At 49.6% G+C, this 71,008-nt stretch overlaps 1 protein-coding gene and 1 long non-coding RNA gene across 4 annotated transcripts; one reads left to right on the top strand and one right to left on the bottom strand.

Moving 5' to 3' along the window:
• Window positions 1–4,272: 4,272 nt before the first annotated feature.
• Window positions 4,273–28,872, top strand: SPARC (secreted protein acidic and cysteine rich). 2 transcript variants are annotated; one of them, XM_034778789.1, is made up of 10 exons: window positions 4,273–4,430; window positions 17,632–17,701; window positions 20,210–20,260; window positions 21,028–21,112; window positions 21,246–21,367; window positions 21,658–21,778; window positions 24,805–24,938; window positions 25,352–25,500; window positions 26,583–26,731; window positions 28,091–28,872. In XM_034778789.1, exons 2-10 carry the CDS (start codon window positions 17,645–17,647, stop codon window positions 28,117–28,119), a joined length of 897 nt encoding a protein of 298 aa, XP_034634680.1. In that variant the 5' UTR covers window positions 4,273–4,430; window positions 17,632–17,644; the 3' UTR covers window positions 28,120–28,872. The 2 variants fall into 2 exon arrangements, with proteins under 2 accessions (XP_034634680.1, XP_034634681.1); XM_034778790.1 differs by having other exon boundaries at window positions 20,213–20,260.
• On the bottom strand, window positions 28,178–33,743 carry LOC117881477. 2 transcript variants are annotated; one of them, XR_004646812.1, is made up of 3 exons: window positions 33,318–33,741; window positions 31,401–32,388; window positions 28,178–29,962 (listed from the first exon to the last, which is right to left on the bottom strand). It is a non-coding gene; the product is annotated as an uncharacterized LOC117881477 (long non-coding RNA). The 2 variants fall into 2 exon arrangements; XR_004646811.1 differs by having other exon boundaries at window positions 28,178–32,388; window positions 33,318–33,743.
• Between the last annotated feature and the right edge of the window lie 37,265 nt (window positions 33,744–71,008).

Here is a 71,008-nt window from a genome sequence, read left to right on the forward strand (position 1 = left end):
ACGTTGTCAGAACGAAGAGAGGGGTGGTTCCTTTCCTTCTTTTCTTTGGTAAATTTTTTTCCAGATGTTTTTTATCTTCACAGGACAAGTATGAACAGCTGCATGATTTCAACGCCGGGCTCATTGAGAGGCATGACCAATCCACCGCAGAGAAGATTCAACTCTGCAGGGACAAAGATAATGAAGTGCAGGCTCAGAAAAAAATGTCTTCTAGTGCCAGCATGAAATCTCCTCGTGGTATCTCACTCCCAGCTCCCCTTGCGAGTTGTCCACGTTAACGGCTGAGGCAAAAGACATTCAACACTCTGGAGGGTGGATGGCCATGCTAGGCTGGCCCTCCTGGATCGTAGTAAATATCTGGACAATCCCCTCCTCACAAACCTTAAAATGGTGGTCTGGTTTGCCCTGCCAGCGGCGCTGGCTGATGCTAACATCTTCATGTCAGCACAAAGGGCCAGATTTTCAAAGGTACGTAGATGTCTAAAGATGCAGAGAGGTGCCTAGTAGGGGTTTCAATGGGAATTAGACACCTTGGAGCTTTGAAAATTCCACTAAGCCCTTCTCTGCATCTTTAGGCACCTAAATACCTTTCAAAATCTGGCCCTACACTCCTAATATCCACCTCTTCAAGGGGAGCCCCTAGATGAGTCTCATCCCCCTCTGATTGTCCCATTGTTTCAAATGAAGTCCTCTGGGGCCAGGGATCCCATCCTCAGTGATGGGTTCCAATATTAAACCTTCCGCCACACTGGAGTTCTCACCTTTCTGATCACAGTTCTTGCCTTTCTGATTCTAAGATGTTATTGAAGCTTTGTTTTGACACCATTCCCCGCCCTCCCCCGGCACGGTTAATGCTTATTCACCCGTCTGCGCCTTTCATTTGTTGCGAAGTGCTGCGAGAAAGGATGTCTGAACCAGGCTAATGAAAGATCACAGAATCATGGGCACCATAGATAGAAAAGAACTACTAGAGTCCATGGAGTCACGGTGTCCATTCCATCCAAGTGTGGTCTACAGTCCCCTATTAGATACTAAATTGATACTACGATTGACCAGGAAGATACATACCATTGTATTGTATTGTCCAAATCAGGTTTCTGGTATCCATTGTCTATTTTAAGCATCTTAGTACCCATTGACCTGATGGGCTACCGCTACAAAGTCCAACCCTAGCCACCAGAGCGGATGATATGAGCCAAATTGATTCTCAAAGATTCCTTGAAGAGTAATTGTTTCTTTCTCTGGCTGTGTGTGTTATCCATAAACGAGGGAGAGTCATTCAGAGTCACGGTACGGAGACTTGGTGTTACAAACATATAGAGCTTCACATTCCAGTTGGTATTATTGAGGGGTGTTAAATGAGCTGTACTATGTTGAAATGGGGTTCACTTGCTGCTGTGGCACTCCCAAAGAAATGTCCTCGTGGCTGGGTATCAGCTCTCATCAGTCTAGCACCCCCTTCTGTTGCTTGCTTGCCCTGCAGTCAGGGCCGGCTCTAGGTTTTTTGCCGCCCCAAGCTCCGAGAGCACAACTGCCCAAGCAAAAAAAATTAAAAAATAGCCAGAATGCCACCCCTAGAATTGTGCCGTCCCAAGCACGTGCTTGCTTTGCTGCTGCCTAGAACCTGTCCTGCCTGCAGCCCCTCTCATCTCCAGGCCTCGGGGTGCTCTCGCTTCATGACCCAGCCCTCCCACCAGGTCACTACAGAGTTTTCCCCTTTTGGGGCACTGACATCTCGCTGGTCCATCTGTCCAGTTGCTGCTTTCACCAATCCTGTGCCACTTCCCCAATGGCTGGTAGCGGAACCCGGGCCCACTTGCTACTCTGGGTTCCAGCCTGGGGACCCTATAATCATCAGCCAAGGCCTACACAGCCTCAACCCTCACTGCAGCTTCCCTGGGCTTCTTCCTACTCTGCCTTCCACAGGCTTTCTTCCCCACAGCTCCTCTGGATAAACCCTTCCTGCAGGGCTAGGATCCCAGGGCTTTTGTTCCTTCTGGATTTCCTCCTACCAACCTCTCTGTGCCCAGACAGTGACTGCAGCCTCTGTCCCGGCAGCATCTTTCTGCTGCAGACTTCCTCACATCATAATCCCTTCCCAGCTTCTCTCCCAGCTGGGTTTCATCAGCCATTAATATTTATAAATCCCCGGGCCTCCAGTCAGGTGCAACCTGACTGGAGGTTAATTGGCCCCTTCTGAGCCCCAGGGCTCGTGTAGAGTAAACACACCATCACAGAGGACACACCATCACAGGGAATGGATCTCTGTTCTGTTCATTCCCTCTGGGGCACCTGGCATTGGCCACTGTCAGAAAACAGGATACTGGGCTAGATGGACCTTTGGTCTGACCCAGTATGGCCATTCTTATGTTCTTAGGTACATATGTCCAGCCTGGACTTCTGGTCTAAAGCTCTCTGGAAGGCCTTTATAAGGTTGTAGTACTGTTAGGGACCAGTCCAATGCCACTCAGCTCAATTACCCTAACATCAATGCAGACGGTGCCCCTTGACCCTCACCTTCTCCCTCTGATGTGACATAGCTGGTCAATAAGGCTGTGTTGTCCTGGGCTGCCATAAGCAAGGCTAAATCAACGCATGGGGAAAGAGGAGTTGAACGAAGGAGTCTGTCCACACTAAGGAAAGTGCCAGCGGTCTGACATTGGGAGGGAGAAGCCCCTCTTTATACTGGACATGAAGGAACCTCCTTTTGTCAGTTTACCCTTGCTTGTGAGTTACTGCTGGTGCTGAGTTATAATCTGAAGGGTCAAAATATGGAATGGAGCCTGGAGATGCCATAACGTTTAACTGTCTGGTAATTTACAGGATACAAACCTGTGTGGTTTGTCCAGTAAACATGGGCTCAGCTGATCCAATGGGAGGTGTCCAAAGAAGATGTAGATGAAGTCAACATTGACGTATTAGGGGCTGCGGTTCCATATTAAGTATTTATCTAGTGATACAAAGTATATGAGATGTCCAGGGATTACCCTGCAGGAGCTCTGGGATTAAAGGTATCACTCCTCCTTCCCCCCATAGACCCTCGGTAGTAACGACAACAGCAGAGTTAATAAGAACGGCCATACTGTGTCAGACCAATGGTCCACCGAGCCCAGTGCCCGGTCTCCCAACAGTGGCCGGTGCCAGATGCTTCAGGCAGAGTGAACAGAATGGGGCAATTATCAAGAGATCCATCCCCTGTTGTCCAGTCCCAGCTTCTAGTAGTCAGAGATTTAGGGACACCCACAACCTGGGGCTGCATCCCTGAGCATCCTGGCTAATAGCCATTGATGGACCGATCCTCCATGAACTTATCTCATTCTTTTTTTAAACCAGTTATACTTTTGGCCTTTGCAACATCCCCAGGCAACAAGTTCCACGGGTTCGCTGAGTTGTGTGAAGTAGTACTTCCTTATGTTTGTTTTAAACCTGCTGCCTGTTCATTTCATTGGGTGACCCCTGGTTCTTGTGTTATGTGAAGGAGTAAATAACACTCCCTTGTTCACTTTCACCACACCAGTCATTTATAGACGTCTATCATATCCCCTCTTAGTTGCCTCTTTTCCAAGCTGAACAGTCCCAGTATAGAAGCTATTCCATCTCCCTAATTGTTTTTGTTGTCCTTCTCTGTACTTTTCCCAATTCTAATATATCATTTTTGAGATGGGGTGACCAGAACTGCACGCAGCATTCAAGGTGTGGGCATACCATGGATTTATATAGTGGCATTATGATATTCTCTTATTATCTATCCCTTTCCTAGTGGTTCCTAACATTGTTCGCTTTTCTGACTACCACTGCAAGTTGAGCAGATGTTTTCAGAGAACTAGCCACAAGAACAGACAACATCGTCTAAGCACTCAGAAAGCCTTATGTTCTATCCCGTTCGGTATCCCAAAGGATGGACTAAGCCATCAAACTGCTCCAAACTGGAATGCTTTTACTAACAGTATTTAATATGTGTATGGCGGCAGAACATAGGCCCTGCAAGGGGCATAAAGGTCCCATTGTCCTGTGCACTACACAAACGTAGGCATAGACACAGTACCTGCCCCAGAGAACTGTCAAACTCATTGCAACACTGCAGGTGATCGCTCAGCTGAAAATGGGGCAATGGGCATCCCTGGGAATCCTCAAACAGCCCCATTTTCCTCTGATTGCTCTGGTCTTATCGTTTGAATGTAGGCTGTGGACTCAGAATCCATTTTGGGAGGAAGCAGGGGAGAGGGGGAGTTAGGACAGCCCACCCGAGAGAAAGGGAAGCGGAGCAAGAGACAGAATTGGAAAACATAGAGGAGGAGGAGGAGGGAGGGAGACAGAAACCCTGCCCAGTGCACTGAACGGTTTCCTCTTGCCTGGTTCTAAAACGTTCAGATTCCTTCAGACCTTCAGAGAGCCTGAAGTTTTCTCATCTCTGCTGCCCTGTCTGCGAGGTATGGCACAAACCCTTCTCCCTGTCCCTTCTCTATTTCAATTATTTCTCATCACTTCGTTATTGCTAATCTGGCCAATTCCTGCAAAGCGTCTAATACAGGAATCTGAACTGTTCGCTGTACAGAAAGTTATGCCCATTATTCCTAGATAGAGGGGGCATGCTTGGTTCTGTTGATAAACCAATGCTCTATCTATCTATCTATCTATCTATCCCCAGACACCCCCTCTATCTATCTATCCCCAGACACCCCCTCTATCTATCTATCCCCAGAAACCTCCTCTATCTATCCCGACACCCCCTCTATCTATCTATCTAAAACTCACTGAATTCTTTCTCCTCCAGAGCTGAAAACCTTATTACCTTTCAGTTGCAGATGAACAGTGTTAACTATTATGTGATCAGAAATATTGTATATGAGTTTGCAGTCTTTTCTGAGCTGGTTCAGTTTATCCTTGTTCCTTTCTTTTGTTTTCCAGTTGCTATAAATAGATAGCTGTTTATTTATTTGTTTAGAGAGAGGTGAAGTACCAGCTTGCAGGCATGTCACATTTACTGCACTGAGAATCAGATTTAGTTATAAATCAGCGCCGATTAATTAAGTCCTGGGGCGGCATACTGTCATTTGATACCTTGGTGTCCCATGCTTTTGGAAAAACAAAGTTTTGCAGATTTTGTTCTCCTGAACTCTTTTTACCACATTCACTTCTTTTTTCTTTTTCCTTTCTTTTCTTTTTCCTTCAAAGAAAGGTATTCTATTCATTCTTTTTCTTCCAAGCAGCTTTTGAAATTATGTCAGGTTCTTCTTATCCCTCTAATTGTTTTGTTTAATTCTAGCTAAATTGTAAAGAACAGGGATCGCAGGAGAGAAAACAGAATTTTGGGTTGTTGTTGTTTTTTTAAAAAAGCCCAGTTGAGAGCCATTAAAAATAAGGATCAGACACTCCCGTTATTTATGTTTGTCCAAAAGAACAAACCCCTTGTTTCCTTTAAAGGCAGCAGCTGCCTTAGCAGTCCAACCGCCTCCCTCACAACCCAGAAGAAAAACTTTGTTTCAGAAGCATGGACACATTATTACCGCAAAGAAAAGAAAATTCAGCTGGATGGTGACTAAATTCCCATTCAGACTGAAGGGCAGGGTCTTCCAGTGAATCTGAATTTGAGTACTTTGTCTTTATTATCAAGTTAAAACACCCTGAAAAAACATAACAAACCTAAAGGAACAGACTGGAAACTGCAACAGATTGTTCTCCTGGAAGGGTGGAAGAGACGGGGGGAGAAAAAGCTTTAAATGGAAGTAAATGGCTGCAGTGTTCTGTGAAACAGTTAAAACAAAGCATTGTCTGCCACATAGGCAGAGGCAGGAGATGGGGGGCTGGGAGGAGGAAGGAGGGAAAGAGGAGGACCAACTTTTCAAACTTTTTTGCAAGCCCCACCTCCTGCAGAACCTCTCCTCTGACATGACTCACCCCCACTGGAATGCTGGCTCCCATGGAAACCCTTGCAGGGTCCTCTGCTGGAGCCAGGATGTAGAGCCTTTACAGCTGAGACAAGCTGCTGAAGGCAGGGAGGCGATGTTCAGCGGGACCTTGGGGGAATGTTCTTCTGAGCCTTTGCCACCTGTCTAGAAGTCGGGTGACCAGAATCGGAACGGTCCCGATTTTTGGGTCTTTTTCTTATATAGGCTCCTATTACCACCCACCCCCTGTCCCGGTTTTTCACATTTGCTGTCTGGTCACCCTATCGAGAAGCGGCAAAGTCCAAGGGTGTCTCTGGGCAGCAGTCAAAAGGCCATCTCTTCATCTCTCTCCTTCCTCCTTTCTAGTCTTCTCCTGCAAGCGTGCGTAAGCTGGTTCATTCTAACGCCTAAGGAGGCAACAGGGCCTGGGTATATTTGGAATAGGCACTGAAATATCCTTATTCTGAAGTGAATGACACCGCCACCCTAGTAATGCTGCATTTGGTCTGAATGAGGACAGGAGTCTGGCCCAAGCGACTGAGAGTATTTTCTGCCTCACTGGGGGACTGTGTAGAGGGCAGTAATTCACTGGGAAGGATTCAACTTTACTTTGTTTCCTTATACCGGGTAGCTTAGTCCAAGAAATGGATCAGAAAATAGATAGAGCCCAAATTCTGCCCCCTTCCTCATGCTGGGTGGTGCCCTGCTCCACAGGGAGTCCTGCTGAAATGAACAGTGGAGTAAAGTGCTGCTTATGGTGAGTAGGGGGTGGAGGAACCCAGCCCATAGAAATGTGTTAGCGCTAAATATTTACTCTCTTCTCCCTTTGAAGTCGGCCCCGCCTCTCCCAAGCTAAACCCATCCATCTAGCCCTAGAAGTGTCAGAGCTTGATAGACAGATCGCACCTACCTCCTGAAGCAACCGAGTCAGAGAGGTTGCTCACAGAGGACTCGATCCTGCATAATGTTGTGAGCCTCCTGAGAGCACTCTACAGTCCAACTGCCAAGGTCCATGGAAAGTCCTTTCTGACCCAGGCTGCTTTCAAACCCTGTCTTCAATCGCGTTCCAAGAAAAATTAACAAGTCACTGTTACGTGTGACAGCGACACAATTGGTTCAATTACCAGAGCCATGGCTAAACTGAGTGGCTACTAATTCCACCTAGGCCTGGTCTACACCGTTTTGGGATCAATTTAACTATTCCCACAAGGGGGTGCGATTTTCTACCAAACTAGTTAAATCAGCACAACCTCTAGTGTGGACAAAGTTACATCAGGATAAAGGTGCTTATACTGTTCCACCCTATTCTTGTAAGGAATGAGGAATAAGCTATGCCTTTTTAAGCACCATTATCCCAGTATTCCTGCATCCACACTTGAGGGTTTGTACCGCTTTAACTATTCTGGTATCCCTATAGCAGAACAATTTTTTGTTTATGGACAAGCCATTCCTCAGCCTTAATCTAAGGATGTAGCTGCTGCCTTTCCCCTGGCTCTAATAGTAACGCAGGGGTGGGTGTGCTGGTAAGTTGAAGCAAGTTTCTGCCGGTGTTGGGAACCATCCAGGCTTCCATCCAACCCCAATTTCCTGCTTCTTCTCTCTTGAGATTTGGTGCTGAGTGCTGACAGTCCCGCGTGGAACAGCTGGGCTAGCTGGCGTAGGTGGCATGGGATCTGAACAGGGACCTGACCAAAACTACTGTCAAACCCGAGACAGTCTAAACTTGGTTTTATCCCAGAACCGATTTGTTAAATCAAATTGAAAAGAGCCTTGTTTGCATGGCTCGGGCGCTGCTTCCACGGTGGGTTCACAGTGCTCCCATTATGTTTATGTAATGGTTGTTTTCCTCCTGTATCTTGATGTGCTTGGTATATGGCTGTACTTCGATATACTGGCCTTTTTTCACTGGTATCTTCATCCCCTTTTATTTGCTCCGAGGAGCTGCAATTTATTATAGACACTGCAGAGCCTTTGATCACTAACAAATACTAATGCAATATTAGTAACACACAATCAATGAGATCATGCACCTTTCATATGCTGACCCTAAAGAGCTTGAGAAAGGGAGGTGAGTATTATTATCACCATTTTACAGAGGGGAAACTGAGGCAGAGAGCAGTTAACATGTGATTTTGCCCAAAGTCACAAAGCTAATCTGGCGCAGAGTCAGAAAGGAAACCCATATCACCTGACTAACCTAGCCTTATCTAACCACTAGACCACACTCTCTCCTCTCAGCCACATCACCAGTATATGCTATAATAGCATTAGGTTCTGCCTAGACTCCTTAAGGACATCACTAGCAGAGAATGGAGATACATATCTTTACATTCATCTGGTTCGTAGCTGTTTCAGCAGATGGAATTGAACTGCAGTTACTTCTAAAACGTATTGATCCTGCAGTTTGCAAAAAATGGTACCATCAAACCATACATTAACCAACAACGTCTCTAGTCCCTAGCAGCTTCATCTGAGCTGTGAGATCACCTGGGATCGTGAGCTATCAGATGGAGACTGCTGCCCAGAGATGGCAATGCTGTTCTTGTAACCCCAGCCTGCACTCAGACTCTTCTATGTTATGGGAGTGGGGGGGCAGGGTGCCCCACATCTTGATGATTAGATTCAAAAGGAAAAGCAGCAAAGGATCGTTTTAGACTTTCTAAAAAAACCCAAAATACTTTGTCAAGGAACTCGGCCAGATGATCATTTCCAGGCTCACCAAATGCCAGCTCCAGCTACCATTGAGCTCCAGGCAAAACTCCCAGGGACTGTAAATGGGGCAGGAGCTGGCACTGAGAGATTTTATTCAAAGCACTAAACTGGTGCATCACATAGAGGAACTGATTCAGGCTGGAGGAGGGTTGGGATTTTCTGTCCTGTCTGCATATCTTGAACTGGACTCCAGGGGGAGTCCTCTCATAGGCTGAGCAGCACCGTTCTCCTCCCCGCACCCAGAACTAAACGTGGCATCCTATGGGACTTACGTAACCTTGGCCTAGGGCGTCTGCCACATGGACTACGTCATAGCTTCCAAATGGCTCCCCTCTGGAAAAGCTGTCCAGCTGTCCCGCCCCCAGATGTTCCTTCTCGTCCTCCAGGGGAACATCCAGAAAGAGGAGAGGCAGAGGGGGGCAAGAGATACTTGGGTTCTGTCTCCTGAGAGTCACTTGCTTCTGAAGAGAACTCAGTGCAAAATTAGTTTGTCCGAAAACAATAAAACAACATGAAATAAATGCAGTGTAGAATCTACCCCGTATTTCAGGATGTAATGTGGCGGGGCGGGGGGGAGCTTTTGGATTATTTTAAAATCAACAAACCAAAGAAACTAAAACATAACGTAGAATTAAAAAACGGAGCAGCTTCAAAGCAGTAAAGGAGTTGCCGTTTTCAGCCTAATTTGAAGTGATATGTGGATTTATTTTTGTTCCTGACCATGAGACTCTGCCCTTCCATCACCAAACCTCTTTTGCTGGCCCAGTGCCTACAGAGGTCCGAGGCCTCCAGTTTGAGGGTTTGTTAGACAGAACAGATGATAAAGAGCACGGCAACTTCTCTGCTAGCATCTGTTATGAGCTAACAAAAACACACCAGCAAGGTAGAGGCCAGCCTCCGAAGAGTTGCCTCATCTGGTTGTGAATGCTGTGACCTCACACCAAGACAAAGTTGCCTTAGTGGAAGCCTTGTCCATCTAAACTCTTGTGCTCTTCCAAGTTTATCTGCAGTAGGCGTATATTTCAAACAGTGGTGAAAGGTGATTGGTTCAGGAGGGAGCTAAGCTAATGATGATCGTATCTTTACATGGTGACTGCTATCCAAATGGATATTCTCAAAGGGCTTAAGTGGGACCCAGGTGTTGTCTAGGCCTTGTGTTAGAGAGGGGTAAATTTGACCCAAAGTGCTTTATACGTTTAACAACCTGATTTTATGCACTGGTATCTATTGGAATCACATTGCCAACCAGCAAAGTGCAGCCACCTCAGGAGCGAAACGTGGCAGCTGTGATTCAGGTTAGGAAAGGTGAGGACACAGGCTCATGGCTAGTCCTGATGAGTTATGTTAGGGGTTTGGTTGAGCGGATACAGAGCTGTCAGCATTGCCTGAGTTTAGCAGAGCAAGTCCTGATGCCCTTATGTTCCTAAAGTAACATCCCCAGGGAGGAATATAGGAGTGTCTTTTTAGATGAACAAGTGGGATCTATGCCTGGTTCCACATTAGTGTAAGGTGTCCAAGCTCATACTCAGGGTTTAACAGTGATGATATTTCACTAGCAAAATCCTGGTTTATGCACAACTCTTGCTGGTAAAATAAAACCCTCATAATAATAATAAAAAAAAAAGATCCGGTATCAATGGCACAAGTGTATTATCCTTTATATTATGATAACTGAGATCAAGGACCCCATTTTACTAGGCATTGTGCAGACACAGAATATAAACAGTCTGCCCCACAGAAGGTAGGGTGGGAGAGGAAATTGAGGCACAGAGTGGTGAAGTGACTTGCCCAAGGTCACAAGGTAGGGCAGTGTCAGGGCTAGGAATAGCAGGCAGGTCTCTTGGGTCCCAGTCCAGTATCGTAGCCCCTAGACCACACTGCCTTTCTGTAAATAAAGAAAGGGAAGTATCTGGAATGTGCAGCCCCCTGGGCCAGGACTGTGGCAGATGGATGGCAAAATTCAAGCATGTAGGAGAATAAAGTCTAGGGAGCAGTGGCAGCAACAAAGAGGGGTGGTGAGGGTCAGGAGAACGGCAGGATCTGCTAGAGATGCGGATGAGGGGAAGTGCTAGTCCTGGGGAGGCCAAATGGGTCCAGCTGAGCAGAGAAAGAATGAAATCAGGCCAAGGGGGGAGACAATACAGGGCTGCCACAAGATTATAATGCAGAGCAGCTAGATATTGTAGAAATAGCCACTTGAGAAAGGCAGACAGGCAAACGACAGACATTTCTGATCCCCAACACAAAGGCAGCAGTAAATTCGTGGACAAATTGAAAGACAATGGGACAGATTCTGCCCCTTCCCTGGTTCCCCCAAACCTTTCTTCCACCTTGTGGAGTACAGGGGATTTGAACTGCAGGGGAGTTCCCCCCAGCACAGGGGCAGCATACGGCCAACAGAGGTGGCCCTGCTGTGCAGCTCCCATAGGGGCATGGTGGGGCATGGCCAGGGATGAGAGGAAGTGTGTCATGGAAAGTGGGAGCATGTCCAGAGCTTGGCTATTCTGAGCTGCAGAGCAGATTATAGGCTGCCATGCATGGCTGCTGTGAATTAGAATAGCCCTGGCTGGATCCAGGAGCAGCCCAGCCCGAGGTAGGTGCAAGCGTCGCATCTGGCCATCATTGCCCCTCTCCTCTCCCTCCGCCACTCCCGGTCTGCACCTCCTGAGAGTCAGAGCACGGAATCAGGCTCCTGGGATCTCAGCTGTGCTGGGTTTGAACCGTGCCCAGCGCTACATGGCCCCATTCTCGGTTCACCACCGTAATAAACACCATAAACAGTAACAACAAAATGCAGGTTTGTGAAAAGATTCAGGAGATAAATTAATCCCGGGGCTCCTGCCATTTTTAGCTTTGGTTGCCACAACACCTTGTCAATTAGCCAATCGGGCTTGTTTATACCCACACTTCAGCAACATTGGGGCATTGGCAGCAGATCGAGGGACGTGATCATTCCCCTCTATTCGACATTGGTGAGGCCTCATCTGGAGTACTGTGTCCAGTTTTGGGCCCCACACTACAAGAAGGATGTGGAAAAATTGGAAAGAGTCCAGTGGAGGGCCACAAAAATGATGAGGGGGCTGGAGCACATGATTTATGAGGAGAGGCTGAGGGAACTGGGATTGTTTAGTCTGCAGAAGAGAAGAATGAGAGATTTGATAGCTGCTTTCAACTACCTGAAAGGGGGGTTCCAAAGAGGATGGATCTAGACTGTTCTCAGTGGTACCAGATGACAGAACAAGGAGTAATGGTCTCAAGTTGCAGTGGGGGAGGTCTAGGTTGGATATTAGGAAAAACTTTTTCACTAAGAGGGGGGTGAAGCACTGGAATGGGTTACCTAGGGTGGTGGTGCAATCTCCTTCCTTAAAGCCCGGCTTGACAAAGCCCTGGCTGGGATGATTTAGTTGGGAATTGGTCCTGTTTTGAGCAGGGGGTTGGACTAGATACCTCCTGAGGTCCCTTCCAACCCTGCTATTCTATGATTCTAGGATGCCATTCAAACGTAGCCTAGCTGGTTCAGTAGGAATGCTGCTAGCTGTTCTGGATGAGCAACTCAGCAAGTCATGACCACGGCTGCCAGGAAGCCAGCCTTGTTCATGAGCAACAGAGGCCTGGTGATCCTGGATAAGTGCTGTGTGGGGGTCAGCCACTGAAATTCATAGGAGGTGAGACCATCTTCTTCCCAGACCCACCTGGAGTTCAGCAGCAGTGCTGGGGGGAGAGGAGGGGTCCTGGTTGTCGGTGTTTTCCCCTGAAGCTCTGGTACGGGACACTGTCAGAGAAAGGATACTGGGCTGGACAGACCATTGGTCTGACCCAGGCTGTTCCTATGTGTGATGCTGCTTGGTCAGCTTCATTTTCTTCATTTGTTCCTCGTGGGCTGGGCGGGAACAGAGCCTTCGAAATGCTAGATCTCTGCACCAGCCCTGTTTTATCCCCTCCAAAGTATCCCTATGCTACACCCCTTCACCTCTGCCTCTAATGCCCGGTCCTAAGGGCTGAGGAGAGCCAAGTGCAAGTGCGGAGCCCAGAAATGCCAATTCCAAATACTTCAGAGAGATGAATGCTGAGCAGTGTGAGGCTCTCTCTTCCTCTGCTGGTTCAAGGCACTTCCAACCACGGCTGGCTCAGGGCAAGGGATTCCTGTCAGGTCTCTCATGGTAGCCCAGGTCACTGACCTCCTGGGATGTCCCACGGAGATCCTCTCATCTCATGAGGGCTTTCAACTCGTCCTCACCTTGACCTGTTCTCAGAGTCTGGTCACAGTCTCAGCATCACCATCTGCTGAAACTCAGTGCGGAATTTACTGGAGACAGGAACATGCATTGGACGTGGTGGGATGAATAGATACCCTGAGAGCCTGCAAAGAAGATTATGCTGCCCCTGTCCACTCCATGGTAGGTAGAGAAACTGGGAAAGTATCCTCCATGACTCACACCATGGTAGAAAACCTTTTGCTACAGCGATAGCACCGTGGAGTGCAGAGCCACTGAACTGTTGCCGAGGGGCTATATTACCACATAAGAACGGCCATATTGGGTCAGACCAAAGGTCCATCTAGCCCAGTATCCTGTCTTCTGACAGTGATCAATGCCAGGTGCTCCAGAGGGAATGAACAGACCAGGTAATCATCAAGTGATCCGTCCCATTCATCATTTAGGAAGGGCTATTCATCACATTGCAAAGGAGCTCGGGTCTTCCAGACCCTGAAAAGTCCTCAGGGCAAAGTCTCAGTGCAGCTCCTCTCGAAGGCTGGGGGTTTATGAGAGTTTATTTTAATTTTGTTTTTTAAGTAAACTTGTTTTCCTGCCTCTGGCGCGAGACATCTATGCCGTGCTTGTTTGCCTGGAGAGTTTATTCAAGTTCCCCCTTCCTCCAAACACAACAGTGGGACCTCAGAGCGTCTCCTGGCTTCTAGTGAGCATCCGATTCAGAGACCCCAGCTCAGCACAATCCCCTGTTGTTGTACAGGTTTAGCAATGGGGACATAATCTACATGCAATCCAGGTTGGTTTGGGGGCTGCACTTTTTTAACACAAGCCCATTCTACCCATTCAACTCCCCCTTCCTCTTTGCTCAGCACGGTGAAGTTTCCATGCCTGAGACAGAAATGGAGCAAAAGGCAACTTCCAAGCCAAACAACCCCTGTTAGTTAGCAGACACACAAGAAAAGCCCTCCCAAGGCAGGGGACGGCGGCGATGGAGGGAACAGCCAGAATCGGCTGTACTTTTCCACCCAAAATGCCCATCAAAAGGGGAAGAACTAGTGACCTCAGCTTCAGGTCTTGGCAGCCACGGGAGAGCTTTCAGCAGCCTCCAGAGCAAATAAAGGAGAGAGGAAGGGACTTGGTGTACGGAACAGGAGGATGGGGGTGGAGGGAGGACCATGTATGCACTAAACAGCAGCCAAGCCACAGGAAACGGATTCCCTCCCACCCCCTGCTTCTCAGCACAAGAGCCTCTGATACCGAAATGTCAGTTGCTGCTCTGTATCCATTGGCTACTGCGCAGTGTACCCTCCAGACCCCCCGAAATCCACGTTACCACTGCGCTCTTGCATCCCAGGTGGGGAGTATATACAGACATCCGCCACGTCTGTGTAAAATATGTCACGGCCTGTAAATTGTGAAATATTACATGGTCAGCCAGTCTTCCCACTTAAGCTACAGGCCTGCGTGCTCTTTTAAATAGATTTCAATATACCTGTAGCTAAAACGTCCTGCATTTTAAAGAGCATGAAAACAGGCCGGTCTGTGGATAGGTGAGATATCATTTTGTGTATTGGGAATTTATAGGGCATTCTTCTTCGGCCAATGCAATAAAGACAGACAGACATTGAGAAGGATTCTTGATTGTCCCCACCTAAAACACAGGACTTGTTCACCTCTCACTTACCCTGGGGATTAGCTCCAGTTACAGACATTGATGGCCAGTGGTATAGACACACCATTCCAACCCCCCAATGTAAACAAGCTCCCCTTAGCCGGGATTTGCATTGGTGCAGTATATCCCTGTTGCAGGCAGGGTTAGGTTGCAGCCGTGCAAATGGGAGTTTCTAGCGGATTTGCCGAAGTGACGGTGGCCACCAATGTAGACAAGGGCTGAGAACCAGCTTGGGAACTTTTATTCTGAGTAATTCTCTGCCCGTTACCAGGGGGAAGCTCTCTTTCAGAGCGTCACAGCCTAGACATGTGCCAGCAGAGACAGGTGGATGGGAAGCCAGGAGGAAAGCGATTTGGAAGGCGTGGGACAAACGCTGGGTTTTTTGCTTTCACGAGAGGGAGGTGGCGACAAGAACTTCCGCTCGCACCGTTGCTCCGTCCCACCGCCAGATGCGAGGACTCTGCCAGCCTAGGCCTTTCCACCCTCTGCTTTCAACACTCAGAGGGGTTTGATCCCTCCACACAGGAAGCAGGGGGGGTGAAACAAGGATCGATTGATTTCACCAGCTGCCACTCTTGCTTTGGATGGATTTAAAACAAGGCTCACTGTAGCTGGCACTAACTGGCCCCCTATTGGCAGGCCCTGCGGAGAAGCCAAGCACTGAATGGGCCTGAGACTCTGATCTCCCCTCTCAGCCCTAGGGAGAAGGGTAAGGATCCTGCCTCCTTCTCCTGCCCCTGTGCTCCGTTCCAGTGGTAGATAGGGGCTGCAAAGCGCCTGCAAGCAGCCTGGGGAGACTTCTCCCAGCACAAGCATTGCATAGGGTCACCATGGGCAGCCGTGCATTGTCCCCAGTGCAAGCCCCAGTGTAGAAATGGGCTGGGAGTGGCAGGGTGAGCGGAGGAGGGGGTAGGGCCATAGCATGGAGCACTATGGACATTCTGGGCGGCATGAAGGCCCATCGGCAGACTAGGTTGCTCCAACTTACACCACTCTGGTCCCTGGAGCAGCCCAGCATCTGCAGGGTGCAAAGCTGGTGTCAAGGCCCCCGGCGCGGGACACAACACAGAGTCCTCTCGAACTCTCTCCGAGTCAGTTTTGAGGCCCATTGGCAGGGCAGGGTGGGGGCGGAGGGGGTAGCCTGTGCTGCTGCAGTCCCTGCTCTAATAGTCTGTGGATCAACAGAGGGCATCAGTCTCCTGGGTTTCCCTCGGTCGGTTTGTTTGTCTAAGGCCTGGGACACGTACTCAGCAGAGTGAGGCCAGGCAGGTTGCAGGCCTGAATGCAACAGCAGGAGATAAAAAGTTAAGAGCGGCAACAAAGATCTCAGCCCTCTAGGAAGGCAGGGACCGGGTGAGCTGCCTCCGCTCACACACCGGCAGCCATGCTCGGCAAACACCAAGGCCCTGTGTACAAAAAGAAAACAATCTGGGTGATGCCCCAGCCCCTTTGACCAGGGTCCTTTCAAACAGGGTGGAGATGGTTTGGCTGCTAATGCAGGCAGGTCCAGAGCAGAGAATGCCCTGCCATTGTCCTCAGCAGCTGAATTCCAGCCCTGCTCTGGGCTCAGCTTCTCCTGTTGATAGCGCAGGGGACTTGCACAGACAGGATATTGGAGTCCCTGCATTTTTGGCAGTCAGTTCATTCTGGGAGTCAGCTTGTGCTGGTGCATGGAGAGCAGAAAGTGCCTCGGGAGCCCACCGAGGGGACTAAGGGCTTGTCTATACGGGGGGAAAAGCCTGCAGTACCTGGTGCGCGCTGGCTAATCCACACTGACTCCCTGTGTGGACACTCCTGTGCACTACAAGCGCCTTTGTGCACATTAGCTTACTGCGCTTTGGAAGTGTAGTAAGTTAACCCACCTGAGGGGGCTCTAGTGTGCAGTGAGAGCGCCCATCCTGGGAGTACAGAGCAACTAGTGCGCTTCAAATTCACCCTAGCTCACTGAGCACTCACGTCACTGTGTAGGCAAGCCCTGAGAGTGAGCAATGATGGGAAATAACGGGGAGCCTTCATGAACTTATCTGAGATACACGCACAAAGCCTGAATCCCCTGAGCCCTCTTAGAAGGGAGACGCAGATACTGTAGGTTTCAGGGTAGCAGCCGTGTTAGTCTTTATCCTCAAAAAGAACAGGAGTACTTGTGGCACCTTAGAGACTAACAAATTTATTAGAGCATAAGCTTTCGTGGGCTACAACCCACTTCTTCAAGTACTCCTGTTCTTTTTGCAGATACTGTAGGTTCTCCAATATGTTTTATAGGAGAAAGGGTGGACATCGGTTTGCCCACATTGCATCATGCAGGCAGTCAAGATTGATTCATTTGACTTTTAAGATAAAGTGCACTACTGCAATCTTGAAGGTAGACGTCTTCTGGGTAGGTTTGAGGCCTAATGACTTATAGAGAGAGAAGAACTTAGAGAATTGTGGAACTTCTTGAAACTTCTAAAACTTCTGGAAAAGTTTTATAGGGTTCACAACAGGTTAGAGTTTCATTCTGGAGCGTTCTCTTTCTCCCTCTCTCATTCTGTCACACTCTGACTTATTCTTCCTCTTTTGTTCCCCAATTTCTCTTCTCTGAATGGAACAATATATGATGCTGTGTGAAGTTTTATATTCTATACCTAGAGCTGGTCTAATCTTTTTCAATGAAAAACAACTTTTTGCCCAAAATAAACATTTTTGCTGAAGATTTTCATTCTGATTGCAATTTTCGGATGTTTCAAGGAAAAAAATAGAAACCAAAAACCCAAGCACATTTTTTCCATCACATTTTTAATGTTCAAAAACCATTTTTTTCCCCACTGAAGACAGTTTTCAATTTCAGGTTTTCACCCAAAAGCCAACATTTTTTTTTGCAGGAATATTTTTTAAAAAATTGTTTCCCCACGAATGTAATTGGCCATTGTATAATTGTAAAGTGCTTTGAGATCTTTAGATGAAAAACACTGCAGACATGAAATCATGGTTATTAGCAGGACTCCTAGTTCACGAAGGCCTTTTCCACCTTCCATCCAAGCTCTCTCCAGACCCAGCCCAGGGAATCAGTGACTCAGACGCCCTCGTGCAGTGAATTCTGCAGGTGATAAAGCTTCACTCTGTAATGCTAACGTCCAACCCTTGTTCTTTTTCTTTCCCGTTTATCCAGGCTTCATTGAAAGATGCGGGTCTGGATCTTCTTCCTTATCTGCCTAGCTGGCAAGGTGCTGGCAGCACCTGTAAGTATTGTGTCTGACCCTCATCCTACCACCTTCCCTTCCCAGAATGGGCAGTCCCTGCACCAGGGTTCTCATTGGGGGCACTGCCACCAGTAGAAAGTTGTTAACTTACACCTCCCCAATAAATGCCATGGCACATCCTGTATTGGGTGGTTTTTTTTTTATAGAGCTCCCTCTTCCGTCTCCTGCATCGTGGCACTGAATGGACCCTCACTGTAATTGCCCCACTGTGACTCCCTTTTCCACAGCTGGTGGAGCTAATGTGAACCTCACGGCCCGTTTTTCCATAGGTTTGGGATCCTAACTCATCTTCAGCCATCACCCACATCCTTGCGGTGCTATGGTCACCACCCGATCTTTATCTACTGGTTCCTATGAAATGCTTCTCTGTCTCCCTGTATACCCTTGCACAGGGGAGGAAGCCCTGGAGCCATTTTGCAGGAGGTTTAGAATAAAGCCATGAACCAAAGCCAGTGAGAGAACAGAACAGAATCCCTCAGGCATGGCGCGCTTACTGATTATGTGCCTTGTAAACCCCTGCACAAACTCACGCCCCAGGGCAAGAAGATTTCACTGGGGGTGCAGCCCAAATCAGGGCCTAGGGTAAAAAGTAGGAATGCATGGACTTTAACCCCTTTGATTCTGAATGAAATAACCAGGCATAGCTGGGAAGGGAGAGAAAATGCTCCTCCTGGATAGCCAGAAATGGCTATGGGCCATCTGATATCTGGTGAAGGGGTTAAGGGACCAGAAGACCAACACGTGTTCCGTCAGGATCTGCTCCGAACAGTACCATTTTGGATCCCAGTAGCCACACGGGAGGGAGGGCACCTGAAATTCCAGTACAGCCGGACTGGGAGTCAAAGGAGCTGGAATGTCCTCAGCCAGGCTTAACTCCTAAGACATTAGTTCAGATTCAGTAACCCAGTCCATTGGGGCATCTAGCCCAAGCTGTGCTCCAAGAGTGGCCCTTGGAGAAACCCGATGCCCCTTGTGAAGTCAGAGGTAGGGCAGATTTTAAGAAGGTCTCCACTAGTAAAGCAAAGATCCAAGAGAAGCTGCCCAGGGAGGTGCCCCCTCTCCTCTGCACGTTGGGAGGCACAAACATTATTAGCCCATTGGCCTGCAAAGCGCAGGCTCTCCGCGAGCTGGCACTCTGCCACTGGGTGCGGGGAGTGCATGCGGTGAGGCATTGCCAGCAGGGAGCTGCTGCCCGAGAGTTGAGTGAGAGGAAGCGAATAGTGAGCTGAGATTGCAAGCTCTGTGGGGCAGGGACCCTCTTTCTGGTCATCTGTGCAGTGTCTAGCACAATGGGATCCTGCTCTGTGACCGGGGCTCTTATTGCAGTGCAAGGACTGAATACAGAACAACAGTCATTAATAATGGTGTGGGAGGGGACTCGGCCTCACTGACACTGCCAAATGCCTCTTCCCAGGCGGGGGCCTTTGGGATGAGTATCCTTGTTCTGCGTTGGAGAGTGGGGCTGGAGCTGCTCCAAGGGCAGCAGATGGGGGGGGGGGGGCTTTTCTTCAAGCCAAACTCTTATCTGGCACAGCTCTGACTGAGACCCCCGCTCATCCTCTGCCCACTGGCCATCACGTGCCAGACTCCACACAACATTTATATTACACTAACCAAGAGCTCAAGAATTCCTGCAGCTCAGAAAGGAGTGAGAAACGGCTGCCCCCCATGTCAACAGCGTGGGAATGGCTGCCTCTCTCCAGCAGGAGAGGTCCGCCTTGGCTCTGGTGATGGGGGAGGGATAGCTCAGTGGTTTGAGCATTGGCCTGCTAAACCCAGGGTTGTGAGTTCAGTCCTTGAGGGGACCACTTAGGGATCTGGGGCAAAATCAGTACTTGGTCCTGCCAAGAGCGGCGCCAGGGGTTTTGCCGCTCTAGGTGGCAGCACTCCTCCTCTGAGCATTCGGCAGCAGGGGTCCTTCCGCTCCGCGTCTTCGGGGCACTTCGGCAGTGAGTCCTGGAGCGAGTGAAGGACCCGCTGCCAAATTTCCGCCGAAGACCTGGAGCGGAAGGCCCCCCCCGCCGTCGAATTTTCGCCGAGGGCGGAAAAATGCCGCCCCCCAAATCCTACTGCCCTAGGCAACCGCCTAGGGTTGCCTAGTGGAAGCGCCGGCCCTGGGTCCTGCTAGTGAAGGCAGGGGGCTGGACTCGATGACCTTTCAGGGTCCCTTCCAGTTCTATGAAATAGGTATATCGCCATCTATTTTTATATTTATATTTATGCATTGATGAAGCAAACAAGAGCCGGGCACAGCTCTGAGTACCAAACAACTGCCCTCTCTGCATACAGGCAGAGCGTGTAGAAGTGCAAAAGTGCAGGGAACAGAGACCAAAGGTAGCTTCCCCAGCTGGCAGGGTTCCCCTTCCTGAGAATGTCCACACGAGGATCTGGGCTCGGCTGTGCACAGGGGGCCATGGGGCAGGAGATGTGAGATGTAGGGGAGGTCACATTTCTGACAGCACTTTCCCCCGTCTTCCTCCTTTCCAGCAGGAAGCCCTGCCAGACGAGATTGAAGTAGTGGAGGATCCTACAACCGTGGTATGAAATGACCCAGCATTGCCTCTCTCTTGTACACTTCGGGGGCAGTGCTTGGGGTGGGGGCAGCATGCAGAGTGCAGCCCCCTGGCTGCCTCTACGCGTAGGAGCTGGAGGGGGGCCATGTCGCTGCTTCCAGGAGCCACGTGGAGCGACCCCCGACCCTGCTCCCCAGCTGGAGTGCCAGAGCGTGGCAAGCCCCAGACCTAGCTCCCCAGCGGGAGCTCGAGGGCCAGATTAAAATGGCTGGCGGGCCGGATCCAGCCCATGGGCCGTAGTTTGCCCACCCCTGGTTTCAAGACTTCAAGTTACAGAGAATCCATCATGGACACTAGTTTAAACCTGCCCCATGCTGCCCCACGCTGCAGAGAAAGCGAAAAACCACCAGGATCTTTGACCCAGGGGGAAATTTCTTTCAGACCCCAAATCTGGCGATCAGATAGACCCTGAGCATGTGGGCAAGACCCAGCAGCCAGACACCTGGGAAAGGATTTTCTGTAGTAACTCAGAGCCCTCCCCAGCTAGTGTCCCACCACCGGCCGTAAATCATCTGTCCAGGCTTCGGCCTGGGTGTGGAACCCCCCACCCCCACCTCTTTCAGTGGGACCGGCTACATGGCACAGGGTCAGATTTCCCAGCGAGCTCAGCACCCAGCACTGCAAATCTGGCCACCCCCTGAGTTCTCGCGCTAATTCTGGCCATAGTGACCATGCGCCGTATCCCATTGGCCAATCAGGATACAGCTACAGCTGAGCTATTCTGTCTTCCAGGAGCCTGTCGGAGTCAATCCCGTCCAGGTGGAGGTCGGGGAGTTCGAGGAGCCCACCGAGGACGTGGAGGAGATCGTGGCTGAGAGTAAGTGACTCCCCACCTGCCCACTCCCCGCCCTGCTCTGAGGCGTCCCAGCCCACGGACCAGAGACAGCTGTCCCTTCCTCCTGATGGGGGATTGGGCTCAGATCCAACGTTGCTTTCCCGCCCTCTTTCAGATCCCTGCCAGAACCATCACTGCAAGCATGGCAAAATCTGTGAGGTGGACGATAACAACACCCCCATGTGTGTGTGCCAAGACCCCTCCACCTGCCCACCCAGCGTTGGCCTGTTCGAGAAGGTGAGCAGAGAAATGAAGCGCTATTAAGGAGGACAAGGATGGAAGAAGCCAACCTGCTGCCTGTATGTCACATGGTGACCAGTCCGAGGCCCTGAATGGCTTAGGAGACTTATCATAGGAGATGGGTCCCGGGTTTGAATCTGGCCCCGGTCAGTAATCCCCAATCTGGTGGCCCCTCTGAAATAAGTTCGTTGCCTCACTCTCGTTCCTGTAGGGAAGTCGTCAGAGCCAAGAGTTTGCCAGGCTGACTCGCCGGGAGTCTCTCTAATGTTCTGTCCCCTTCCCCGCAGGTGTGTGGCACTGACAACAAGACCTATGACTCCTCCTGCCACTTCTTTGCCACCAAGTGCACCCTGGAGGGCACTAAGAAGGGACACAAGCTCCATCTGGACTACATCGGGCCCTGCAAATGTGAGTTTGCACCTGCAAGGAGGCAAACCAGCCCCCACATAGCTCCTAACAGGTGTCTATGGCACATCTCCCCACTGCTCAGCAACTAGTTATCTCCCATGTCTGGCTTGCAACCCTGCAGCTCGTCCATGGTGCTGGAGTATAGACTCCCGGTGTCAGGCACACACAAACCAGGGATCAGCTGCCGCCTTCTAATCAAATCCTGAAAGGGCAAAGGGGCTGCAGGAAAGACCCTTCCCCTTCCCTCCACTAGAACCCCTGAGCTGGGGGAGGAGGTAACCATTTAAGGGGAGCGGTCCCGCAGTCAGGGCTGACGGGGGCCGATCATCTGTTCGTGCCAGGGGTTCCTGATCTTGCCTTTTAATAAGATAGCACATCCCCTGTCTCCTAGGGCCCCTGATGGGGCTTGCCCCACCGAATGGGCTGCAGTCAGGAAATTCTCCCCAGTTCTCAGTGTAAAAGCAGACAGGGACTGCCAGGAGAACGTACGTTCCTGCAGCATTTTCTGATGCTAAATGGGTCCCCGCGTCCAGCTCCACCACCGTGACAGCCTAGCATCAGCACCTTCCCTGCCCAGCACCTTCTGGCCGCTCCTGCATGAGAGTTAAGGAGAGCCTGCTGGGACCCTCTTTGTCCCTCAGCCCCCCCGGGCACCCGCCCTGGACCCTGCCAGCCTGTGGCACTCCCTGGCCCCAACGCGCAGTACCAGCTAGGCTGGGGATGTGACCAGGGCTCTGCTACTCACTTATGAAGCAGCAGTAAGTTCCATTGGCCTGGGCCCCCTGACCTGGCTGCCTGCCTCTGCCCAGCATAGGCACAAGAGCTTGAGGTACCTTTGTGTGACCACTACAGCCTGGCACCAGCGTTCCTCCCAGGGAAACGGCCAGAATTTGGCCTTAAGGGTCGTGCTTTTTCCTCCCGCTGATCTATCCTTGGAAAGGCCCCTGGGATCGATCACGGGCAGCACTGTGTCTCTCCAGCCTCTGATCTCAGAAGCACACGTAACAGGCGCCGACAACAGCGCAACCTGCCCTGCGGGCTGGTGCTCTCCGTTTGGTCCCACCCGCCGTCCACGCCTGGCCCGTGACCGGCCCACATGCCCAGACCCCACAGCCGGTGCCGCCAGCCCTAGGGATGCTTTAATGCCAAGGGAAGGCAGCCTGCAGACTCACAGGGGCTGCTAGGGCAGAGGGAATTGCAATCACTAGACAAGCCCCGATGCTAAGCGTTTTGCTGGCTCAACACTTCTGAGAGGCGGGAGGCCTGACAGGAGCAGATTGTTTCACCCTGGAATGCCCATTTCAAATGCAAAGCCGGGCTCTGTCCAGACCTGCCCTGCCCACCTCCCCCGAGCAACCCCTGGTACAATAGCCTTATTGTGGTCAGGGTGTCTCAGTGCTAGACAGCAACTAGCAGAGCAGGGGAGGCCGCTCAGAAGTATGATTCAGCAGAGAACTCCAGGTGACAATGAGGCCTCTGTATTTTATCCAGCGTTTCTCTCTTAAGCCTTATGCTGCTGGAGTTATTCAGGGGGCAGGGGTGGGAAGGCTTGTAGCCAGCTGCTCATCACACAGTGCTGCATACAGAGACCCTTCATGGACAGGGCTGTATCAGAAAGCACCTTGATTTGCATTTGCTGGGGTTTCTAGAAGCAGCACCAGCCGCCTGCTGATAGTGGGAGTTTCAAAGTAAGGATCTGGTGCCCAAAGGACCAGCAGCCCACATGGGCTGCATGTAGGGACCTGCCGTTTTGCACAGGAGCCAGGAGCTAAACTCACAGGCATTTAAGGACCCCGTAAACCACCGAGGGCCGTTGACACCTGGTGGAAGGAGGCTGAATCTCTTTAGCGACAAACCCAGATGTCAGATGATCAATTCTCTACATTTATCTGCATGTTCTTTAGCCACAAGGTACCACTGCAGGAAAATGGAATCTGTACGCCATCAGATTTTCATCCGCTCCTGCTACTCATTCCCTACTCGATCGTCCTTAATCCTCCATAGGCAACAGAATAAATTCCACAGCAATCAATTGGCAGGGAACAGACTGAGGGTTTGGACTCTGGGTGCGAAATAAGTGGCACGAGCTGGCGCAGCCTTCAAGCAGGAGAAGACATTCAGGAAGACATTCCTGGTAGCAGGGGGCTGATCAAGAAGAACCGTAGAATTCTTTCTAAATATAAAGAGTTTTCCTTCCGCCTCTCCCATTCCCCCCCGGCCCAGGTGTCTGCAGCTCGCCAATAAATCGGTGGTTTGCTCTTCCCAAAACAAGCTTGGTCAGCGCAGCGGCTGGTGTGTTTTGCTTCCCGCGGTGTCCTTGTCCCGTGCAGGCAGCACACAACATCTCATAGTAGTGGCAGCAGAAAGCTCAAGTGAATAAACCAAAGATCCAGGCAACTTTTCTGGTGGCAGGATGGGAAGCAAGGGGGGAGGGGATGGGGTTTAGCCGGGCGACAGCAAACAGAATGCAGGCTCACGCTAGCTTGGCTGGGGGAGGCGACAGCACAGAGCCACCAGGTCTATGGATTCCTAAGTTAAGGCCAGAGGGGACTGCTATGATCATCTAGTCTGACCTCCTGCAATAGGATTTTCCCCTGGTGGTTTTTGCACGGAGCCCAGAGATTCGTGGTGGAATTAGAAGAGACTTCCCCTTCCGCCACCACGGCTGGATCATTCATGGGCCACCGGCAGTGGGCTGCATGGAAGGTTTGGTCCCCGCAGCCCTGAGGGAGGTAGGGGTGTGCCCAAGACAGCGTGTGCTGCTCCAGGGGGTAGAAATTCGACCACGAACCCAGCAGCAAAACACCCGAGTACATAAACTGTAACAGGCCGCAGCAAACAGCAGAGCCGAGGTGAAGCCCCTCCCAGTGGCGCAAGGGCAGAGGAGGCGATGTCCTGCTCCAAGAGGCAGGGTGGGAGCAGCTCCGCTCCATGCACTGATGCCGACTGCAGCCGAGGGACGGTTCCGGTCCCACTCGGGACGCTGGGCAGGGCCCCGTTCTGACGGCTCTGTGCTTGGGTTCCAGACATTCCTCCCTGCCTGGACACGGAGCTGACCGAGTTCCCCCTGCGCATGCGCGACTGGCTCAAGAACGTGCTGGTCACCCTGTACGAGCGGGACGAGGACAACAACCTGCTGACGGAGAAGCAGAAGCTCAAGGTGAGTGGACATGTGGGGAGCCCGCCCCGGTGCCCGCGGTGACCCAATCCTGTGAGCCCTGGTGCCTGCAGGGAGCCCTGCTCTGCGCACACACAGCTCAGTTCTGCACACGCTAGTGTCAAGGTGGATTCCAGCCGGCACACGCTGGTGCACCCCTGAATCCCAGCTTAATTGCAGGCTGGTGGATGCACACAAAGTCCACCCTAGCGAGCAACTCAACCCAACCCCACCCCATTCACACACGCACTAGTAATTCTCTTGCTCGTCAGCACTCCATCTTCCTAGAGCAATCCCCTACCCAGCCAGCCTCTTTGTCCCCCTCTGACAGTGACCCCAGCCCCAGCGGCTCTGTCCAGGAGGCGGGCTCCCAGCCGCAGCCACCAGGCAGCTTCACGAGGTCTCTGCTTTAACAGGTGAAGAAGATTCACGAGAACGAGAAGCGTCTGGAAGCCGGCGAGCACACTGTGGAGCTGCTGGCCCGGGACTTTGAGAAGAACTACAACATGTACATCTTCCCCGTGCACTGGCAATTCGGCCAGCTGGACCAGCATCCGATTGATGGGTACGGCACTCCCCTCCCAGCCGGGGCCAGGGGCTGATTCCCTGGCCTTTCTCGGCCGGCTTGCTGGGCTCACACCCAGAGCAGGTCACAAGTGCAATGAGTGTCTCGGTCTTCTCCCAGCCCCTGAGCGTCTGTGCACGTCACAGACCCACGGCACGTGGTTGCAGGTGTTCTGTGCTCCAGAGAAGCCCAGGAGCGGGAAGGACATGGGTAGGTTAGGGTTGCCGTGAACTAGCCAAGCTGGGCATGGGCTTGGGACTGGCCTGAGGTATTCAAGGCTCGATTAGCAGCGCTTTGCTGGGGAGAGGCCTGCACTTTGCCTGGCTCACATCCAGACGGCGACGGATCACAGCATGGGCAGGGTAGCAGGAAGGAACGGGCTGTGCAAGGAAAAGGATGCCAAGCCCTGCTGTGAAGCTGAGGATGACAGGGCTCTATAAATACATGGAGCAGAGGGGGAACTTTGTTAGCCAGCATTAACCCTCTGAGCTCTGTGCTCCATATCAGCCTTTACTGTGCCCCAGCACGCTGGGCTGTGACAGGACAAACACCGTGTGTCTGAGTTGCTGTCGGGATAGCGCTGGACGGCTCAGGTGGCCAGCGAGTGCTCGAGGGAACGAGGTCCCACACCGGCTGGGCAGTTTCCAAGGGAAGGCATTGCTCTTAGCCAGACCCCAAGGAGGAGATGGGGAGTCAGCCCCATGACCCGCTGCCCAGGCCTGGCCCAGCACAGACTGAAGCCGATGGAGGGACTCTCATGAAGTCCATTGGGCCCTGGAGCGGGTCCAGAGGGCGTTCTCGGGTGGGAGGATGTGGAGAGGAGCCCAGGGGAGGACGGGATGTAGGAAGAGGGAGAAGCAGTCTGAGTAGAGACAGCAGCCCCATGGGATGCCCCTGTGAACACTGCTCGCCCCCTTCCACTCACCCCTCCCCAGCAGTCCCACTGTACCAGAAGCCACACGTGGGGGTGGGGGGGCGAGGAGGGCGCAGCGACGCTCCCCACCCCATCAGCAGAGAGAGGCTGTGGTTCATTGTTGGGGGGACTCTGGCCTGGGCTCAGACCATCTCGGCTCTCCCGGCAGGTACCTGTCTCACACCGAGCTGGCCCCACTCCGAGCTCCTCTCATCCCCATGGAGCACTGCACCACCCGCTTCTTCGAAGAGTGCGACCTGGACAACGACAAGTACATCGCCCTGGAGGAATGGGGCAGCTGCTTCGGCATCAAGGAGAGTAAGTAGCTGCCGTCCCCGCCCTGGCAGCAGCTGGGGACAGTAGAGGAAGGGGCGGGCAGGACGCAGGGAAGGGTGGGCACCCTTTGGGCACTACACACATAACAGCACGGATAGAATGAATGCCTTTGCGTGTCAAAACGCTCTCCTACACGGGGTGACCTCTGCCCCGGTCGCAAACAGGGCTGAGAAAATCCTAGGCGCTTAGGCGATGGGGACAGAGGGGAAAAATCGATTGGTTCCTCCACGGTGGGATTTTCAAAAGTGCTCAGCGTTGGCCCAGCTCTGCCCCTTCTGGAGTCAGCGTTAGGGCTTTTGTCTACCCCGTTCGGACTACAGAGGAGGGAACCGCCGCATGCAGTAGTGCACTGCATTGTAACTGCCCCGTGTGAACGCTGTGGGTGCGAACTGAGGGATCTAGTTTGTATTACCGCTAGTCCTATTTAATAAGGACGGCGTGTCCCTCCTGAACCGTGCAGGATTCATTAGGCTGACGATCCCCGGCACAACGAACTCCCATGGCTTCAACGTAAGCGTTAAAGGGAGCGGGATAATTCATTCCTAACCGAGGCCTTGTTCATTATGATTTAACATTTCTACTGTGGTAGCACCAGTTGTGCAAGGTGCTGTACAAATACATAGCAAATAACAGGCCCGGCCCCAAAGAATGCGTGTGCAAATGAAGAATATCAGAATAGGTGGCAGTGCTTCGGAGGCAACAAACACGACCGTTGCTATTTCAGAGAGCGCCTGAGTGACCTCCCCTTAATCTTGCCTCGAGGTCATTATTGCTGAGTGAACTGTGGGAGTCACTGCCAAAAGCCAACAGATCACTGCCTCCCCCACACAAAAAAATTGGTGTGGAATGACTCTCCCAGTGGAGTCAGAACCTGGGAATCCCTGGGAACTTCTACCACATGAGCTAAAGCACCCATCCTGAGAGCTTTCTGCAGCGCAGAACTCACAGCTCAGGAGGAGAAGGGTGCTAAAGTGGCTTTAAATTAAGCATGTGCTATATGCTGTGATCCCTCCCTCAATATGCCCCTTCCATGACCAGCTCTGCCCCCTGGCCACACCTGTGCCAGAGCTTGCAAAGGGCATCTTGCACAATGCTTGTGCTGGGGGAATCTTCCTCCTCTTTTAGAGCCCCTTCATGCCTTTCCAGCCTTTTTATCCAACGTGAAAGGAGTCAGAAGAGGGGTGAGTCTGAACTTGATGGCAGTAGTAGTCATGAACGTCTATGTGAGATGTAACCACTAGAGGGGGACAAAGAGCCACACGGCATTAGCCTGGGTTACATCTAGCATAGTCTGAAGGTTAGTGAAGACTTTCTTAACTTCTTCTCTCTCTCCTTTTGCAGAGGACATTGACAAGGACCTCGTGATCTAAGCCAGCAGCTTCCTTTTCTGTTTCCTTTTTTTTTTTTTTTACCTCCTGTTTCCTTTTATTTTTAAACCTTTTTTGTTTTGTTTTTTCCCCTGGGGACAAGGTGCTAATATAGATCTAAACGTATATTAACGGTGCTAAAAGAGACAACAACTTATTGTTAGTAGCCTAATGAATACCACTAGAATACTCTGCTCACGCATCCATTTCAGCGTGTTCTTCTCTGCTCTCTGATTCGACAACAAAGTTACAATAACCAGCCCTGTTCCTGTGCTAAATAGCTACTCCCTCTTCTTATCCACTCTTGGATTTTTTTTTTCAAACTCCTTACTTATATGTTCTTCAGATCTTTCAATGTAAAGCAAAGCCATCCCAGAGGATTAACTCCCTGATTTCCAGACGGCAAGTGAGGGAAGATGTATCCAGAGGATGTTAGAAGATTGGGCTTTCCAAAGTTTAGTGGAGCAAGTGGTGGTGAAAGTTTGGGGTGCTGGATTTTAGTTCCTGTTAGGGAGGATGGAGAAGGGAGTGGGATAGACACTGAAGATCCAGAATGGCAATATTTAAATTCCCAGGGCTTGAATTTATTAATAATTGGGCACAAATAGTTTTTAAAAAACGCACAAGTTAAAAAAAAACCATCATGTAAAATCCCCTCTAAAAATAAAGGTTTGAAAATGCTACATGCTTTATTATTACTCGGTGATTGTACTGTTCTTGTGTTTTCCATGCTTTAAAGTTAGCTTTTGGTGCTGACGTGTTTGGTGGTGGTATTTTTATTTGATCTTGCTGTTACCAAGACAATGCTTTCCGTGGCTTTCGCGACATTACACGTCTCCCCATGTCACTTCCCATCACTGCCTCTGGCACTCTTAAATTCCAGCCCTGCTCCACCAGGGACGTTCTGTTCGATGTGGAGGTGACGCCCCTGCTCAGAAAGATGCGCGTGACATAGACAAGCACGTGTTTGCTTTTTTTTGGAAGCTGTTGTGGTGTTTCAGTTTTGTTTTGTTTTAGTTGGGGTTTTTATGGAGCGGGTCTCGTACAGACTCACAGGAGATGGTTAGATCTCGCAGGCTGAGAACTTTTTACGTCTGAATGTTCCCCGGTGCCTTTTATTATTAAATTCTTGCCACAGTGTGAGCAATCTGACGAGTCTCTCGTAATAAAAGATAATTATTTGAAACCGTGACACTAAACGAGCTGACACTGTCTGTTTCTTGTCATCCTCCTTGGGAGGTCAAAGCTGAGCACCCCGGTCAACTTCTAAGAGTGGAAGGTCGTGCCAAGTGCCACTTGAAAGCTAATTCCCCCATGAACTGCAGTCACAAACCTTGCACCTTAACATTCCCGCTGCACGATGAATCTCATTGAATAACACTACATTCCTGGATCAAAGAAACCGTTTCCCTACAGAACAGGTAGCATTTTAAAGAGCCCAGACTGTGGGTCGCACCTTTGGCTGGGCCCTAATCGCAGTGCCATGAGTCAACGGGTCTCCTCACCTGCTTAAAGTATTTTGTTGAACCAGAGCCCGAGTGCTCGGCACGTGCCAGGATCAGTCCCCTTCCCTGTGTGATTTGGGCGTTCTGAACGCATGAATGTCTAACGTGGGCTTCCCCGGCCTCTTGGGCGTTGGAAAGTTGTGCTGCTCTTTGTTATTCAAAGGTTATTTGCCGTAGATTTGGAATCAGTTCTTGGTAACCCGATGTCACAAAATATTAATGATCTCCATTAGTACTACTGCTCCCCAGGGGTTCATGACGTCTCAGCTCTATTAGTAGAGTACCGTGATCACCAGAGTGTTATCTCCAGAGCGATATTAATGTTGACATTTGTTAGGACTCTATGAAGGAACAAGGATAAACCCAGTTAAGAGAATTAATTAATTTCTAATGTAAGCAATTTATTCTAAAGCCCCTCCTCCACCCGCCCGTTCTTCCTCCTTGGGAGTCGGGATTTTCTGCATTTCTTTCTTTTGCAAAGCCCTCTTGCCCGTGCTATTCTGAGTCAATTCTGCCACATCCTTTATCTAGAGCAGGGACCAGCCGACACTGTGGGATTAAACTAGTTCTCTCTCACCCCACAAAAAACACACATGGGTTTCATGAACCCTGCCACCACCACACACACACACACACACCAGAGTTGAAGAGTCCCTGTGAATTCTATTTTCTTGTGGACATGTTGTTGGCCTTGTGCTGGTTTGTCATTGGAGGGCTTATTTTGAGGGGCAGGCTGGATGGCTGGCAATACATCTTGTTGGTTTTAGTGGTTGGGTTCCCCCTCCCCCTGCCCTTTATAAATTATTTTTAGAACAAGAGAACAATGAAGACTTTGATGTGAAATGTTTTAATTGAGAGTGACCTAAGCCAAGTTCTTCTCACGAGATCAGTGATTCTGTCTGTCTTTCTATTTTGGATGCCTACCTCAAGACTGTCAAGGGACCTGATTTTCAGGGCAAAGGTATGCGGGAGTCAAAGTCACTCACCTCTCTTGAAAATCTTGGCCATGGACTTTACCAATCAACGCAAGGGGGAAAAAACATGGAAGGTCAAATTCTGGCCCCTACCAAACATGACGGTTGGATTGGTTGAGATGGAAGTAAGACAAAAAAGTGATGCTATCGCTTTGTCTAGTGCTGTGTGTATTCTCCACAGAGAGGACGGGTGTGCAAAGAACTGGTAGGAAGTAGGAAATCACTGACACTATTTACCAGTAAGGGCTCATTCAATTAGTGCTTAGATTATCTATGCAAGATTGACAGAACTAAAGGAAATTTACAGCGTAATCACTTCTGTGCTACCTGGACAGCTGCAGAGTGGACCAGCAATAGATGTCCCATGGGAATAAAGCTAGGCGGTAGCTATATTAAAGATCATGCTTAAATTTTTAGGGCTGATACATGCTGTGCTATATCTAGCAGCAGGATAAGATCTAGATAATCCTAAAGTAAATACATAGCACCTCCCCACCATAGGCACACACATCGTATACTTGCTATCATTTTCATGATAACATGGACAGATGCCCATGTGAGCAGATCTGAACATAAATGTGAGCACGTGTTTGCTAAATAAATACAAGCAAACCTTCCTTCCAGACCAGGGTCCCGAACTAGTTTCGGTCACAAATTAAACTAGTCCCAGTCTCAGCCTAATCCAAACCACAGCAGAGAGCAACATGATGGACACTCACTGCCCGGGAAGGCAAGAGACACGCAGGTCAGGACAGAGGTGCCCTGGTAAAGCTGCATGTGTGGGCGAAGCTTGCACAGAACCTACCTGGTCGCAGCTCTAAGCCCCTCACCTTCCTGAGCCCTCAAATTCACAGAGCACTGTTATAAAAATAAACAGGGACGCGTGTGTCGGCCAAAAATATCTGAGTCGTTGAGTGGTAGCTGGGGACTCCGTTGGCCTGGGTCAGCCATTACATCACCCACAGTTAGTCAGGAGAGAAAGCTGCTGGAGCTCCCTTCCTTTCGACTACACAAAGCTGCCCTGAAATGTTCTGCACACGCGCTGGCTGCCCCAGCTGGGGTCTCTCAGGACGGGCAGCGTTCTGTAGGGCTATGCCATCCAAGCTGGGTCGTTCACTGAGTCCGGAGCACCCATAGCTGCAAATAGCCAAGGATTAAAAAAAAAAAAAGGAACCAACCCTCCAGGCTTTCAGCTCAAAGCTTTGAGAGATCTCCTCCATACCCAGCCATGTGCCTGGAATACCCTGACACCTGCAAGGTTTATCCCTCAGAAAGTAGGGACGGGAGAAAAGAGCCATAACCCTGAGCTAATGTTTTCCCCGCTGGGTTGCAGTTGTAGCCCTCCAGACCAGACGTGCCTTTAGGCAGCAATCGCACATTGTGGGGTGTGACTGGGAAAGTTAGCATGAGTTGAGTGGCTCCAAGGGACAGGGACACTGTCGACCCGTTTAAGCCAAAAATGTTACTTTCTTCAGAAAGCCCCGACAGCATCCCTGGATAACACTAGCACTGTGCACTTCTGCAGCACCTTCCTTCGGAGGATCTCAAAGCACCTGGAAAAGATGAACGAATTTAGGCTCACAACGTCCCCAGGAGGGTCCTTTCCACCGTGGAGCAAACTGAGACCCGGTGAGGTTCCATGATGTACAGAGGCAGGGCTAGAAAAGGGGCAGAGCTCCATTCGCAGTTAAGTTCTATAACCATCAGACCATCTGCCCTCCCTCTCCGGCAATTCTGGGAGCTAAATAAGTCAACAGCCAGAATCCATCTGAGCAGGACGTGGAAAATCAGCCCTAGGAGGGAAAGAACAAGAATCAGATGGGGACAGAGCCACGATGGGAGAATTCAGGTGGGAACAGCCACAGTCAATCCCACATCGGGGGAGCAACCCTCAAAACCTGCCCTGAATGAAACAGCGCAGGCTTCGCTAGAACCCACCTGCCCCTGGCCTGGGATTACTATACCAAGCTAGCTTTGCATGCAGCGAGTTCCTGGTTCTCATGCTTAGAACTCCCAACAGTGTTTCCATCTTTGGCAATGACCCACAAGGAGATGTGTGAAGTGGGGAGGAGGTGTGTTCGTTTCTTGGGGACTGACAGCTTGGAGACCCATTGGTTCATCTAGTTTGTCCCCAGGTATTTTACAACCTGTCAAAGGACATCAGTGGCAGGCTTCTGGATTGCTGCCAATCCTGAATTAAGAAAGAAAATTCCCAAATTTCCTTTGGCAGGCTGCATCTATGATAGGAAGCTCCCAAGGCAACTGGCAACATCTGGCATTCTTGGCTGTGCCGAGGGTGAATACAAATACAATTTTACCCACTCATTCGAAGACAAGTGTGTGTGTTTGGGGAGGGGGGGCAGGGTAGAGTCTACACTGGTCATTTGAAGGGGCAAGAATACTCGAGCTATGAGTGTAATAATAATAATAATAATCTCTAGCTTTTATAGAGCATGTGAGATCTACCGATGATACAGCAAGTAGTGCAGTATTATCCCCCTTACACAGATGGGAAACTGAGGCACAGAGAAACCCAGCCGGCCCATGGCAAGCTGTGAATAGAGCACAGGCCTCCCGCATGCCAGTCCAGTGCTCTCGCCGCTTAGCCATACTGACTCCATGAGCAACTACGTGTCGCTGGTTTCCCCACAGTTAAGAGCCACCCTTGCCCCTACCCTCCCTACAGCCTGCCGTTTTCATTTGCCACGTCTGGATGAGGCACCTTCTGTGTCCTGGCAAACTGAGATGGTACAACTGGTCCAAGATTCCTTTGGGGGAGTAGCCTCCAGCCCCTTCCCCCTGGGGCTCGGCCAGCAGATAGAGTTCTGCTCCTTTCCAAGAGGTCCAGCCAGCTCTAACTCCCCGCAAAGATGTACCAGATCAGCTGGGATAACAAAACTCCAGGCCTCCGCAGCAGCTGGGAACCAGGCCGCCCTCTCCCTCACTATCCCAGAGCAATATTTGCCAGGGTACTGGATACAGGACAAACAGAGAGATGGACGGATGACAGCACAGAGTGATTGCTCTGAGAACCTGCTTTCCAGTCGCTCCCTCGCAGCCAGAAAAGCCAGGCCTGGATCGGCAGCCAAAACAAGGGGAGAATTCCTTCCAAGGGTGCGCTGTTTGCTTTCTCCAGCCCAGCCAATAACAAGAACCCACACACTAGCCATTCAAGGGAAAGCTTTCAAGCGCTGAGATGGATGTGAGTCCACCCCGCTTCCTTTGACCCAAGGCACCGGCATGGGCTGGGAAGCTAGAGAGCTCCACCTCGTGGGATTTCCATGAGAACTGTCTAGTTTTCCACTGCCAGGGGCAGGGGCGGCCTGGCTAGGCCTGTATGCAGCGGTGGTGCAGCTGTGTTGGCCAGGGCTGTGCCTTTCGTTCTGCACGTCAGTCATTGGAATCAGCCCCTATCTGACAGTAGCAATGGCTGCATGACATGGGCCTAATACGACACAAAGGGATCAAATTCAGACGTAGCAGGTACAGCTGCACTGGTTTCAACAGCCTTGTAATCGCTTTACACCAGATCTGAATTTGGTCTGAACACTAGCGCAAGAATAACAGCAGGCGATATCAGGGCAAAAGGCATGTGAATTCCATTACCATTATGGCATTATAGTCAATGCCATAGTTCAAGTTACATTGGGACTTTCATTACAACCCCCTAGTTTTCAATGACTTACAACTTTCTGAAAAAAGTCTCCTTTATGGCTGGCCTTGCGCCAAAGAGGATTATTGATTTTTTCCCCAGACAGGCGAGGGTTTACAAGAATATTATTTTTCTTATTATAATGAAAACAAAGCCTTTTGTACATGCACAAGAAGAAAACAATGGCTGAACTTTATAAGCTGGAAAAAAAAAATACAAAAACAACCGATATTCACATCTGGGAAAAGTCAGTTTGGCACATATGCAGCATGAAATTTTCTCTGACGTCAAAGTTATGTTACTAGTTACAGGACAATACATTAACACACACAGGTTGTCCATAGTTGCACTGGGGCAGTTTTGAGGTGCTATTTCATTGGGAATGACCATAAGATTTTTACTAGGTACCTTTGGAATTAGAGTACTTGTGGCACCTTAGAGACTAACAAATTTATTAGAGCATAAGCTTTCGTGGGCTACAACCCACTTCTTCGGATGCATATAGAAGAAGAAGTGGGTTGTAGCCCACAAAAGCTTATCCTCTAATAAATTTGTTAGTCTCTAAGGTGCCACAAGTACTCCTGTTCTTTTTGAGGATACAGACTAACACAGCTGCTACCCTGAAACCTTTGGAATTAGAGCAAACTAAATACAGAGATTAAAACACCAATCTCCTCTTTTACTTTTTCTTTTATAAAACAGGGAAATTAAGGATAAATCTGATGTGAATGCAACATTAAGTTTACATTTTAAACCATCAAAATTCAGGCAATGCAAAAGTTAAGGAGCCTTGACCACCACTGTTACTGCAATTTTATGCTAACACAACTCCATTGACTTCAAGAGCCAAGATTCTCAGGTGTGATTTAAAATCAGTTGAGTTAAACTAATGGCAAAGGATATTGTGGACACACTTAAGCTGATATAAACTTGGCTTACATCGATTTATCTTAAAACAAGTCTACATAGGAAAGTCACACATTAACGTAAATGTGTCATTTTAAATGGATTTAAGTAAGCCTGGTGCAAAAGGCTGTATGGACACTTATTTTGGTTTAAACCAGGCTGATTCTGGTTAGGAACAAATTTAAACTAAACCAAAACAAGCCACACCTAGAACAGAAATAAGTGTCCATATTGGGTTTTGCATCAGTGAAAAAAATGATTTGCGTTTACCCAGGACAACTTCTGTGTGTCGAGAAGACTTCAGAGTAACCTTAACTGATACACAAGTGGAGGAGCTGGCCCATAAGGTATAAGTCATCCTAGCTCAATTCAAGTCAATGGAGCTGTGACAATTTAGATTAGCTGAGGATCTGGTCCTTCATATATGGGGCCAAATTCTGCTCTCAGCAACACTGACGTAAAACTGGAGTAAACCTCACTGCTATCATGCTCCGAGCCCTTCGTATCTCTGAGGGAAGGGGAAAGACGGATGGTCCTTAACAGGGCCGGCTCCAGCGTTTTTGCCGCCCCAAGCGGCAGAAAAAGAAAAAAAAAAGCCGCGATCGGCGGCAGCTTTACCACCGCTTCATTCTTCAGCGGCAATTGGGCGGCAGGTCCTTCCCTCCGAGAGGGGCTGAGGGACCCGCCGCCGAATTGCTGCCAAAGAGCCGGACGTGCCGCCCCTTTCCGTTGGCCGCCCCAAGCACCTGCTTGCTGTGCTGGTGCCTGGAGCCGGCCCTGGTCCTTAAAGGAACAACGAATAAGAATAACATCTATGGCAGGTTTTGATCAAGGTCCATGTGCAGTACCATGATGAAGCTAGGGCCTCTGCTGATAGAACAGAGACGCAGAAGCATTGCCCATAAACAATCTGTCAAATAACTAGAACAGGGGTCGGCGACCTTTCAGACGTGGTGTGCCGAGTCTTCATTTATTCACTCTAATTTAAGGTTTCACGTGCCAGTCATACATTTTAACGTTTTTAGAAGGTCTCTTTCTATAAGTCTATAATATAACTAAACTATTGTTGTATGTAAAGTAAATAAGGTTTTTAAAATGTTTAAGAAGCTTCATTTAAAATTAAATTAAAATGTAGAGCCCCCCGGACCGGTGGCCAGGACCCGGGCAGTGTGAGTGCCACTGAAAATCAGCTCACGTGCCGCCTTTGACACGCGTGCCATAGGTTGCCTACCCCTGAACTAGAACATTAAGCAAAGCGGCTACTTTGTTAGGATCCCAGAAGACCCAGGAGAGCCACAAGGGAGCAGAGGAAATATGCACAGGGCCAGCCATGCTGGGTGAACAGAACTTCACTCAGGACCTGTGGAGCCACGAGGTGTCAGTAGACAGCAAGGAATGTGTCTGGTTGCTGCAGAGAGAAAGCAAGCACTGGAAGGCCCATCCTCTGGCTGGCACCAGACTATGATACCTGCTATCAGGCCGGGTCCTGAAAACTGTTTCAGGACATGATAAATAAGCCTCGGGAGACAGACCTAAAGCAGGGCAAAGAGCTGCTCCCAGAATGCACTGCAGGACATTTGCCGGGCTGTAACTATGGGGTCTTGAGAAGCGTGGTGCTTAATATCACATCTGACAGCGAGGAGGGCAGGGAGTGTGGCAATAGATTTCTCCTACCTCCGGCACTAGGCCCAGAGGAAGGCAAAGCCGTGTCACCTTGTGCAGCTGGTAGAATCCCAGAAGCCCATGTGCTTGGTCTGTGCCTATGACCCAGTGCATTGTGGGCCCGAACAGAGATCCAGTTCAGGTTCGTTTAGTCCCAGGAACCGTATCAAGACTGTGCAGAAACCCAGCCAGCTCTGGTTTCTCCTCTTCGGTTTACATGAATGCACAGACCAGGGGAGCTCCAGTCTTGGCTGGCTCCAGCACGGGCTCTGTCATACAAACAGGGACCTTAGACGAGGAAAGGACTAGTGCGGGGCCAGAGTGGACAAGTGACCGATACTGGTCGATTTTGCCCAAGGTGAGGGATTGTCCCTCCTAATCAGGGACATTTGCCTTGGGTGCAGTTCTCTCCCTTGACTCTCTACAGCTAATTCCTGACTAGATTCTTTTCCCAAGGCCCAAAATCTCCAGGTTAACACAGTAGAGTCCAGCCCAGGACTTTGGTGCCAGCTGGGTCGTTAGCAGATTTGGCTGACGATTTGTGTCCTTTTGCTCCTCCAGGGGTGCGTTGGCCCCTTTGGCGTAATGAGCAGCCTCCTTTCTGTACTTTTTTTCCCATAAAAGTTTCTTTACCACATGCTGCTTCATGGCCAGAACCGCAGAGAGCTGGGGAAGACACTATGTTTTCACAAAGAAAATAAATCACTGGTAAAAAAAAGAAAAAGAAAAAGATACAAACTAAGCAAAAGAAACCTCAAAAACGACGCAGATAAGGAATCGAGCCTAGGCTGTAGAAGGAAAACGTATCCAGCAGCAAGGAGGCCCTGGGGGAAGGGAAACTGAGGTGGGTGCTGCAGAAACACACCAGGCCAGAAGGGGGCACTGCAGAATAGTGGCACCTGGCTTTGCGGGAGGTGATGAGGGGACTCGCTCTAGGGAGCTGGCCCAGTAGTTTGTTTTAAATAGATAATAATTAACTTTTATTACAGTAACACCTCGGATCCCTTGCCACGCCTGGACCCCATTGTGCTAGGCTCCCTACGGACACAGAACAACAGGTTGATTTCTGCTACACCGTGGCCATGATCCCTTGCAAAATGAAACGCATACCCTTGGTTGCACGCTCGGCCTGAGCAACGTCTGCTCCAGTCTGAAAAGTTACGTGTTGTGGGCACTGGAATAGCAAAGCAAAGCGGCCCCCATGGTGCACACAACCCAGAATACCCTGCCAGATGATACCTATTTCACAGTACTGCTAGGCTCTGAGCTCTACGCTTGGGTTGTGCTTATGGTTGCACTGGGTCCTTTTCTGTGCAATTTGCAAGCCAGAACTGTGGCTGGCTTTCCTGCTTTTAGCCTCTGGCCGTGCCTTCAACATGTGAGGGCAAAAGCAGGCTGTTGAGTTGCAGGCAAAGGAGATGGTGCAGGTTCCACGTGGGAGGGAAGGAGCAGATGAACTGCAGGATAAGGCCGTTGGGAGGAGCTGGGCAGGGCACAGTTTTCTGGCCTAGCCCCCTTCTAACAAATATTCATAAAAGAAAATCTGGGAGGAGCCAACAGTCCAGTAAGAAATCAGTTCTAACAGGTGGGTAAGGGAGCAACAGACATGGGGTGGGGGGAGCTTGAGTAATTTCCGCTTCTAAAAGCTCATTCACGGGGAGCATCGGGTACGGCCAGCAACTGAGAGCCTGCGGAAGGTGACTGCAACCTGGAATAAAACACCTTGGGTGTCCTTTGTACTGGGTCTCTTCTAAAACCGCTTCCTCTTGTTCTCTGTGAAATGTAACAGCAGACATTCTTTTCTCCTAAGGTTTGTGCCCTGCCGCTGTCAATCCATCACACACACCGAGCTCGCCAGGTTCCCTGACAAGTCTCCTCTTGTTTATTTACTGACACTGTGGCACATTCTCTCCCTCGCTCTCGCTGGTATTTCTCATGAACTCGTTTCACGGATTCGGTTTAATTCTGGCCTGGTGCAGCTCCCTTCAGCTCTGTGCGCTGGACTCTCCTGCTGACCGATGTGCAACGAAAGCCGCTCTGTGCCTGCTCCCCGGAGGCTGCAAGGCAGCCATAGAGCTTGGCTCTTTAGCTTCAGCTGTAGTGACTTGGGTTTTTAGTGCAGGAGGGCCCCGGTTTAAGCCCTGATATTAACCATCACCTGTAACCTTTGCTACCACAAGTGCTGCTCCTGCTCACCCATCCGTTTTCCCTCCTTTAACTCTCTCACTCTCCCTTTCTCTTTCCAGCTCTTTTTCCCCCTTCTTTCTTAGTCTCTTCAACCTTCTTTCTCAGCCGCGGGTGAACCCTTTGCATTGCATTGGGGCTGATATTAAAATCAAGGGCAGAAGGGTACCCTGCCAGCCCTGCAGGCTCCAGCCCCGCTCACTTAAGGTGGGCGATCTTTTTCTCTCTGACAGATCTTCGGATCTGCAGGTTTGGGAGGCCCTGCCCCCTGCCGGATCCACAGCGTGCTCCCCCCTCACACCCACCCACAAGCCCCTGGGGGGATATTTCCCAGGATGCACAGCAAGGGGAACCTGATGGCATTTTCCGTCCCCGGCGTGTGGGTTTTTTGGTGTGGGTGTGTGTGGCGGGGGGTGATCAGGCCCCTCTGTCTCTGTCTCTCGATCCCAGTAACCAGAGCCCTGCATAGTGGGCCATGAGGGAGCATACGACCAAACCAAATTGGAAACCCTTCATGCAAAATCAGCAATACGTGTCCTCTCCCGCCTGCTGCCCATTGCTCCCTGCACACTGCTGCCCGGTAGGCGACCAGGGCCCGGTACTTCCCAACGCTAGGCTGTTCACCTGCGTGTTCATTAAAGTGTTGGGTCCCCCTGGCCCCCTTGTAGTTCAGCCGTTGGCACTGTCTGGACAGGCCTCCTTCACTATGGCTTTACCAACGGCGGCCTTTCTGTGTCCTCTCTCAGCCTCCGGCTGGCAGGCTGTCTAATGTCTGGGTGGGAAGTGTCTGTCTGAAACAGTGAATGCGGCTTTAAAGGATCTCAGCTGCTCAGATCCATGCACATGTGGGCTCCTGTATGTCAGGTTTGGGATTAGCTGTGGGATTAGAGCTTTCATCCAGGTAGCTTGAGCTTGGTCCTGATGTGCTAGGCTGGGCTTTGAGGGAAAAAAGTGGCTGGATTTGTTGCAGGGAACTTACAGGGATCGGAGACGGGCTGACACCAGAACCAGAACCATTTATTCACGGTGGAACCTGGATTCAAACCACACTCCGGTTTGGATTTGGCAAAATACTAATCTAACCGATGGGGACTTGCGTCTCCCTCTGGTTTTGGCTTATTTCCAATTTCTTGACATTCTCCTGACCTCGGGGAAGAAAGCTGCCCATGCTTCCTCATGCTTCCATTTACCTTCCCTGCCATCCCCGGAGATGAGCAGCCATACTTACCATTGATAAGGGGCAAATTCGACTCTCTAAAATATCAGCCTTTCGGCATTCTTGGGAAATCATCCGTAACAAGAACCAGCACAGATGTCCTCAGCGGGGCGGAACTGAATGTAGGAGGGAGCGCTGTGTGATTGGGGGAGCACCAATAAATGACCTCATGACAGTACAGAAGCCAGAAAGCAGCATGTTTCCTTGTCCAAGCATGGAATTCACAGGGCTGCCAGGTACCATGACAGCTCCATATCCACTCCAGGGGACCACCCTGGTAGCTGTCCAGTTTAGGTATGTTTATGTCTCCCATTACCACAATATCTGAGCGCCTCATGATCTTTAATATACTTATCCTCACACATCCGTGCCAAGCAGGGCAGTGCTATTATCCCCACGGTACAGACGGGGAAACTGAGGTACAGAGACACTACATGATTTGCCCACGGTAACACAGGACATCTGTAATAGAGCATAGGACTGAACCAGGTCTCCCAAATCCAATGCTGGTTCCCTAAACCCCTGACCAGCCTTCCTCAAATGCAATTCCTCAAATGCAATTCCTCTACAGGTCTGGCCCAGCAGCTCCCCCGCCTTTGCATTCTCGAGGTTTGATTTCTTGCTAGGTGGGTTCAGGAACTTTCTTTATTGTTTTCATTTTTTTAAGTCCCTGCCACTGACATCCCCGTGCGTCTGCCAGGTTTGTGAAGCCGCTGCCTTCACTACAAGGATGAAGCTCGAAAACATGGGCTTAGCACAAAAGCAACTGTTTTGCAGACCCCTGACCTGATTCAATACAGGCCTGAGATGCGAAGAAATCAAGGCTGGCATCGCTCTTTTCATACCTTGTATTCCTTTGCCAGCAGCTCGGGTGAGGTTCTCTGGCCTGTACCATGCAGAAGATCAGGCTGGATGATCGCGACCATCCCTTCTGACCTTCGAAATCTACAAAGAAGCGTTGCTGCTTATTGCCCAGCCAACAGCACCACAAAGACGCAGGCTTGGCGGGTGCTAATTTCTCTTGTTAAATCTCCTTGTGGCTCCACTTCGGAGGGAGCCAGCCATGCAACCTCCAGCTCTTCGCATCAATACACACTCACGTCCCCCTTTTAAATCTTTGCCCTATAAAAAGCCAAACTCCATCCTGTGACCACACCAGGCTTTGCTGTCTCCTGGGCCTGGCCTACCAAGCCCCCTGTTTCAGCACGGGATGATATTTAGGAACCGCCGAGGCAAGAGCTTGACGTGGCTTCTCAGCCTCCATCTCATTGCAGCCACGTCTTCCATAGGTTGGGTTAGTTTCTCAGCCATCTGCTTGCTGCTGCTTGGTCACCTGTTCTGCCCTGCCACGCCCCGAGCACACGTTAGCTAAAGGTTCCTGCTGGAGGGATGGCGTCAGAGCACGCTGGCAGGGTCCCATGCAGGCTAGCGAATATAGGTGTCTCCCGCATTTCCGCGTAGGCCCCTTTACTGCCAGGAGGAGCTTAGCCAGGGGGGGGGGTGGCTTTGTGGGAGCAATTCATTCCTCAAACTCGCTCCCAGATCTGTGATCAGGACTGGTGCCCTTGACAGCACCACAAAGCAGAACATTCTTGGCTGCGGCAGATAACGGTGGCTACGGGTACACTGGTTTTGGCTTTTTCTCATAGTTAGACAATGGGTCCATTCCCACTCCTGCCTCCCATTTCCTTGTTTATCCTCCTGAACAGATTTCTTCCTCTATCCTCTGCTTCCTTGCCACCTTCTCTTCTTTATTCCACCCTTGCCCTTCCTTCTCCCTGTCCCTAGCTCTCCTGTCTAGACTCGGATCTGCTTTCTCCATCTTTATTCCTCCTCCCTTTGCTTTTTTACCCCCTCTTCCCCACACTCCAATTTTTACCTCCATTCTGCTACCTCTTTCTGCTTCTCTTCTCTGCCCCCTTCACACAGCTTCCACCTCTGATCCCATTTCTCTCCCCTCCATCTTTGTTTCTTTGCAGCTGTGCAGAGGGTTAGACCTGCCTGTGTTTCTCCTTCTGCAGAATGGGGTAATAGCAGCTTCTTCAAAGGGGTGGGGCTTAATTCATTTCTAGTTATCAATTGCTTTGAGGTCCTCGCACGAAAAGCACTTTATAAGTGCAAAGTAACATATTATTCTCTCTCCCTACCAGCCTTTCTTTAGCTGGGGGCCTAAGACAACCTGCATCTAGAGCTGTGTGGTATCATCTCTTTGTTCCTATACAGATTTGTTCACTCATTCTTGACACCCACATTAGCCACAAATTGCCAACTGCTTAAAGATTTTTCAGACTAGTGTAAAACCAAGACCAAGACAATCCAAACAGAGTTCTAATTATTACCCCAAAGACATTAAACATCCATCGAAAGCCTCAACAAACCAGAACGTGGGGTGTCTTTATGCACATATAGATAACTGCAAAAACCTACATTTATTCCCGCATGAGCATGATATGAAGCTAGCTTGACACATACCTATTATATATATGTACGCAAAAACACACACACACACACACACACACACACACCCTTTCTTCCCCTCAAGGCTGCTCTAATGCTGCTTCCCATAATTCCCTGTGGTGTCTTGGGAAGAAGATAGTAGCCATATCTCAGTGCATTCTGGCCAGGCCCCTTATTCATCCCTTATACTGAGAACTGGGCCCTTACACCAAGTCTATATTGGCAACAGAGGCCCCTCTGTGCAGTGGATAATCTCAGGAGGCTATTTCCATTCACTTTAAGGCCCTTTGATGTTGCCACAGTGGTTTAAAGGGCCCTTAGCATAACTGAGATACAGGCCCCTAATGTCTAATTGCATTCCAAAATATATTCCACGTTCGTAGCTCCTCCTGTGCTGTGCTGGGATTTCTTTCCCAGTCAGGGGTGGCACACAGCACCCAGTTCTCCCTAGGTTCAAGAAGCCATGAAGGTCAGTGTCTGAGTGATGCTTTGATTTAAAGCACACGGATCATTTGGAGAGAAACTTTTCAGGTTTTTATAGCTTCATAATAAGTCTTCTTATTTGGTGCTACGGTTTATCCTGTACCTACATGTTACTGTGTATAAGGCGCACGAGAAAAAAGTCTAACTCCTATTATATTTAGGCCTACCTGTCAGATGGCCTTTCTACAACAAAACTGCACTTGTTCCTAATCCCTTTATAATTTGTCCCATTGACATATAGCTTTGTTGTGGCCGAAGAAAATCCTTAGAACTGCTGACGGTCTGCAAAGTTATGCCTCATACTTTCCTACTTGGTCAAGGATACTGTACACTGTTAACATTGTGACTTTATTTATTATTGTACACCATGGCACTGCCGGATGCGCATACAGGAGCTTCTAAAATAGATTCAATTACTTATTTCTCGAGTAATAAGATCAATATTAGCAATGTGTGTATAGGCCCGTTTAAGGACCAGTCATCACTTGACTCATACGGGAAGCCAGACGAAAATGCTATATTAAGTAGAAAGTTCCAAACCCCAGGGGTGACTATTAAAGTTCTACATAAGAAGTTAAGGAAAGACAGGATACTGTAGGGCCTGGTACCCAGATCCAGCCGAGCTGTGCTCATTGCAGGATCCCAAGGTTGGGGAGTGAGGGGGGAAGTGGTTCTTAGACACATCTGAGTTCCCCCAAGCCTGGAGCCAGCAAGGGGACAAACTGGCCCTCAGCATATCATAGAGCAGCCTATGGGTAGCTCTAAATTATGCTGACAAGACTGATCCCCTAGGGACCAACTGGAGATTGCAGTAGTGCAGCATGCCACACACATGCCCCCGCCTGCCTCATGTCCAAGTGCTCCCTATGTTGGAGTCCGGAGGAAGAGGGAGTAGGTGGTACAGAGGCAGCTACACCAGCTTTAGTCCACCAGGACTTTCCCTCCAGTTGCCCTGTGAGGGCAGCTCTCTGTCCCCTTTTTGCCATCAGAGCAGTGCAAAGGGGACAGGGCCCAGAGTCGGTCCCCTGATGTCTAGAAGCTAAGAACATGAACTGGAAATGAAAGCTTCTGGTCAAAGCAGCGCACGCTCCGTGGTGTGTCACGCCGAATTGGGCTGGAGTGGGATCCTCTCAGCCAATCACAGCGAGGCGCTGTCATAGAGTGATTGATGCATATATGTCCAGTTACTTTGCTCTGTTGCACAATTCTCTGCACACTGCTTGTGTCTGATTTGCATGATGGCTGTTTGATTATTTCACAACAATATCTGTACTGTAGGTAAATCTCTGTGTCTACTTTTGCTGACACCTGTGATTAGATAACAGACATTTAGCTAGGTACCCACATGGTTCCCATCAAAGGCCAATCAGAATACAGGGCTTCCTACAATTCAGGGGTAGGCAACCTATGGCACGCGTGCCGAAGGTGACATGCGAGCTGATTTTCAGTGGCACTCACACTGCCTGGGTCCTGGCCACCGGTCCGGGGGGCTCTGCATTTTAATTTAATTTTAAATGAAGCTTCTTAAACATTTTAAAAATCTTATTTACTTTACATACAACAATAGTTCTATATTATAGACTTATAGAAAGAGAGACCTTCTAAAAACGTTAAAATGTATTACTGGCACGCGCAGCCTTAAATTAGAGTGAATAAATGAAGACTCGGCACACCACTTCTGAAAGGTTGACGACCCCTGCAATGATCACTCAATGATTATTTCTCAGTCACTCTACTATGAATATTCAGATTCCTTCACTCTGATTGGCTCCAGGACTCGGAATATCCAAGCCGTTTGCCAGCAACAAGACCATCTCCTCAGCTGAAGCAGAAATCACTCCCCCAGGTAGGTGAAAGAAAGAAGGGTTTAAAAGGGATGTGAGTGGTACCTAGATCTTGTGCTGTCTCTCTGCATGGGGCAATCTCACCCCAAGGGGCCCCATCTGCAGAGCAAAACACCGACCTTGCCCTGTCTTAACTGCTCACACGGACGGTCCCAAATTTTAGTCTCTTTGCAGAACCAATTTGCATTGCATTTTTTTTTAAATTATACGTTTGCGAGGGAATGGCCCCCGAGGCATCATGGGATGTTCCATCAGAAGGCAAGCTAACCTCCTCAACCAGCCAATCACAGTTGCTTAGCAGTGACACTTATCAAAATACCCCTACCCAGAACCTCTTGGAATCCTCCACATTAGTTTCTTGTGAAGAAGTCACCTGATTTATTATAGCCTGTATCAAATCTGTTATTAATAAATCCACATGCTTAGTCTGACTAGTACAGTTAGTGCATATTATTATTATGGCTATTCTTACTGATTTTCACTGAGGTGGTGCTTTGGGGTAGGTCTGTTTACACAGCATTTCGAACCGAGCCCCCCAGCCCCGGTTGACTAACTTGGCCTACCGAGGAGCTCTAAAAATAACTGTGTAGACAGTGCTTTCAAACCGCAGCTCGGACTGGAGCTCAGACTCTGAAGCCTGGGGAGGGGATGGGCATCACGCCAACCAGAGACAGGGAGCTGAAGTAACTTGTACAGGGGTTGGAATTGAAAAAAAAAAATTAATGGAGATATCCTATCTCCTAGAACTGAAAGGGACCTTGAAAGGTCATTGAGCCCAGCCCCCTGCCTTCACTAGCAGGACCAAGTACTGATTTTGCCCCAGATCCCTAAATGGCCCCCTCAAGGATTGAACTCATAACCCTGGGTTCAGCAGGCCCATGCTCAAACCACTGAGCGATCCCTCCCCTCCCCCGAGGACTTTATCATTGCTGAATAAGAAGGCATATATACACCTCAATGTACAGGAATTGCCCTTTGCACCGTAGGCTCTGCCCTGGAATACCCAAAGGGCTAGCAAAATCCTTCCTCTTCAGAGTCAGAGGCCCCAGCTCCCTCCCCGGCTTCCTCCCCGGCCAGAGTTTTCCTGCCACATGCCTAGGAGCAAGCCCCAGGTGGAATGGGACCCCGAAATTGTTAAAACACAGAGAAGGGGAAACTGGGACCTCATGGTTGTACAGCATTCCTCAGACAAGTCTTTAGATGTCTGAGAAACAAGATGCTGCACTCTGGGTGGCAACCGCATGAGCGACCTCCTTTGGAGGAATTCCTAAGGAGGACTGTGTATATTAGCATCCAGGGACACGTCCCCTAGGTCCCCCATGGTTCTTTTAACACCCCCTCCCCCAACTTGCACTGGTATGAAATTAAAAACAATCTTGCAAGTGATTCCTGTGTTCCTGATCCCCATTAGAGGGAGATGGGACAGGAGGGGAAAAGCCAGGTGCCAGCAACAGGGCCTGCCTGCCCACGTCGGGTGGACCAGTCACTCGAGTCAGCCCTCACCTCACTCATGTTTCCTGCCCTTTCCCACTTCCCTGGACGAGTCCTGGTTTGTCCTGAGGTTTGCTCTGCCTGTCTCGTTTTTGCAAGTGTTAATTTTGTATGTGGTAAGGGCAGAACTGTAGTAACATGCCCGGGCTTCCCCCACCAGCAAGAAACATGAAGCCAGGCTGTGCAGCGGGGCAGCAGCAGCCACACTGAACGCTGGGACTTTCATTGCACTGAGCGTGTGTCTCCGGCATTTTAGGTCCGTTTAGTGAATCCGGAACACCTGTGAAGAGGAGGGACAGAGAGCACTGACTCAGAGCAGACCACTGCTCTATTGGCTCCCCAAACTCAGCTCCAGTGACACACCCCCACTCTAATGGGCAGCCCCTTGTTGGGCCTGTTACCCGAAATTGGGCCAGCTAGTAAGCTGAGGGAGGACTAATGACCCACCAGGTTTGGCAGAAAGCAGAATGTTTATTATACTGATAGCTAAGCTCAAAAGAAGGCGGGGGAGTCACACTCGCATGCTCACGCTCCCAGGACAGGCACAGCACTGGAGATGTCAGGATCCTTCAAGGTAAGTGTCCCACAGCGCAGCGATGAATGGTGCAATGAAGATAAGTCTTCCCGAGGCACGATGGAATGCGACGCAGCGAACCACTGGCCAGGCGGTCCGGGTGGGCGAAGGGCCTTCACGGGAGGTACAAGCTTGTGAGTGCACTGCCAAGCACATGGCCCCTTCCCCTTTTAAGGACCTGCTCCTCATGGCCTGCGACTAGAGATGACTTGGCCGGGTCTGGTTGGTCACACTCCATCGGGCAGTGTCCATGCAGTGTCCATGCACTGGGTGTATGATCGCTGCCTAATCAGAGTCCCAGACACCTTGTCTACCTGGGAGCTCTTCTGAACTTCCAGCTGCTCAACCAGCCATTTATCCCACAAGCGTTCCAGGAGGGAAGGGGTGGGGGAAAGCCACTTCACAGGTATTCAGAGAGGGAGAGGAGACAAAAAAAAGGGGGGGGGGGAAGTATAACAGACCTTTTGAGCATACAGGTTATACAGAGCATACAGATCACTGCTGCTCCTACAACAGGGGCTACCTCCAACTTCGCTTTATACTGCAACATGGCATCTAAGGATGTCCCTGAAGACCAACATGTTCACATTGCTCATACCCGAGGCCGCACAGTTTGAGCCCAGCGCTCCAGAAGCACAAAAGCATTGCATGAAACCACCCAATTTCTTCCTCTCACCCTCCAGCAAGACTTTTCTTTCCACAGCCTCATAATTAATGGGCAAGATCCCGCTCAAAATATAAGAAGCTATTAGATGTACTGTTTGTAAATCAACACTTTTCATGAAATTACCCTCTTAGATCTGTTGGTTTCTGTGCCACGGGGAGTTGAATTTCACATCAGCTGCATCTTTGTGGGGAATCCTGAATCTCTTGTGCCAAAAATACCCTCCCAAGATGAACTGCAAATCTCTGCCTTAACCCCAGAGGCAATGATCTTAGACCCAGTTCTGCATCTCCACCTCTTGAGTTATCCCTTGAACACCAATGGGTCCAATCATCAACCAGTGGTGGGGGATAGCTCAGTGGTTTGAGCATTGGCCTGCTAAACCCAGGGTTGTGAGTTCAATCACTTAGGGATCTGAGGTAAAATCAATACTTGGTCCTGCTAGTGAAGGCTGGCGGCTGGACTCAATGACCTTTCAGGGTCCTTTCCAGCTCTATGAGATAGGTATATCTCCATCAAATGTAGATGACCACACAGCTTGGCCTCAGTGCTGATTTTGGTGTCCAGCTGGGAGACCTGGGGATAGCATTTAGGTGTTCACATTAGAGTCTCTGAGCCAATTTCAAACATGTTGTCAGTGGATGCAACTCAAAGTTTGGAACTGTCGGGTTTAGAGCAGTCACTACGGCAGACATTGTTGTAGCTGGGATGTAGATAAAAGCTTGTTACAAGGAGGAGGGAGAAGAATTGCTCTCCTTAACCTCTGAGGATAGGACAAGCAGCAATGGGCTTAAACTGCAGCAAGGGAGGTTTAGGTTGGACATTAGGAAAAACTTCCTGTCAGGGTGGTTAAGCACTGGAATAAATTGCCTAGGGAGGTTGTGGAATCTCCATCACTGGAGATTTTTAAAAGCAGGTTAGACAAACACCTGTCAGGGATGGTCTAGATCATACCTAGGCCTGCCATGAGTGCAGGGGACTGGACTAGATGACCTCTCGAGGTTCCTGCCAGTCCTATGATTCTATACTAGTTTTTTGCATTTCATAACATCTGGATATGTGCACCTGGCCTCTCTCTGTTGATTGCTATTGCATTCCGACTTTCAGGGCTGCTAATCCTACCCTGAGTCTCACCTGCACTGTTTATGTGAGGATCCCAATCCAAAATGGAAAGCAATACATGCAGAGCATATGGCAAGAAGTCACTGAGAACACCTCACCTCCCATGACAGTGGGAAACAAAAGGTGCCAACAGCTTGTCCTTCACAGGAACTGCTAAGCCAAACTTTTATTAACACATTGCAGAAAAATGAAAAAATGCCAAATGTAGGTTCCATGTTGTTGTAGCCGTGTTGGTTCCAGGATATTAGAGAGTCAAGGTGGGTGAGCTCATATCTTTTAGAAGTTGGTCCAATAAAAGATATTACCTCACCCACCTTGTCTCTCTAATGTAGGCTCCTGCAGCTGCCTTTCCCTGCCTCCAGCTCCAACCTAAATTATCCTCCAGACTTAATGGCACCCTATCAAGGTTGCTACACACACGCACTGGCCTCCTTGACATTTGCCCCGTAAGTAAGAATGCAGCAGCATTCTGTCTTACCTTAAAAGTTCCTACAGGGTCTTCTTCACTTTAGCAGGGATATAATCGCCACCACATGATATTACGGAGGTTCAAAAAAAGAGGCACCTATCTCCATTTCAGGGCCTGTTTACAGCAAATTACAACCATCACATACTAGAGAACACAACTAATGAAAGCTGGCTTAGAATGGAACCTCCTACCCTGAGGATACATGCAAGGCCACCTCCCCATCTACTTTACGAGAAGCAGCCTGAGGAGGTAGATGAGACCAGGCTGCAAGGCCTGAGACCAACAAACTCCAGTTTTGCTGGACATGCAAAGGAGATGAATTCTAAAGCTGAGCTCCTCCAAAAATGTCATGTGTCTAGCAGTGGAGTTCTGTGTTCCATACAGAGGTTGCTACCAGAAAAGGGGGCTGAAGTGGCCAAGGGAGCTAGCTACAAGAGGTAGCCTCCTGGAGCTCTTTACTGCTTGTTTTAAATAAACCAGCAAATGCCTGGATGGCCGTGTATTCCATTGTAAAGTAAGCCAGTGCCTTAGCACCATGGGAAGGGCCTCTTCCCCCACTCTCACACCCCCTGTCATTGTGGATGGGGCTTTCCACCCCAGCCTAGATTCTCATCCAGCGTCCAAATTCCTCCTCTTCTCACCGCCTGCACCCATCCCGCTTGCATCAGGCAGGAACAGTTGAGCCACTCCTGAGTGATTCATTCCCCACTGGGCAGAAATACTTCCTTGGATACATACAGTTGGGCATAGGAAAGCGTCGGTGGGCCTGTGATCTGGGATGACTCACTGAGCCCCAGGAGAGCTGCTGCGTGTAGGGACACCGCTCAGATAGAGGTCACAGCAAGGTTAACATTGCAACCAAAAGAGGTGTGCTTCATAACCATGAGATTTCACAGGCGGATTGGGAGCACTGCTCTTCGCAAAGACTGAGAACGGAACCGACCTGCAAGGACAGAAAGCAGAGACACAAGACAGGAAAGGACCAGAGATTGACTCAGTGTGAACAGGAAAGCAAACATCTCATGCCGATCAGCAAAGGCGTCTACATCACTCACGCCTACATTCTGAAACACTGCTGTTATTCCCACCCTAGCCAATCAGTTCGGGCTCTTCTGATTCATTGCACTGGCTAGTGTGTATGTGCACTGCTGCCCACTACAGGATGGGATCAGTGCTGATTAGCTGTGTGTCAGATTTAACTGAGATTCTCCTTTAATTCAAACAGCAGACGCCTGTGTTTTGGGAAGCAGGAGAATTGTGGGCTCTATCCACATAGTGAAGTTCCAGGTGGCTGTGGAGTTGTTAACATATTTTGAGTACAATGAAAGGCTAGAGAGGGTGGTACAGGCTGTTTGCCAAACCCCCTTGCAGCCAGGGATAGATGAGGTGGCTCAGATGAAGGGCCAGATCCAGTGGCCAGTCTGTGTATGGAACTCCTGAGTGGAAGGATACCTCCGCTGGAGGGAGCCGCTCGGCCGGGGGGGCCGGACTGGGCCGCACCGCCCCCCCCCTTGCCTGCTGCTTCAGGCTTCCCGCGAATCAAATGTTCATGGCAAGTAGGGGAGGGGGAAGGATGGGGGGGGCGAAGCGTCCAGGGGAGGGGGCGGAGTTGGGGCGGGGCTAGGAAGGGGCAGAGTTGGGGCGGGGCCCGGGCCCGTGGAGTGTCCTCTTTTTGGACACTTAAAATATGATAACCCTACTATTGCCTTGTTCTTAAAGTACGATTCTGTTTTATCCCAGGTGGTGTCTGGACTCAGCTGGAGCTGGTAGAGGTGGCAATGGCACTTGGGTCCCTCTTTCTAGCCTGGTCTGGTCAGGACATCTCTCAGGATTAGGACAAAGAAGGTCCAGGATCCCAGGTGACGGTGGGGGTGAGGGTGGCAACCATGACCAAAGCTCACTCCAGTAACCAGTTTTTCTCCCCAAAGTCTCTTTGTTTAAGGACCCACAAAGGGAGTGATGGATAGAATAGCCCATCCCCTCATTATTTTGTCCACCAATTAGGCCTAATATCCAACACACTAATTTTGGTTCATGAATTCCGGGCCCCACATTCTCTTGTTTACCAAGCATGATCTCAACGCAGTCTTTGACTTAAATCACTAGGCCTTTTTGTTCAAACTAATTCAGTCTGTCTCCCTCTCGTACCTTTTCCCATCAAGGTATTTGTTATTATAGGTTATTGTGGCATCATGAGAACCTTCACATACTTTTTACAGTGGAGCTCACAATTCAGGTAGATTTGTAGGCCCAATTATTATCCAATCTGTGAGCAGTGGCATCCCACACTGGGAGACGTTCCCGCACTGCCTCCAGCGGGGTAGCATAGCACCATCCCATCCAAAAAGTTCTCTTGTACTGGGACACTTTAGCCCAATAACATTTTTCCCCAGATGAATAATGTGTAGAGAAAACCAAGATGATGGAGCCTACATCACAGGGCCAGATTCACGAGGGATCTATGGTAGATTATGCCAGTATCAATCTTGGCAAACTTCCCAGGTGTGAGATCATCTGCTGTGTGTGGGATCAGGCTGTGGCTGCACAAAGCAACTGCCTTCTTAGTTATCTGGAGAAGGCAAGCCCGAAGGGGCTGTTGCCGCACTATAAGTGGGCAGTGCTGGCCAGAAATGGGGTATGGTCGGCGTGGATGGAGAGCCCACTGGTTCTGCATCTCTGGCCATTCTCCTGCCAATGGAGCTTTTATGGATTATTATGGATTCTATGAATGATTATTTAGCGTTTCGACTATGGGATCCCCAGTCTGGGTCTGGACCCCATTGTGCTGGCAGCTGTGCAAACACAGAACCAAATTGGGCACCCATGAACTGAGTGGGAATAAAAAAACTCATGTTATTGCCATTTCGGATGCAAAGCAGCTCGCCCTAGAGAACGACTGAGCAGAATTACTAAATAGATTAATGAGATGAACGGAGCCTGCAAGGTAGGAGGGCTCTCCACTCCCAGAGAAGCTAGTGGAGTCAGTGGGAATCGAGGCTGCTCAGGGCTTGCTAGGCAGCAGGAATGCTAAGGCTTAGAGTTTGTTTTTAATGTTAAATAAACCTTGGCAGGATCAGGCCTTTAAAGTGGAATTGCAGCATGCTGTGTGCCTCTCAGAGGGGCTGAACACTCTACCTAGGCGCCCAAGACAATCTCCAGTCTCTCAATGCTGTTGGGAGGTGGGGGAGCGTTATTTTGTGACACACCAAGCCGCAGCCATGGAGAAGGTGGCAGCCAGAGAAGGGAAAAGCAGGACTGGAGGAATGATCTCTGGTTTGGAGATAGATGTGAATATGGGTGGGTGGGATTCGGGGGCAATTCCATCCCAGGGGCTTTGGCTCAAGGTCTGAGGGCACAGCCCCTGCATTGATAGAACAAGCAGCATCTGGAGGCCACGGTTGCTGTAAGCCTGGTGGGGTTGCTTTGATCTCCTCTTTGGCTCCATCCCACTGGCTTTAAAACCATCACCCCCCCAGGGTCTGGCAGGAGCAGTTCTAAGTAAACTCCCCTCCCTGTTTTAATCACTGCAATCAGATGACTCTAAGAGACAGGCATCAAAGGAGCCAGCCCAGGCACTGCGAACAAAGAAAGAAGGAGCATTACAGACCCTTCCACCTGCTGTCCTTTGGTTGTTTTGGGTGGGAAATTGCCGGTGCTCCTAATGAAAGCTAGATAGGCCCGTGGCTTACTGGGTGTGCGTATGAGCATGTGCGGAAGGATGACGGGAAGTGGGTGACTTTCTGCCGCCAACTATTTTTCATTTGTGAGCTAGCTTTTAAGAAGGGGACTCTTCCCAACACCTCTGATCTGTCTCCGGTGCATGCCCCGTGACAGTGGGTCTCCTTCAATCTGCCCATTCAGATATTGTCCAGAAAAAGGGGGTCAGGAGCGGAAAGGAATGTATCCCAGGAGGGAGGTCTCACCCTTAATTCCCCCCCACCCCCAAGCCATCCCCACCGTGCTTTGCTAATCCCTGGTCATTTCAGGCAGGGCCGGCTCCAGGCACCAGCAAACCAAGCAGGGGCTTGGGGCGGCACATTTTCAGGGGCGGCATTCCAGCCAGCCTCTTCTTTTTTTTTGCGCGCTTGGACAGCAAAAGCCAAAAGAGCCGGCCCTGGCAGCAGCAGCACGTCCTGCACCGGGGGCGCCCTGGGGCCGCTGCGGTTCGCGTCGGGGAGCCGCGCCGCACCTTATGGCCGGGCGGGCTCCGAGCGCGGGAGACGCGGGCTGGGGGCCGCCCCTCGGGGCACACGGAGCTGCCTGCAGGTGCCGCAGGGCGGCCGCCCCCCAGCACCGCAGCCAGGGCTGGGCGAAGCGACCAGAGCCGCCCAGGGACTGCGGGAGGGCGGCCAGGAGCAGCAGCAGGAGTGGGGCCATAGAGGGCGGAGCGCTGCCGTGCCGTTCTCCGGGGCTCTGCTCCGTCTGGGGCTGCCCTGCCCCAGCTGCTCAGCCCCTTGCCGGGGCGGTCCCCCGGCTCTGTCCTCCCTGGTCCCAGCCAGTCCTGGAGGCAGGAGCCCCGGCTTGAGGGACCCTGGGCTGAGGCACGGCCCAGGAGCCCCACTGCTTACCCCGACCCTGCCAGAGTTGGGGCGGCAGGGGGTGCGGGTGGGGTGGGGGGGAGAGCCCAGAGTTGGGGTGGCAGGGGGTGTGGGTGGGGTGGGGGGGAGAGCCCAGAGTTGTGGCTGCAGGGGGAGAGCCCAGGGCTGGGGTGAGGGGCAGCCAAAAATTTTTTGCTTGGGGCGGCAAAAAACCTAGAGCCGGCCCCGATTTCAGGGGATTGTGGAAAGTGCAGGGCAAAGATATAAAGCAGCCCTACCCCAAAAGCCGTTTTGTACCATACCAGCACACAGAATATTCTCCAGTGTAACCCTGGGACGCTGTTAGAGAGATCTCTGTTGTAATAGGAAATTCACAAGTTATTACTGGAAAACAAAATGCTCTGGCATGCGGCAAACAAATCTGAATTCCTGAGGCTGGTGCACAAAACAAGAAAGTAACGAAACCCAGCATGTTCATTCCGAGACCCACCAGAAACAGAGGGAATAAGACAATATGAAGGTGGAGGGGGATAAGGTTGGTGAGATAAAGCAATCCCAAGAGGGTATTTCAGACAATGACTTAAATTCAAGCAATGGAAGATTTTCTTGAAGGAAAAAAGCCATGAATTTTAGTGATGGACTGAGAATCCCTGAGACTGAAGCCTTGTACCGACCAGCCATAATATGAACAATGGTGTTGCAAACAGTTCCAGACTGCATCATCAGAGGACCCTTTCCATGCCCTAGGAGTGACGGGACTATTTGATCTCTACACCCATCCAGTCTACCTCTGCGCTGACACAGCCAGCCAGGGTAATCACTGTGATGGGTTTTGCTATGAGCTGGCAATGGGACTGAGCCAACTGGTTCATTTCACATACTGTCAACTGCTGGTTCTACGTTTTGGTCACTCTTTAAGCGGGCTAGATATGAACTAGCCATCTTAAAGGAAAAGGATCTATAATGAGCCATCAATCTGTGGCGCCCTCTACGTCACCCTCAGAGGACTCAGAGCTAAGAAGCCAAGTGTCATCCACTGCTCAGCGTGTATTAGACCCACCCCCCCACACACACACACACCCCGTGCCCAATCTACAGTGAATTTGAGTCGACTACAGAGCCTGGGGTTTTAGCTCAAGCTGTAGTGACTAATGATCTGAGCTTGGCACGTCAGTATTTCAGTCCCCCATGTCAGCCCAGGAGGATGGCCTACACAAGAATGTGACCCACCCCTTTTTCTTCATCTTACAGATACTGCTGGCTGTCTTTCAAAGTGAACATTTGTTGCACACCCAAGATTTCTTTTTAAAGAAAAGCAATGGCCTATCAGAAAAGAGGTTTTCACTCACATGTCGCTCACCTGGGGATTCTGAGCCTGTCCTGTATCATTCCACAGCTAAGCCCTGATGGTGTCTCAATCTGGGACAATTTCCTCAGGGAGGAGAGAGACTTGACATAACTGGATTGCACAGAGCTGCTGCCAGGGATCCTCAGTGAAAAGTGTCCTGACTATTCCTGCCAGGAATCCGAGTGGATTGTCTGAACAGAAACACTGCTTCAAGGATGATGTGCTATTTTCTGATTCTGGAACTTAACTGAGCCTTTCCCGGAGATATCTGCTCCAGCCCTCACTTCACAGTAAGTCAGAAAGAGGGACAGGAGAAAGGAGTTAACGAAATACAAAGGGGCCTTAGAAACCTGGGCTGGTTTTCAGAGATGCGGAGCACCTGTAGCTCCCACCTGACTTCAGTAGGAGTTGAGGATGCCTGGTACCTCTAAAAGTCAGTCATCAGATTCATGTGTGGATTCAAATGCTTACTATTCCACATCCAGGTTTGCGCATGTTGGCTGTAGGGCCCAGTCCTGCTATTGATGTCAGGGGAGAACAGTCACTGAGTTAAGTGGGAGGTACTGAACTCCTATTGGAAGCCCAGGGAAGGCCTGACTCCATCAGGGGTGTTTCATGTCCCCGGGAATACCATGAAAGGACTCTCTGCTTGTGAAACTAAACTGGCCCTTCATTAAGGGAACTTATTCATAGAGAAGCTGCAACTGCACATGGCTTTCAAGCCACCTGTGTACGAGTCCCTCACGCCTCCTCCAAACTCTTCCCTTCTGCAATCTGTGCTCCTCCTCGTCAGTTCCACGCAGGTTGCTACAAAGTACTTTGGGAAAATCCCTCCCTTAGCATTGCAGGGACCTGCTTACAACACATCCCCTCTGCCCCAGCGTGGTTTAGTCTTGTGGCAGACCTGCCCATGGGAAACAAACGATGTTGTAATTCTGACCCCACATTCTGCTACAGTCTTGCACTTTGCAGGACTGGAGTAGCTTGATTTGGGCACTTGGTCTATTCCTGACTGCACTGCAAGTCCCAGCCATATTTTAACACTGTCGGAAGCCCATCGTTTTGTAAGTGGGTTCCACACCAAGGGCGGTTTTGCCTGGGAGGAAGAGCCAAGCCTTCACAAAGAGTTTCAGAGTGACCAGGGCCTATCAATGCTTCTATAAACGTCAGGTGGCAAGATGCAATCAGGGCCATGTCCTTCATTGGAAAAGACCAAGTTAATTGTTTAATGGAGTAACAGAGCTATACAATTCAGCCCCCACCTCCAGCAGTCACATTAGCATATCTGCTGATCCCAGATAGAATCATAGAATATCAGGGTTGGAAGGGACCTCAGGAGGTCATCTAGTCCAACCCCCTGCTCAAAGCAGGACCAATCCCCAGGCAGATTTTTGCCCCAGATCCCTAAATGGCCCCCTCAAGGATTGAGCTTACAACTCTGGGTTTAGTAGGCCAATGCTCAAACCACTGAGCTATCCCTTCCCCAATACTTTCCTATTGTATGAATACAGCCTCCCTATCTGCCCATGTTCACCAATTACTGTATTTATAAAAGGCATCCGCTTCAGGTCATTTATATACACACACACACTCACTCTCTCAGGCTGTAAAGCTTGTATTTAAACATAGAGGCTGGCTGACAGTTCTCAGGACAGATGGCTCCCTTGCCATGCAATTAGGTCCCCATTTCCTCTCATTTGGGGAAACGTTAGCACTTTAATCTATTACTGCTGGTAGCTGGCTTCTTCTCTAAGATGGTCCCTGTAAGTAACTGCTAGCTCCTCACCCCATTCCAAAGTTGCCTCTCCTATACCTGATTCATTAACACACAAAATACCTCCACCAAAAATATACAGGAACCCTCCTGCCTAAACCTTCATCCCTGGCTTGGTTCCATTCAAGGCGCCTTCCCTCAAGACTGAGCCATTCCAAACCCACCTCCTCACTCCATGGGAGAGGCAGTCTCACCTCCCTTATATCAGGTTGTTAATGACCCAGCTGCTCTAGTGATGACATCACTCTCCTTAACCTTTTCTTAGCCAGCTCTCAGTCTCTGCTAACAGGGCAGGTGTGGTAGGCAATATAGGTCCACACTGAAACTACTAATATGAAACTTACCCCCAAACTTTGGAAGTTCAGATGAAAATAGGATTGTGATCCAAACTATTCCCCCCCAAGGCTTGCTTTGACAAAATCCAAACCAATCAACTCAAAATCAACCAAGGCAGTTTTGCAGAATCAAAACCCCCCCTTTTATTTCATTTCTGTTATTTAAAACAATGTCCCCTGGTTTTGCAGAATATCTTAAACACGTGTCCATCTTTTAAAAAGGGAAGAAGGAGAATCTGGGGAACTACAGGACAGTCAGCCTCACCTCAGTCCCTGGAAAAATCATGCAGCAGGTCCTCCAGGAATCCATTTTGAAGCACGTGGAGGAGAGGAAGGTGATTAGGAACAGTCAACATGGATTCACCAAGGCCAAGTCATGCCTGACCAACCTGATTGCCTTCTATGATGAGATAACTGGCTCTGTGGATATGGGGAAAGCAGTGGATGTGATATACCTTGACTTTAGCAAAGCTTTTGATATGGTGTCCCACAGTATTCTTGCCAGCAAGTTAAAGAAGTATGGATTGGATGAATGGATTATAAGGTGGATACAAAGCTGGCTAAATTGTCAGGCTCAAAGGGTAGTAATCAATGGCTCCTTGTCTTGTTGGCAGCCGGTATCAAGCAGAGTGCCCCAGGGGTCGGTCCTGGGGCCGGTTTTGTTCAACATCTTCATTAATGATCTGGCAGATGGGACGGATTGCACCCTCAGCACTGGAATGGGTTACCTAGGGAGGCGGTGGAATCTCCATCCTTAGAGGTTTTTAAAGCCCGGCTTGACAAAGCCCTGGCTGGGATGATTTAGTTGGGGTTAGTCCTGCTTTGAGCAGGGGGTTGGACTAGATGACCTCCTGAGGTCTCTTCCAACCCTAATCTTCTATGATTCTTTGACAATTAATCTGCTAGGAATATATGGCACCTCTTACGCATCAAAGAAAGACATGCATGGAAACCAAGGCAGGGGTTGCTGCAGGTTTGGACTAAGTGATCTTGGCAAAGCTGCATGTGGAGGGCTCAGCGCTAGGAGAGCAGCGGTGCCAGAGCTCAAAGTTGCATTTGCAAAGCAGCGCGAGCGATTCTGCATGGTACCAGCCTGTACCATACCTGTCTTTGGCCAGCGCTGTGAGTTGCCCAGTATCACAAGCACAGAATTCACACACTCCTATTGCATGACAGCATGCTACAAAATACAGCGGGGCGGAAATCACGTCCATTTTCTGCCACACGTCTTCACTGGGGGATTGGAGGAGGACTGTGTGGGCTGCTTGGTGCCAGAACCACCCACATTACTTAGTTTTTCCTTCAGCCTTAATAATAATCCTTTAATGAATTAAATGGAGCAATTAAGCAGGATTTTTTAGAAGTGAACTGGCATAAAAATGGAGGCTGATATTTTTGCTACTCAAGCACTTATTATGATCATTAACATGAAGCCCCTGAGCTTTAAGGATTCACCACACCTCTCCTATCCATCCCTTTATTTAGCTTCTTGGCTGTCTGTCCCTTACGTTTATTTTATGAGCACGGATCTTTTGCTCTCTCATGAGAAATCGCAGTGTGCATCTAGATAGAGAAGTGATGTTTCAATGCTCCAGGATGACTCCCCACAGTCATCTAGCAGGGTGCCCCATACCACAGCCAACTGAGAGATCAGGAGGTTCTGGGGGGAACAGGACTAGACCCTGAATCCACAGGACAGCTGATGCTTCTGCACTACCACCCTGCAGCCATGGTAGGGCTGTAAGCATTACTACATAGACTCTGCAGAGATACATACCACAGGAAGTACTGCCTGCGAAGACTGGACTGACAGCTTCCCTCATGACTCCTGATTGGTCCAGGCCCCCTATTTAAGCCCCCGAGGAATGCCAGGAAATGTGGTGGAATGAAGTCGATGAGGAAACATGTCCTGCCAGTGAGACGTGCGGGATTGCAGGATAGTCCCCCAAGGGAGATGTCCGATGTGCCATTGCTCACAATTTTTAAAGCTAGACTGAAGAGAAGGCTACAAAGCGTTCTGTAGGAAACTCAACGTCTTGACTGCAATCATGGGATGGGTGTGACTGTAGCTCGAGTAGACATACCCGGGCTAGCTTTAATCTCGGTAGCTTGGGTCCCAGACCCGGGAAGTACAGCAGCATGCACCAGGAATAAATAACCAGATGGGCTTGCATAACTCATACTGAAGCCCATGCTACCACCGCTTCACTGCTTCAGGGCCCAAGATAGCTAGATTCAAGCTAACGTGAGCTGCAGGTCCATCCAGTGACTGCAGTCTAGACAGACCCACAGTGCTCAGAGGGGAGGGGACTCCACACGAGCCAAGTCCTGCCTGGGAATCCCCTGAGCAGAGCAGGAGAGGGTGCACAGGAAGAGCGGCTGATCTGGTGCACCACTCATGCCTGATCCACCTCAGCTTATGCATGCTTGCCCACAGAAGGGCATGCACGGAGCGCTGGGGAGGGGGAAATGATGCTGGGGAGGCAGTCCTCCTCCACAGCTTCCACCAAGGCTGGGGCAACCCCGGCCACACAGCGTTCCCGCCGAGCAGCGTCTGGGGCCAGCTACGGCACTGTCCTTCCGCTCTGGTGAACTCTGCTTTTTCCAGTAGAAGGAAGGAAGTAGGGCAGGAAATCCCTTCTCCTGAGCCACAGTGGCACATTAAAAATCACCTTAGGAAAGGTGCTTAGTTCTGGCTCCACGGGAGAACTGTCTCTCTTGGGGGTGGTAGGTGAGGAGGGGAGGGAAGCTTTGCCAGGGGGCAGTGGTGGTGGAAAGCAAGCTAGAATAACTCCTAACCCAGCTCGCAGAGGCTGTCGGACAGACCTATACGCTGATATGGGCAGATGATCGGTGGCAGGGGGCTACATCAGAGTTAGTGAAACAAATGTGCTGCTTTCTACCTCCTCTATTCCATCGCCTCCCTCTGAAGCGACATCTGATCTCATGCTTGTAAAAAGTGACTGGATCTGCCTCTCACCTGACTGAGCACAGAGCGACAGGCTGGGCAGGAAGAGATTAGTAATGCTTAAACACAGTTAGCATGTGCCAGATGAAGAAGGAGAGAAGGCCATTCCTATCTCCAAGGCATCAAGATCTCCTTGAATCTCATCAAAAAGTGACATCTTTATACAGCCACATGGCAAAGTCTGGGTCTGAGGCTGGTGAAGAACCGAGCCCTGACGAACATCAGATACATGGCCCTTGAAGACAAGTTTTCCACTACAGATCCATAGAGTCCCTCCTCAGATCCATTTTGTGCTGCACGTAGAACTGGGTAAAAATTTTCATATCAATAGTTTTTTTGCTGAAAAAATACAGATTTGAGTCAATCAAAACTATTTGCAAATTCAGGTCCTATTCAGCAAATAGTTCTGGCAAAAAAAAAAAAAAAATCAGAAATGTGTTAAACGTTTTGACTTTTTGTTTCGGAATCTACCGACATTTAATTTTTAAAAAACATTAACAATATTGTAAAACCTGAAAATGAAACAAAAAGCCAAAAAACCTCTTTCAGGTCGAGTGAAACGTTTTGTTTGATCTGAAACAGAAACAAAAACAAAAAGAGGATTTTCATTTCATCAAGAAAAGCCCCCAAAATTGTTTCAGTTTGATCCAAAACATTTTTTTTTTTTTTGGTTCAACCACTTAGACAAAAACCTGGTTATTTGCCCATCCCTACTTGCAAGTCACTGTTCAAATAAGTGTAGCACTGCGCAGTATGTCTGTTGCAGGCCTGTTGCAAGCTGGCAAACTTGATTGCCTATTCTTCTTCTGCTGCATGCTGGTGTCCTGTGCTAGACCAACTCAAGATGAAACCCTTATCCAGAGACAAAGTCTTCCAAACATGTGCGATCCAGAATCCCTGGGCCAGATCTTCCCAGGAGAGCAATCAAGGTTGAGTTTTATGCACATCTCTCCTGGGGTTTACATGTGCTTGCTCATAGGTTCTTCTTTCATTGCATGGGAATGTTCCCCTGCCAGGTGCAAGAGCTTTGTGTTGTGCCACAAACTAGTGATCAGACAACACAGTGGATCAGATGGATTCCCTTGTGCAAAGTCAGCTGATGGAGCTTTGTGGAGTAGACGGTTTTGCGAACCTCTCCAGCGCTTGCTACAGTTTGCTAAGCTAGTCTGAATGGCCAGGCTCCCTTCCTCTCCCCTGGTCAGTCAAATTCATTTTTTCCCATGGGCAATTCAGTCCCGCTCTTGGGAGGCTATAATCACACTAGTTCTCCGGCATAAATAGAGAAGTGAAGCGCTAATATTTCTAGTGTGAAAAACAAGCAGAAACCCCCACCTCCACCAGCCAGGTGGCTGGTATCTGTCCTAAAGAAGCAAAAAGAGGGATAAACACTCCCTTTGGTCCTCTTTAATGTAACTTGTGCCGAAGAGTGAACTATAGGAGCGTGTTCCCAAATCAAATTCCTGATGCGTGTCACATGCATTATCAACTTCCTTCCTGCGCCCTAGAGCGGGGACAGGCAAATCCCCACTTACTGAATTGCTTTGGCAATTTCTCCCTAACATGCATCTTCAGGCCTGGCCCTGAAAAAGGACTCAGTCCAGGCCAGTAGGGTCACAGGACTGACAGGTTCTCCTGCTCCTCAGAGATCTATTGGCTTTCCAAAGCGAGGGCTGCCGTCTGCCAACACCTAACAACCCAGGGCTTGGGGTTTCTTCACCAGCACAGGTGCAAACTCGCATTTCACACCATCCTTCAGCTCAGCTTGCCTCTGCCGTACGGGGAAAGCCCTGGCCAATCGCCTCTCTAGTTCGGTTTGAACCTTTGCCTCTGCAATCCATTTTGTGTCCCTCTACACTTCTTAATATAAATGCCTCCCTCTTATTTGTATGAGCTATTCATAATGGACCTGTTGTTTGCAGATGATGCAGCCTTGTGGCTCACGGTGTTGATGCCCTGCAATATCTTATTACCGAGCTTTCTGATTCATGCAAAATCTTTGGGCCAACAATAAGCTTGAAGAAGACTGTTACCCTGCACCAAGGCTCTTCGGAACCAGTTCCAGATATCACCGTAGATGGTATTCATCTCTATGGTGTTAACCAGTTTTGCTGCCTTGGCTCTACTGTTACCAGCAATGTAGATCTGGATGCTGAGCTTACTAGCAGAATCGGCAAAGCAGCCAGGAACGTTGGTCTTTTGCAAGACAGAGCCTGGAACAATAACACATTGTCAACTGAAGTGAAAATCCATATTTACGAGACGTGTTTTATCCACTCTTCTATATGGCTCAGAAACAGGGATGACTTACAGCAAACATACCAAACGACTAGACAATTTTCATATCAGATCATGCTTGGGTAAAATTCTTCGAATCAGATGGCAAGCCAGGGTGACAAACATGGAAGTGTTAAATCGTGCTGGTATGTCATTCAGGGGAACATTGATTAGTAAGGAAAGACTCAGGTGGCTTGGACATAGACTCATAGACTCTAAGGTCAGAAGGGACCATTATGATCATCTAGTCTGACCTCCCACGTGATGCGGGCCACAAAAGCTGACCCACCCACTCCTGGAAGAATTCTCTCCCTTGTCTCAGCTGTTGAAGTCCCCAAATCATGATTTAAAGACTTCAAATCACTGAGAATCCTCCAGCAAGCGACCCCCGCCCCATGCTGCGAAGGAAGGCGAAAAACCTCCAGGGCCTCTGCCAATCTACCCTGGCGGAAAATTCCTTCCCCACCCCAAATATGGCGATCAGCTGAACCCCGAGCATGCGGACAAGATTCTCTAGCCAGACCCCCTGGAAAAAGTTCTCTGTAGTAACTTTTAATATCCCATCATTGACCATTGTTACTAATTACCAGCGATGGCACGTTATTGACCTATTGACTAAAATCACTTTTTCCCATCAAACCATCCCCTCCATAAATGTCAAGTGAATGCCGGATTACAGGATCCCGAAGAGTGTGCTGTATGCTGAAGTTCGCAAAGGGTCTTCAGAATGCTTGCAAAGATGATTTAGTGTCCTTTGGCATCTCTGTGAATGCTTGGGAAAGGAGCGCAGAAAGCCGCTCTGGTTGGCGGATGATCAGCTTGTAGATGGAGTGAGGTGGACTGGACCAATCTTTGTGATGACGGCATCAGAGGAGGAAAGAATCCGCTGCTCAGATTCAGAGCATTGCTAGTGCGTGGGCATGCCCGAGCTGTGGACGGGACTGTCATTTGCACATCGGACTTAGCAGCCATCAAAGAACTCATCGGCACATCCACCATGCTCAGTAAAGAGCAACAGTGTCAATTTATATATATATATATATTTGTAAAGGTTTCCTCCCCCCTGCAGCCCTCACCCATTACATTTCTAATCCTTTCCTGTATTCAATTTATGTTTGTGGTTCAACCCTTTGCTTCCCCCTTTCCTAGTTTAATTAACCTGTCCCTGACCTATTAACCCATCGTTTCTTCCAGCCTCCCCCCTCTACACTTTTCAATCGCAGTCCCCTTCCCACCGCTCTGCCCCAAACCTCTTTCTTCTGCATAATTGGCTCACTGAAGCCTGGTTCCTCTGACTTCAGTGGGATGCTACAAGACACCTGGGGTTATGAAGATACAAAGATTTGTCTCTGCTGCTCCTGCCAGCTCCTCCCAGGGCTACCAGGCCACTCAACAGGCTGTCACCATGTAGTTGGTGATGGGACTCCTGCCTTGTGGAGTGTCAGAGGGCAAGCAGTGTTGAGGTCTGCAGAGGGTGGCAGAGAGGATGGCTGGCTGGTCCTGCATGCGTCAGAGCTCCAGTATATGGGTTTAGTCATGATACATGCATTAGAAGTAGCCTTTGTACAGTGCATGCCATAGATCATCTCACAAAAGTTTAAGCCCATTTAAGGTTGCTCTGTGAAGTGGCAGGTGTGAGCTAACGTCAAGTTTGGACTGACTACAATACCGGGTAAATTAGTGACCAGGTAAAGGACTTCAGGGCACTGACAACAAAAAGGAGTTAGGGATTCGAATGAGCAGTGATGTGAACAGCACGGGCAGCGTAGGCACCAGCAGTACCCAGGGATGGGATCAGAAATCTAACGACAAAGATCCATGCTCACGAACTCACAGTTAAACTTATTGCAAAATTTGGAGTTAGCTGAGAAACAGTTTCCCCCTGGATGAGCTGGAAGAGTCTCTGGAGTATTCAGGGGAGACCATCACTAGGACCAGGTGGGCATATTGCTCGTGACCATTTCCCTGAGACTCAGGGAGCTGGTGATCCCTTGTCCTTCCCACTCCTGTCTCCTGTGCGCGGAGGGAGTGCCCGCCAGAAACCGCAGCAAGAGAACACTCTGTTTTCAGTGACAATGACTGGAGCCAAAGATGACATAAGCGTTCCGGCAATGGATGGAAACCGATTGGCTGAAAGTGAGGTAATAGCTTATAAAAGAAGACTGATGGTGGAGAAACATGCTGACTAGCCAACCCATCCCACAGTGATGTCCACGGTCAGGCTGTGTCCTACCTGGGAGAACGGTGCTCAGGGTCCATCATCCTGACACATCTCTGCTTTGAATGGAGGATGAAAATGAGACTGCAATGCGCCCAGATGCCCAGTGCCAGCAGGTCTGCTGTGTGTTTGATTGCATTCCCCACAGAGTCCCGCCTTCTCCTGGGCTCTATTGTGGCATCTCTCTTTCTCTCATCAGGGTCCCATCTGTTTGCAGGAGTGATGACATCCCCCTCAGCATGCTGACATCCCAACCTGCACTAAACCTTCTGTTTCTCCGAGTTCCTGAAGCCGTCATGGTGCCAGATGGCTTTGTCTGCAGATGACTTCATCTCCTTGAAAAGCACAGCATTCCCTTCTGCAGTGCATTGTGGGCCCTATTAAGAATTTTGGGTTGGATTTAAACTCCTTGCTCATTACACCTTCTAAAAGTCTATGACCTGGCAAGGGAGAAGCTGAGCTAGGGAAACATGGTCTAGTGGTTAGGACATTGGACTAGGGTTAAGAAGAACTGGGGTTTATTCCCAGCTCTGCCAATGACCTGCCGTGTGATCTTAGACAAGTCCCTTCCCCTGCCTTGTCTATTTAGGTTGTAAACTCTTTGGAGCAGGGGCTGTCTCTCGTTATGCATTTATAGCGCACCTAGCACAGTGGGTCCCAATCTCAGCTGGGCCCTCTTGATGCTTCTGCAATATAAATAATAAAAATAAGAGAAGGGAAGATCAACGCACTGCGTTTCGCGCCAGGGACCAAATTCATCTCAGTGGAACCAGGATTGGCCAGGGGGAAATTTGGGAGATTTTGGTTTGCCTCCCATCTCTTTCCTCTTCCAAATCATTATTATTCACTTGTTTATACTTACCTTGCACCCAACAAGTGAGCAGATGTCCCCCCAATTAACCAACTGCTTCCAGAAATCAATTAGCACTAATCAAACCCATCCCCAACCAGTAATGAGATCATTCCGGCTGGATCCCAGCCCACAGTTGGAATTAACAAAGGCACCTAAATGATCAAAGGAGTCTTGCTCTGCATCCTAAGGCATCCCCAAACCTGATGTGGGTTGAGGAGAAATTGAAGGGGATGAATCTCAGAGCATCCCCCCTCCCGCCCCGACTGGGCCCTATGAGCAATTTAGAGGTCACCTTTATAGGGAAAAAATGTGTGCGTGCCCATTTGTGCTCTTCATAATGGATCAGGAGGCACCACAAGTTATCATTTTCTGCTAGTCTTTTACATTAGGAATTTAAGTCTTATCTGCCCCACTTTTCCTGGAAGACCCTAGGGCGCACAGGGGAGCCGGTAGGTTTATGGTTTCAGAGACACCTATCCGAGTGAAACAGGATTGATTGAGAAGGGAACTAAGTGTCAGCGAGCCTCTGCTTTTTGTTTGGCTTTACACTCGGCACGTAGCCGGATCAGGCCCATGGACAGTTGAAACCTCTTTGCCTACAATATATGGGGAGAAGTTTCCATCAGAGCCTCCTCCCCAAAGCCCAGGGGCCGGAGCTCCACAAGGAGTGACAGATCCAAAGTTCAGCCCAGGCCTACCCTAGCTGCACCTCAAGAGATAAGCAACCGTTTTAGCCTTGGGATGTGAGCAGGAAGTAGCGTTACCCTGACTTGAAGCTGTAGAAAAGGGAGGGTACATGAGCAACAGAAGCTCTGTTTTTTAAAAACATCCCCCCCCCTTTCCCCTTCTTCTCCAGTCCCCCCAAAGCTAAACTGTTCCTATTGTTTCACTCAGGCAATGCCTCCTGCCCTGCATGTTCCCGCAGGCTCACACACTGCCTTACTTACAGAGCTTTAAAGTACACCAGAGGCTGAGGCTGACAGGCCAATCCGGTAGAAATTATGTACAGCCACAAAGAAAACAAGTTGTCTGTCCCTGAGCGGTAAAGATCTCCCTGTCTGGTTGGTCTCTGTTCTCCCTAAATGCTTATCAGACAGCGGACTGCACCTCCACATGGTTGTACTACCACATAAGACATATCCTGTGAGTTTCGGGCCTAGCTAACAGATCAGCCTTACTAAAGTAAGCCACCTTTGAAGAACACAAGGACACAGTACCACTCCCAGGGCCGGCTCCAGGCACCAGCCTAGCAAGCAGGTGCCTGGGGCGGCCAATGAAGAGGGGGGCGGCACGTCCGGCCCTTTCGACGGCAATTCGGCAGCGGGGCCGTCACTCCCTTTGGGAGCAAAGGACCTGCCGCCGAATTGCCGCCGTAGAATGAAGCGGCGGTAGAGCTGCCGCCGCGATCGCGGCTTTTTTTTTTTTTTTTTTGCGCTGCTTGGGGCAGCAAAAATGCTAGAGCCGGCCCTGACCACTCCACAACTGATCCGTTACAGGCAGATCATGGGTTAAGAAACCAGTTCTTACCTACAGAGACGGGCCAAGATTGTAAAAAAGTCTGGCTCCTAAGTTTTCATTTAAGCATCTAAATAAGTGGGCTGATTTCTAAACATGCTGAGCCCCTCCATGAGGACATCAGAGTCTAGCTGTAGGCGTATCCAGTTTTGAAAAACTCAGCCACAGTGACTACAGTCATGAGATACTGGAGGTGCCCACAATTCGCTAGGTGCTTTCTGAACATCAATAAAAGTATCCTCTTGGCCATCACCTACAGATCCTTCCCAATCCTGAATTCTCATGGGTGTTCTACCAGGACTGAATGAGAAATGCACCCATCTGGAGGAGGATACGAGTTGCAACCTGCAATGAAAGATGTATGGACAGCAGGGTCCCTATAGCAGTCAGTGCAGTGAGGGTACTGGTGATTTCCCAAACCCTGTTGGAACACTCTGTTTCTCTTTAAAAATGCTTTGCAGCAATCAAACTTGCAAGACTGTATCCTGGATGTATCAAATGGAAACCCTGGAGAGGAGCCAGGAAAGGAAATAGCTACCAGTAATTAAATCTTCTAATTGTCAGAGAAGTGACAAAACCTAGGACATTCTCCATGAGCTGGGAAAGGCTCCATTGGATCCAATGTTGGGTTTGTGTCATGGGATTTGGATGGGAGTGAGGGAAACGTCAGCACCAGCTAAAGATGCTCATTTTCGGTTTGTTTGTTTTATCAGCTTAAAAAAGTCAGAGGGGAAGTGTGGGTTGGACAGCCCCTGTCAGAACCAGACGGGATGGACGGGCTCTGTTCAGTCGTCCCACTCACAGCCTGGCTAATGCCCTTTGCTTGCAGTCACTGGTATCTTTGCAGCCTGCATGTTTCTGCAGAGACAGGACAAAAGAACTCCGGGTTCATTTATCTACCCAGAGCCAATGGGTCTCACTTTGATTCAGTACTGGTCTGTGCTTTGATATGAGGACGTACCCAGGGAGGGGAGAAGGCAGAGTCAGATAATTGCAATAGGAACCATACTCCCACCTGCCACAAAAGGTCAGCATAACGACCAGACCTCACTAAAACCCTGGATTCTCTATGCAGAATTTCTCCTTTTCTCCTACAACTCCTGTCTATGCCTTGAGGAGTAGGATATCAACGCAGGGAGACACTAAGGACTGGGGTTACCGCAAGGGAAGTCACCAGTCCAAACCATCCACATTTTTGAGTCTTGGTTGCCTTTTCATTAGGGATTTCCCTGAGCTGGTCCCCTCATCCTTGTCCAGTGGATACAAGTGTCTGATGGATACAAGTGCTACTGTCTCTGTCCCCTTTTCACTTGGAGAAAGGAGAGGAGTGGCTGACACTGGTGTTTGCACTGACATTCTTTGCCTGTGTTGGCTAAGTCAGACAAGGCCTCATCAGTTGCTGTGAAGCTTAGAGACTATCCTCTGATCCATAGCAGGGGAGATAAGGCATGCTGCTCTTTGAGACCTGAGACTAAAACCCACCAGCTGCCCAACTGGGACCACATGGCACCAGCAACTTGCTCTGCGTGGGAGCCACTGTTTAAGAGTGAGTGGGGGATTTTTGCTCCCTGACCTAGTGGAAACTGGGAGAGTGTCTCAGTGATGTTTTTGCTTGCTGTCAAGGAAGTCTGTGTGTGTTTGTGTGAGTATGTGTTTGTATGTGAGAGCATGTGTTTGTGCAAGATGACTGGACATTAATATGCACTTGGGTACGGCGCCAACCTGCGTTTGCCCATGGTGCAGCATGGGAACTTCATTCATGGGACTATTATGCCCAGCGCTTGCTGAAATGGTATTTTACCACAGAAATGTGGCAAAGAAAAAGGACCGAAATAGGGAGACTGACAATCTAGGGTAGCAAATATACTATGCAGGTGTTAGAGTTGAGGGAGGGGGTGTCTCACAGATGGTGCTGCATTGTCCAGAATGGTGTTTCCAGCCGTTCTGGCTGAGAGCATCTGATTCGCTATACCAGATCAGCTCTAGTATCCTGTCTCTGCAGTGGCCTATCTTGATGCTTCAAAGGCTGGTGAAATAAAACAATGCACCTGGCCAATTTTGCAAGGCTTTAAATGTGGGAAAATTACTTCCCAACTTTTGTGGCAATCAGCTGATGCCCCGAGGCCAGAGATTTGATCGCTCGTAACTTAGCACGTCGAAATACAATGTCAGTATTGTTCATCAAGTGAGCTAACCTCCTTGAAATCTAGGCATCAACCCCGGATTCTCTCACCTTATGTGGCTGTGAGGGTCACAGCTGTGTGAATTAGCATGGCCTTCCATTTGTTTTCAATATACCTACCCTTATTGTTACTGAGAGAGCCCTTGTTTTCTTCTTATGAGACATCTCAAAAATGAGGGGCTGATTGTTATGTAAACCCTGTCATGTTTGTAACCCTTCTTGGGACTTATTCAGTCCAGGCCATTTCTTAAAGGGCACGATCAACTTGTCATCCAAGTCAGTTTCAAAAACTGAGCCAGGTATGTAAGTTGCAGGGCTCACACCATCCTCTGCCATTTTTTGTAGCTCTCCACTCACATTTTCCTGTTCCCATGTTGCTGTGAGAACTTCCCACACAAACAGCAAAGGTTAAGGTCCAGGTCTGGAACTCTTGAGTTCAATTCCCAGCTTTCATGCTCTCCTGTTGTGACCTTGGGCACATTACTTAATCTCGCCGTGCCTGAGGATCCCATGGGGATAATAATACATCCTTCCCTGCCTTACCAGGGTGTTGTGAGGATAAACCCGTAACTACTTGGGAGGTTCTCAGACATGGCAGTGCTGGGGGCTATATGAGCAGACAGAGAGAATTAAAGGTTGGGATCTCCATGGAGGGACCCTTATGGCTCTATGGAGTCTCATCAACTTCCTTGGGACTCTGTGTGTGGATAAGAGTCTCCGCTTCTAGGATAGGCCCTTATCCGGGGGACACGGGGGAAACAGTGAAACTGGCTACACACAAATGTACCGCCAACCGCACGTGTTCAGAAATCGTGAGTCAAGCCCCCAAAATCATGAGACTGGCTTAAAAATCGTGGGATTAGAAAAAATAACATTGACGTTCTTTTTATTTGCCTCCTGGCATTGACTCATTTTCAAGCTTTTCTCCACATCCATGAAGGCCAGAAGTTTCCTTTTTGTTTTAAATGAAAGCTCAGCTTCTGAGGTAATAACCAGATTCCAGCAGCTGGGGCTTTAAGAAAAACACCAAGTATCAGGGGATTCGGATGAAATCACAAGAGCTGGCAACAAGGATGGGGTTTTCAAAAGCCCTTCTTTAGCCCTGGCCAAGTTGTGCTCCCCTTGACGTCAGTGAGAGCTTTACGACAGACTTCAGGGAGAGCAGAAGACTCCAGTGCTGACTGAGGGCCTTGAAAGATCCCATCCAAAGTGCTGATAAAAGAGAGAACTATTTTTTCTCGAATCTCATTAGTTTGTAGTGTTGTTTGGGCAGGAAAAAAAAGGAAAAATATCTTCAGACTCCGCTGTTTGTGCTCAGCAACACATGTAGCTAAGCTGTGATCAGCATTGTTTGAGCTGCACCTGCCTCCACTTTAGAGCTGGTCAGAAAGTGGTGATGATTTTTCACAACATTTGGAAATTGTTAACATTCTGCAGACAAACCCATTCAGAATTTTTATCAACATTTGCTGGTTTTCATTTTGCAAATTTCAGGTTTTTTCCTACCGCTGGTCAGAAAATGGGTTTATTTTTCTGCCGAAAATTTAGAGGTTTCATCCAAAAAAAAAAAAAAAAAGGTTTTGGCTTGATGAAAAGGAAATTTTCCAAGGAAAGCAGACACAGTGGGTGACGATTTTGTTGAAAACTCAAGTTTCCACTGAAAAACAGCTACAACCAAAAATGT

The sequence above is a fragment of the Trachemys scripta genome, chromosome 8 (genome assembly GCF_013100865.1).
Source record: "Trachemys scripta elegans isolate TJP31775 chromosome 8, CAS_Tse_1.0, whole genome shotgun sequence".
Classification (NCBI taxonomy): domain Eukaryota; kingdom Metazoa; phylum Chordata; order Testudines; family Emydidae; genus Trachemys; species Trachemys scripta.

What these genes read in the sequence shown, in the direction of transcription:
- SPARC (XM_034778789.1), top strand. Translation starts at nt 17,645, where the DNA reads ATGCGGGTCTGGATCTTCTTCCTTATCTGCCTAGCTGGCAAGGTGCTG. An exon ending in GGAGGAGATCGTGGCTGAGA is followed by an intron (nt 21,113 to 21,245) that starts GTAAGTGACTCC and finishes GCCCTCTTTCAG; the next exon opens with ATCCCTGCCAGAACCATCAC. An exon ending in GACCAGCATCCGATTGATGG is followed by an intron (nt 25,501 to 26,582) that starts GTACGGCACTCC and finishes CTCTCCCGGCAG; the next exon opens with GTACCTGTCTCACACCGAGC.